This window comes from Rutidosis leptorrhynchoides, chromosome 4 (genome assembly GCF_046630445.1).
Source record: "Rutidosis leptorrhynchoides isolate AG116_Rl617_1_P2 chromosome 4, CSIRO_AGI_Rlap_v1, whole genome shotgun sequence".
NCBI classification, from domain to species: Eukaryota; Viridiplantae; Streptophyta; class Magnoliopsida; order Asterales; family Asteraceae; genus Rutidosis; species Rutidosis leptorrhynchoides.
Window position 1 is genome coordinate 498,172,843 of NC_092336.1, and position 72,089 is coordinate 498,244,931.

A 72,089-nucleotide genomic window follows, 5' to 3' on the forward strand; every position below is an offset into this window, starting at 1 on the left:
TCCCCATTTTCTAAAGAAATCACGGTAGTTGATCGGTTGGTGCGCTCCCGTCACACTGTCTTCGGAGCCGGAGGAAGTTGGTCTATTCGAAGAGGTCATCTTACGCGATCACAGAGAGTTATGAAATGATTCTTGATATGAATTGAGGGTTGAATACTGGATGATATTTCCGTCTTCTCGAATACATATATAGCAAAAAAATTCCGTAATTTACGGAGGAAATTTCGAAAAGTGCCAAATAAGATCCATGGTAATAGATATGATGGGATATGATTTGTCTATACACTGTGTATGCAATAAATGCAAAAACACGTGTCAAGACTTAGGAATGATAAACAGGTAATTTTCCACTAGGAATGATAAACAAAACTTATAATATGCAGCTAAGGTCGAAGTCCAGACTCACTAATGCATCCTAACAACTATCAGTTAGACACACTAACGCAAGACCTGGTTCGCTCAGACCACCGCTCTGATACCACCTGTAACAACCCGTCCTTATCCACCTGGACGAAGTCTTCAACAGATGGTCCTATTGCGAGGTTCTGACCTCTATATGCCATGAACGACTCCATGTAATATCTTTTAAATGAGCAAATGCACAGCGGAAGTTTTCTTTCAGACCTGAGAATAAACATGCTTAAAAGTGTCAACCAAAAGGTTGGTGAGTTCATAGGTTTATCATAATAATGACTTCCATAATTTTAATAGACCACAAGATTTCATTTAATAAATAATCATACACTTGCAAGTGTATAAAAATCATTCGTATGATGAACACCTGATAACCGACATTAACATAATGCATATAGAATATCCCCCGCATACTCGCAAGTATGCCATAAATATTGGCAATCGCAATCACCATTTAAATCGAAGTACTAAAGCATTCCAAATTCCATAATGGGGTTTGTTAGGCCCATAGATCTATCTTTTGGATTCGCGTCAATTAGGGGCCATTTCCCTAATTCTTAGGTTACCAGACTTGAAGGGCGATATTCGATTTCGATAATCTAACCATAGAATGTAATTTCGATTACTTGTGTCTATTTCATAAAACATTTATAAAAGCAGCGCATGTATTCTCAGTCCCAAAAATATATATTGCAAAAGCATTTAAAAAGGGAGCAAATGAAACTCACAATACGATATTTTGTAGTAAAAATATGCATACGACGGAACTGAACAATGCAAGGTTGGCCTCGGATTCACGAACCTATATCATATATATATATATATATATATATATATATATATATATATATATATATATATATATATATATATATATATATATATTAACACATATAATTGTAATTGAACGAATATATATATATTATTAATGATATACTTGTTAAATTATATGTTATATGTATTAATTATAGTTTTATGTAACTAATTGTTATTTGGTAAAATAATAATAATAAATAAAAGTTGTATTATCTTATAATAATAATAGTAGTAATACTTATTAATAAAAATAATTTTAGTAATAATAACCATGATAATAATAATAATAATAATGATACTAATATTAATGGTGATAATAATATTTATCCTTAATCATAATAATGATGTAATAATAATAATATCAATAATAATATTAATAAAAGTAATAATAATAATAAGTAAATAGGAATTCAACCTCAAAGAAGTAATCCTTAAAAAAATGCCCAAGTCCGAGCTTGAACCCGCGACCTCCCGCTAACCCGATAACATATCCAAACCACCGATCTACCCCTTACTTTCTGTTGTAACTCGTTCCCATAATACATAACAGGTAATTACTATGTTTCTTTTTCTTCTTCTTAAATTTAAAACCCATTTCGTCATCCTACTTAACCATAATCATCATGATCTCTTCATCATCATCATTATTGTATCATCATGATAACATTAATCATCACCATCCTTATTACCAAAATAACATCATCATATTCAAGCTTATCATCATCACTCTAATACTATTTATCATTACTAAAATTATCATTCGTGAATCATAATCATCAACATTAATACTTTACTATCATCTTATTATTATTATGACTTTAGAAGTCCATTAAAGGCCTAATAAAAGTAGTCCAACTGTATAAATAATATAAGCCCAAGTATCAATTGATCAAACCCAAAATTTATTCGTTAACTGTTGTTGTAGAATCAAATAGCAGCCACAATTTACTGAACATATGTGTGTGTCATCGAATAAGCATCATGGAACAGAAAACGACCCAAGTTGGTAATTAACTAAGTCCAAATTGTTTTATTTTTAATATAAGATTCGTGAGATTTATACAATTAGAAACTGACACATTATGAGTGGATGTGGGGTTTATGTATATTGTAATTTCGGCCCTACTGCAACTTAACACAATCATATAAGATATCACCGGCCCCTCTAATAATATCACTAATTATGTACCGTTTTTATTATCTTAGTGCTTATCTTTGTCTTTGTATGTCATCAATCATCACTATCATCATACATCCATCGTATCATCATCCGAACATAATCATCACAGAATTCATCATCGTTATCTTCGTGTGTACAATCAACAGAAATAGAACTGTAGTTCGTGATCCTTGTATCACCAACATCTCGGTCACTTTACATCACCTTTTCACCTTCGTTTACGTTTGAACAGAAATATAGAGGTCGTATAGCAGCAGTTTATATGATGGTTAAATGGGTCATTGCTGGACAGAAAATAACAGCAACGGTAACAAGCACACGTGATGTTTTTGTTTGGGTCTAACCGAACAGAAAAAGGAGTTCCAGGAACATTATTTATGCATTAGTAGACAACACTTGTAAGGATCGAATGATCATGAGTGTGAGGATAATGGGTTGTGGTTTTTGTGATGAAGATGGTGTTCGATGTTCATACTCGTTTGATGAAGGTGGGTTTGTTGTCATGGTAGGTGGCAGGTGTGAGTGAAGGTGATAGTTCATGGTGTTCGATTGGTGATCAAATGGGTTATTCTAGGATAGTAGTTGATAACACTTGACGATTAATGATGGTCGAACATGGTGGCAGTTTGGGGTGAAGATTGTGAGAAGACAAGGTGGTGTTATGGTGAATTATTTTAACCCAAAACAACAGCAACTAATAGCAGTCGAGGTGATTTGTGATCAATGATGGTGGTATGGGTGTCGAATAAAATAGAAGTTGATTAAGATAATAGTAGGTATGTAGTAAAGAAATAAAAATAAGGTTATGTTCGGTTTATTCAAATAGAAATAAACAGTCATGTGCTAGTGATCTTAGTTGACCAACATAGAAATTGAAGCGTGATTTTTGGATTTTATTCAGCTATAGCCGCGAGTAAATCAGAAACATAGAATGATGATTTATTGATCTTTAGATAGTAGTAGTAACAAGAATGGTGGTTGTGGTGGTGAAGCCGTGATGGTGGTGGAAGGTGAAAAAGAATGAATATGTTTTTCCATTTCTCCATTCCTAAGTGTATGTATGCTATATATGTATTAAATATGTATCTAGACTAGAAGTAGATATAAGACAGATAGTGGAGACACACTCCATCACCTTTTCAATATTTTTAACACCCGTGAATATCAGTAGTTTTGATTCTTGATCCAATTTCCGTTATATGTTCAATCAGCGGAAATCATTAACTTTAATAAAGTGCACAGTAGTCGTTATAGTAATATATATATCTTTCACTAATTCAGATTCAATCATATTGTGTCTTGGTCCAGATTATGGAACAAATTGAGAACAGAATTATAATATAATAATAATTTAATAATTATAATAACTCAAGTGATTAATTAAACGTGTAACAGAAAATTTAGCAGCCACATTTCTTGTCTATCTCAACCGATAGTTTTCACGTAGTGCTATAACGCTTACTAAATAAGGTCAAAACCATATATGTATATTTTACATATATATATATATATATATATATATATATATATATATATATATATATATATATATATATAGGTTTAATAATAATATTACATCATATATTATTTATTTTACATAATTAATTAACTTATATAATATTTTAAATTATTTTTCAAGTTATTATGTATATAAATATTTAAATATATACATGTTTATTTGCATGTAATTGTTCGTGAATCGTTGAGAACAGTCGAAGGGTAATTGCATATATGAAACAGTTCAAAATTTTTGAGACTTAATCTAACAGACTTTTCTTATCGTGTCAAAAATACTAAATCGTGTCGAGAGTTTGGTTTAAAATTAGTCGAAATTTTTCGGGTCGTCACACTAGCCAATCTGTTTCCACTTCATTCGTAAATTCACAAACCCAATCACCTCGTTTGTTGTTGTTTACTATCCCCTATAACTACCGTTTGATTCTAATTATTTCCTATTATTCGAATCTTCTTTCTGTTACTATAATAACATGGTGACGGCAATGATGAATCACGATGATAATGGAAGGTGATAATGATATCGAACTGAGACGTTTAACGATGGCCATGGGGATTTTAGTCGAGGTTAGAGGATAACTATTAGGTTAAATAGATAATGATGTCTGTTAAGGTAACAATGATATAGATTAAATGATAAATGAAAAAGAAGGCGGAAGCAGAAAAAGAGACAAAAGAAGTTAAAATCACTAATAAAACAGAAAGACACAAGGCAGACGAATGGTTAAAGGTGTTTGTGGGTGAGCGAGAGGTTGCGGGTTCGAGCCTAAGATGAGGCATTATATTTTTTTTACAGGCCTTTAATTTGAGGTAGTCTCATTTTATCATTTATATCATTATTATTATTATTATTATTATTATTATTATTATTATTATTATTATTATTATTATTATTATTATTATTACTACTACTACTAATATCATTATAAGTATTATTATTAATATCATTAAGATTATTAGTATTATTAATAAAACTATCATTATTATTATTATTTTTTAACATTATTATTATTATTATTATTATTATTATTATTATTATTAGTATTAATTATTAATTATTATTATTATAATCATCAATATTACTTTATTGTTATGTTATTATTAATATATAATTATTAAGTATTATTACTATCTATATTATGATAAAATATTTACTATATATATATATATATATATATATATATATATATATATATATATATATATATATATATATATGAAAATAAGTAAAACTATAAATTATAAAGTATAAGTAAACTTAGCTGATTTAATGGGATATGTGTTAATATATATATACAATTGATATAGGTTCGTGAATCTGAGGCCAACCTTGCATTGTTCAGTTTCGTCGTATGCATATTTTTACTACAAAATATCGTATCGTGAGTTCATTTGATTCCCTTTTACTCTTTACCTTTTTGGGACTGAGAATACATGCGCTGTTTTTATAACTGCTTTATTAAATGCGTTTGAGATATATTTTTGAATTGAGAATACTTGAACTGCTTTTATAAATGTTTGACGAGATAGACACAAGCAAAATATTCCTCGAGTGAATTATTATACAGACAGAGGTTCTGTTGATTATTAATGAATTAGTTGAACGTGATAATTGCCACTAATTGATGTGAATATTTCTCCTTGATTATTATAACATGGTAACCTAAGAATTAGAAAACGGGTATGACCTTAATTCACGCGAATCCTAAAGGTAGCTACCGGGTTTAACACCCCCACCCAGAATGTTCACTAGACGGAAGAGCTAGTGGGCGTGGTGTTTAGTACTTCGAGGTTTATATATTGATTACAGACTGAAAGTTCTGTTTATTTCGGGGATATTATTGATGCGCATTATATGTTAAGGTCGGTTACCAAGCCAAGCAAAGAAAGCAAAGTGAATGTTATATATCGAGAGAATGATTTTATGCACAGGTTATGTGTATGTTATTTTGTACACGAGATATGTGTACGGTTACTAAGATTTATGAAAAATGGTTTCGTACACGAGAAAGGTGTACTGTATTTAAAAGATATCGCATGTACATTACAAGTGGATATAGGATTCGGGCCCATTTGTACCATGCACATGTGGTCTATCAAAATTATGAATTTTATTGTTTATGATAAACCTATGAACTCACCAACCTTTTGGTTGACACTTTTAAAACATGTTTATTCTCAGGTTTGAAAGAAATCTTCCGCTGTGCAATTGCTCATTTTAAAGATATTACATGGAGTCGTTCATGACATATAGAGGTCAGAACCTCGCATTGGGACCATCTGTTGAAGACTTCGTCCAGGTGGATTAGGACGGGTCGTTATACATTGAATCACCGAGATCACCACACGGGATGGAGTAAGTCGACTCTCATATGCTCTCTATTTTTTCTCTTCAAACTCATCCTCCTCCATCTTTCTCCTCATAGAATGCTCCGATTTATAGCACACACTTCAACTTGGTCTCTAAGTTAGACTTGCTCCCCAAGTTGAACTTGGTCACCAAGTTAGACTTTCTCTCCAAGTTGGACATGGTCACCAAATCAGACTTCTTCCCCAAGTTGAACTTGATCATCAAGTATCACAAAAAAAAAGAAAACAGTTAAACTATTAAGTTAATTTGAATCAATATCTAACAAATCCTCCCTTGATCCAGATTCTCTAAAGGTGAATTATTGATCTTCATCTTGTTGATGTCGACTTTATCTCAACCGGGACACGTCGCCAAACAATCTCATTGTTAGGAAGACTTTTGACATGAGGAACTGTCCATGATTAACAAATTTCACGGATCTTCATCACCTCAAATCTCTCCTTATCATCATCATTGAGTCAACTTCAACAACATTTCGCTCGTGGTCTTCAACAAATCTTCTATATCAATCTTCAACAATTTTCAAGTCTCGAACGACAACTCCATAACGTCAATTCTCTTGTCACCATGTAGAATAAGACGAACCAAACTTTTTCTTCTTCTCGTATTGACTTCCTCCCGGTTATGCGGTTCTTTTCAAAGAACCCACTCCGATACTAGTTTGTTGGGATCTACCCGGCCCACATACCGCTATTGGATCGATCACCACCACACTAAGAACCACACAATCATGTATAAGTCAATAATAAATCGACAAAACATAAAAGTAACATGCACATAATATTTTACCTTGAAAACCTCTCAAGGGAGAGTAAAAATCATGGGACCAACGGCCACTTAAATTTCACTATATATGGACAATATTACAAGAATGAATACTTCTTACAACACTCTTGAACATTATCACATATCTCTCAAATTTTACACTTCTCACACCGGTTGATTACAATAATGCAATTCGCTCTCATCGTTATTGAACCACCAAGACCACCACACGAAACGGAGTAAGTCGACTCTTATATGCTCTATATTTTTTCTCTTAAAACTCCTCCTCAATCTTTCTCCTCATACAATGCTCCTATTCATAGCTCAAACTTCAACTTGGTCTTCAAGTTGAATTTGCTCTCTAAGTTGGACTTGATCACCAAGTTAGACTTATATTCTCTAAGTTGAACTTAATCACCATCTATCACACACACACACACACACACACACACACAAAACTGAAGCTCTTTAGTTAATTTGAATCAATATTTAACAAGTATGCCATCTTGTTGACTACTATAATTAGGGTCTAAGAAGTACAAACTGAAAAACCACAACTATTCTAGAAAATAACCAATAAAAATGAGGTTAGTGATTTCTAGGTCGCAAGTATATTTCGTACTATTTGATTTGATAATACGGAGTATTTTATAGTACAATATTCTAAATCAAGTTCACTTGTACAAACTAAAACTTCGAAATTGACAATACTATCATAGTATCATTTAATTATTTCATACGGAGTAATCTGATGCATTATTGAGTAAAAGTGAGAAAATATAATTTAAACATAATTTTTTTTGTTAAAAGCCTATTCGGTAAAGAGACCATGTGATGCACATATCACACTAAGACCATGAGTTACTTTGATGAGTTTTAGCAGTGAAGTGAAATGAGATTTTGCACCTTTTTGAAAGAAAGAGAAAAACCCGACTATAATGTGGCAATGTTAAATTTGATGGGTATGTTATTGACTTATTGTTATGGAACTTATGGTGGGTGTTAAATTTGGGTGAAAAATGTTTTGAGTGATGTGGTAAAATATGATTGAGAGTTTGATTAAAAAGAAATAAAATAACTAAATTAATGAAGTGTAAAATTCTGATTCAGTGTTAAAATATCAAGGAAGGTTATGATCAAAACTAACACCTTGTTAGCGTGAAAATTAACGTGTTAGAGGTGTTAAATTTCGCCAGCTAGGATTTTCACGCCTGTTTGCTATCGCGCGTCTCATGGTCTCATGGATAGAAATGAATAGATAACAGTTGAAATCTGATCCGATGAATATTCATCGGATCTGATTCATTAACACCGGCCATGGATGACCTAATATATAATGAATAAGGATGGGATGTGAATAATTAATGAGTTGAATGTAGATGAAATTTATAATACATTGATACATTTGCTTTCATCCGAAATATCAATGTAAATTTTATCTTCTAGTTGCATAAGAATCTTTTTTCCTTTCTTTTGTGGAAGTGGGATACAAAATGTTTAAATTCCCACTTGTACTTATTCTTATTTCACTCAAACTTTTATTTTATTGAAAATAGGAAAAAAGATGAATAATGTAAACAGTTTGCAAAGTTGCCTGACTTGCCTCTATTTGGAAGCCATCTTAAAGTAAAAACATCTAGATGTTGAAAGCAAACTAAAGCTTCAAAAAACAAAAGAACACTTGGGAATAATACATCTTTTTATAAGCATAACGGGTAAAGGAATGAGGTTTAATTGATTTTGATATAAGTTTCAAAATGTCAACATGAAGTTTTCATGCATTTTATTCTATGTTCTCGCCTCTTCTCATGACGCAAACATATCACATATCTTATCAACCGCTGATTATAATACACGGTCACCATTGGATACTGCCATAGAACTCACCCCTCATTCGTCTTTCGAGAACAAAACCTTCTTTATCAGCAAACAGTTACATTTGTATTCTACGATCCAAAACATATAACCTCGAAAATTCAAGGGATTTGATACCAATCTTCAAATGCTAATAACTCAAAAGCTCCTAGAATCTGATTCGTTCATGTTTTTCATCATTGTTTATTAACAATTAACTTGCTTTCTAGTCTATATAAACACCATTTATACCTCACACAATTTCATACATATTGTACTAATATTTCATCCCACACAACAAAATGGCTACCCAACAAGGTGGACCATCACGTCCTTGGTTCCGTCTAGCCACCATGGCTCGCCCACCCCCACCCCCACTCCCATCTGCACCAACCGCACAGCCTGATCAACCACCACTCCAACCAAGGCCTTCATTTATTCGACCCACATTTAGTACTCGAGTCGCACCTCCACCTCAACCACCACCATCTCCTAATATTCTACCACCACCACCACCACCACCATCACCATCACCATCACCATCACCATCGCCAAAACCATCGCCAAATACGGAACCAAAGCCACGTTCAAGTTTACCATCATCAAAAACAACATTCTCCCCTCCAAAAACAGAACAAAACTCACCTCCTCGTACAATTTCTCATCCTCCATCACCATTGGCTCTCCCTTCACCAAAACTCAAGTCGAACCAGCCAGAATACGAGCAAAAGACCATGCTAGTACAAGAACCAAAAGAAAAAACTAAGTCTTTTAACAATGGTGACCTTCACAGACACATAACTTCATTTCTTCCAAAAACAGAAAGTGGTAACAGGCACTCAGATTCAGAGGACGCTAGAATCAGGATTATAACAATTGCTGGTGAAAACAAAGGAGCCATCATGGATCTAAACCCTTCGAGTAAAAACACTACTCGCCGTATGTTTGGAAACATCGAGAAAAACAATCATAGCAAATCAAGCGACAGTGACAAGTCAGCAAGTGATTCAAATGGAAAGTCAAAAGCAAAGAACAAGAATCTGAAACCAAAGTCACCAATGATGAATGCAGTCATGAATAGTAACGTACAAGGCGTAAACAATTCGATTCTATACAACTCGTCCACAACCCATCATGACCCTGGTGTCCATCTTTCACTTTTAAGGAAACATGGCGATGGTCGTGGGTCTCAATTCAAGGAACGCATAAGCTAACAAATCGAACAGAAATTTTAGACCGTCAACTTTTGTGTTTCATCATCATCATCATCATCATCATCATCATCATCATCATCACCATAATCAACATCAACATCAACATAAAAATCATGAACTGATTTATGTCGGTAGCTATTAGTAAGAAAGAGCGAATAATTTGACTGTCAGTCTTTGACATTAAAGAATACTTAATAGGGTATGAATCGATTTCGGATACTTTTTAGCTCCTGTCTCATGGAGATTACTTACAGATTCCATGTATTAATTATCTGTATGCATATGTTTCATGTGAGCATATTTGCAAGATGAATAATAAATTAACTAGTACAATATTTGTGACAGAAACCTCCATTATCTCTATTGACACTTGCAAGAATTCTATATAAAAAAATATGACCATTAAACAAATATCAGAAAAGAGACCCTTTGCTTCTCATTCAAATATTGATATCAACAACAACAATTCAATTGAATTGAATATTTACATACTATTGCTGCTATAAATTTCTTTATGCATCTACGTTATTGAAGGATTAGTTATTTTTATTAACGTTAACTACTAGTTGAACAAGTAAGCACAGGCACCCTTGTCCCAACTGGGATTTGACTATGTGTGTAAGGATTGAGCTACTGTACTTAGGGTGCACTTGGTTCATACTGTGCCATTGCGCGATGGTTCCTGGTTACAACTATATTATAATCATTTTTTAATATATCAAACATGAATTACATTTTACTACACATAATAACACTCTTACAATATTCATGATTACCTTACTAATTTCTTACTAGTTACTTTTTAAATTGGAATCTTATTTTATGATCAACAAAATCATGATTACAAATACATCAATCACTCAAAAACTTTAATATTTCTAGAAACTGGGCAGATGCAAAAATTTGACTGAAGATGTAACAAATTTTGATAGTTGCAGACAGTATCATCAGCCTTCATTCATTCAGCAAACTGCACTCAAATATATTTTGTAAAAATTAATGAATCAAACCCACATATTCTTCCAATTAACGATTACAGTTGAAGAACTTGGCACTTGCCAAGATTATTATTATCACAGTGACACAAGAGAGAGTCTCTCAATCAGAGATCAATTACAATTGAAAGAGAAAATAATAGATTAAAAAATGAATGATGATGATCATAATTATTACACACGATAGGTAACACCCATGATAAATAGACAACCATAAAGAGAAAAAGAGAAATCATGCTGTATGCATCTTTGTATCTTTCCAGCTGTAGGCTGCAAATCAGCCAAAAAAAGGGAATAATGCAACGGATAAGAGGGGATGAGCTGTACAGCACACAGGAGGCCCAATAACAAAAGAAACATCCCAATGCTCTTGAACCAACAACAGGCCCACGAGCAAGATCACAAGCCCAACAGCAACCAACATGGACCAACCTACAAACAACCTGATCACACAATAAGAGAAAGAAGGGAAGAACATCAGGCTAACGATTGAATAATTTTAACATCCCCCCTCAATCTTAGCCTGAAATAAATCAATGAGCCCAAGTGATGACGTAGGGTTTAGCCCAATTAGGGTCTACACAATTAACTTGGGCCCCAAGTCAATTAACCCTAATTCCCATCTATAAATATGGGGCACAACCTACATCAAGTTCACAATCTCCCAATCGCATACAACTCTTACTCTCTCAATGAAAGTACCACCTCATACGATCATTCGATCACACCGCAACGCCTCCACCGCAAGTCCACAACGCACACGGCAGTTGTCGCCGAATCTTCTCCACGATCGTCTTCACGATCGCAACTCTAGGGTTTTTACCTACGGGTCTTGTAGGGTTTTTTCTCCCTTTGCCGTCGATAGGGTCCGACTATCGACGGGCGGGCAATTCGTTGGCCACCCTCCCGAGATCATCATCTCGGGTACGGGTTATTCACGGTAACCGGACCGGAGATCAACGACGTTGACGCCTAAAAAAACCCTTTCGCATTGATGTCCGTGTGTATGTTTTCCCTTGGAAAAAATATGCATGAACATTTGGCGCCCACCGTGGGGCACGATGCATTATGTCTCGTGTTTCTACCGTCTATCGTTCGGTTTGAGAAGGTTTGTCTTTTCTTATTGAGCTTTTAATTCGTTATATGCGGTTTAAGTACATGAATATTTAGCGCAGATGTTCGCGCGCTTGCGCAACTGTCCACGCGCTTTTGTCCAGGTTACGCACACTTTGCGCACAGTTGTCCGCGACTTTAGACGCAATTTTCATGCGGTTTTACGCATGGTAGTTCACGCGGTTTCCCTGCGCACTCTGCATGCGGTTCTTTGCGCATCTGTTCGTGGGTTTACGCACAGTTGTTTGCGCAGGCTCATGTAAACTTATTTTCCGCAGCATAATGAGAAGTTCGATACGATACTTGACAAAAATATCATACCGAACTTGGGGGACTTGATGATGTAGGGTTTAGCCCAATTAGGGTCTACACAATTAACTTGGGCCCCAAGTCAATTAACCCTAATTCCCATCTATAAATATGGGGCACAACCTACATCAAGTTCACAATCTCCCAATCGCATACAACTCTTACTCTCTCAATGAAAGTACCACCTCATACGATCATTCGATCACACCGCAACGCCGCCACCGCAAGTCCGCAACGCACACGGCAGTTATCGCCGAATCTTCTCCACGATCGTCTTCACGATCGCAACTCTAGGGTTTTTACCTACGGGTCTTGTAGGGTTTTTTCTCCCTTTGCCGTCGATAGGGTCCGACTATCGACCGGCGGGCAATTCGTTGGCCACCCTCCCGAGATCATCATCTCGGGTACGGGTTATTCACGGTAACCGGACCGGAGATCAACGACGTTGACGCCTAAAAAAACCCTTTCGCATTGATGTCCGTGTGTATGTTTTCCCTTGGAAAAAATATGCATGAACACCAAGCTTATCACAAAGATAAGAGTGTTGACCAATGCCCAACCCTTTAGTGAAAATATCAGCAATTTTTTCTTCAGACTTAATGTTAACAATTTTAATAACCCCAGAGTTACACTTATCTCTCATAATGTGCAAGTCAATTTCAAAGTGTTTTGTTCTTTCATGAAATACAGGGTTGGCTGCTATTTGAATAGCAGACCTATTGTCACAATGAAGGTCAATAGGTAAAATGTTTTTTATTTTAAGATCATTTAAAATTTTCAAAATCCACATGAGTTCACATGTAACAGAGGCCATAGCCCTGTATTCAGATTCTGTGGAGGATCTGGATACAGTGGCTTGTTTCTTGCTTTTCCAAGAAACCAAAGAGCCACATAAAAAAATGGAGTAACCAGTAATAGATTTTCTAGTGCTTAAACACTTACCCCAATCAGCATCAACATAGGGAGAGAGAGAAGTCTTGTCAGATTTTGAGATGACAATACCTTTACCTGGAGAGCCTTTTAAGTATCTTAGAAGCCTCATAGCAATCTTTAGATGAGATTGTAAGGGTTTGTGCATGAACTGACTAAGACACTGGACAGTAAAAGAGATACCTGGCCTTGTCATGGTGAGATATATTAATTTCCCAATCAGTTGTTGATATTTAGTAACATCAGTGAGTTCTTTGTCATGGACAGATGGGTCAGGATTAATAACAAGGTTTGATTCAAGAGGAGCACCAACAGGTTTACTACCCACCAAGCCAAACTCATCAAGAAGTTCAACACGGTATTTTCTTTGAGACAAACATATACCAGTTTCAGTTTTTAAAACTTCAATTCCAAGAAAATACTTTAATTCACCTAGATCCTTAATATGAAATTTAGTTTTTAAAAAATTTTTAAACTTACAAACCTCATTATCATCATTTCCAGTAACAATCATATCATCAACATAGACCAAAACAGCCAAGAAGACAAATCCAGACTCCTTAACATATAAAGAGTAGTCGCTCATACTTTGTACGAAGCCATGTTCTTTTAGGGTCATGGACAATTTTTCATTCCATTGTCTAGGAGCTTGTTTTAATCCATAGAGGGATTTAACAAGTTTACACACCCTAGTTTCTTTTTCAGAAAAATAGCCTTGGGGTAATTCCATATAAACATCTTCAACAAGATCACCATACAAGAAAGCATTGTTAACATCAAGTTGATACAATTTCCAGTTATTTTGAACAGCTAAAGTTAACAAGCATCTAACATTAACCATTTTAACAACAGGAGAAAAAGTCTCATCATAATCTAGACCTTCCCTTTGACTATACCCTTTAGCAACTAGTCTAGCTTTATACCTGTCAATTTCACCTGTGGACCTATATTTAATTTTATATATCCATTTGCATCCAATAGTTTTTCTTCCAACAGGTAAATCAGTAAGCACCCAAGTATTATTTTCAAGAAGAGCAGTCATTTCATCGTTCATAGCATTGACCCAATTGGGATCTTTAATGGCCTGATCATATGTGGTAGGTTCAATGCTTTTGTTTAAATTAGACACAAAACAATAGTTATCTTTACTAAGTGCAGAGTAATTGACAACTTTTTCTAACCCATATTTGACTTTACCCTCAACAACATAATCACTAAATTTCCTAGGAAACACAGTTTGTCTATTCGACCTTCTAAGGACAGCAGGCTCATCATTAGAATAGTCAGAATTGTTTTCATTTAAACTAGAAGTACCCTCAGGGAGGTCATTGATACGACCATTATCCTCATGGGAGTTACTGTGACTACCTCCACTTCCTGTATAATCACAAGAAGTGTCTGCCATCACATTTGGCTCTTCAGGATGAACTCTCCCTTCATCATAGGGATTTTCAGAAACATTGGTATCGTTTGAACAGAAAACAAATCAAAGAAACTAAGTTGATCAGTTTGACCAGTAACAGAGTCAGACTTACAATTTTTTGTTTTTGAGTTTTTAAAAGGAAAGATATTTTCAAAAAACTTGACATCTCTAGAAAATAAAATATTTTTGTTTTCAAGACTCCATAACTTATAACCCTTTTTGTTAGTAGAAAAACCAATTAGAACACACTTCTCAGACCTTGGTTTAAATTTATCAGTTTCATCTAAAATTTTTGAAAATACAAGACAACCAAAGTTTCTGATGTGGGAGAGAGATGGTTCATAACCATAAATCTTTTGGAAAGGGGACAAGCCTGCTAGAACCTTGGATGGAATCCCGTTGATCAGATAAGTGGCAGTTAGAATACATTCAGACCAGAGATACAAGGGAATTCCCCCCTGAAACATAAGAGACCTGGCCACATTTAAAAGGTGTCTATGTTTCCTTTCAACAAGGCCATTTTGTTGAGGTGTGTGGGCTATGGTGGTTTGATGTAAAATACCCTTTTCATTTATAAATTTTTTCATCTGATTATTTACAAACTCGGTTCCATTATCAGTTCTAATCATTTTAACCCTTTTTTCAAACTGATTAAGCAATAAGTTCACATAATTGTAGAAGTTATCAAACACTTCGTCTTTTGTCTTTAACAAATAAACCCACACAGCCCTTGTATGATCATCTACAATGGTCAGGAAGTATTTATATCCTTCTCTACTAGCCACCCTATAAGGACCCCACAAATCCATATGAATAAGTTCACCTAGTTCTTTAGTGACATGATCACTTAAAGGAAAGGGGTCTCTAACATGTTTAGCTTTTAAGCAAGTTTCACAAGGTATATCTTCAACAATTTTATCAAGATTTAGTTTATGTTTAAGAATGTTAAGGACAGGACTAGAGGGGTGTCCTAGCCTGTTATGCCATAACAGGACAGATTCAAAATTACAAGTATACACAGAGTTGCACATTAGAGGTTCACCTTTATAACAGTCAAAGATATGCAGACCACCATTCACACTACCAGTCCACAGGGTAGTTCTTGTTTTCAAATCCTGAATGTAACAGTTAAACGCATCAAAACCAACAAACATTTTATTTTCTTTGACCATCTTATTAACAGACATTAGACTCACACAATATCCAGGGATAATTAACACATCAGTTAGAACAATGCCCTTATTTAGTCTTAGGTTTCCAATTTTTTTAACCCTAGCTTTAGTACCATTAGGATGTGAGACTTGTAGGTTTAATTCAGACACATCAACAACATTATCAAGACCTTGTTCAGAGACAGTCATATGTTGACTAGCACCAGAGTCTATAATCCAACCTTGACACTTATTTTCACTAGAATTGAAGTTAAAAAATCTTTGAAAGTTATTATTAAAAAACACATTATTATTCATTATGTTACCTGACATATTAGGGACAGATTTAGAGGTTTAAGGGCCCTTGTCATTAAGCATGCTTAAAAGCTTCATCATTTGTTCATTACTCAAGGACATAGGAACAGAATTAGAAGAGTTAGTAGAACCAATATTAGAAGAGGATGTAGTTGAACCAGACAAAGAATCAGATGCAGCACAGCTAGACACATACGTATTTGATTTATTAGCATTTCCATTAAAAGGTTTCTTATAATTATTAGGATATCCAACAATTTCAAAGCACCTATCAATGGTGTGTCCAATTTTATTGCACTTAGTACACTTAAGATTAGGATTAGGACCTCTATTAAAACCTCTTCCTCTTCCAGAACTACCAGTATTATTATTTCTGTTTGACCAAGAATTATTATTAGTTTGAGCAACAAAAGCAGAGTTTTGAGACTTAGATGTTCCAACCCCAAAAACCCCCCTGTGTGATTCTTCTCTGGATAAAATAGCAAATGCAGACTTAACATCAGGTAAGGGGTCTCTAAGTAACAAATTACTTCTAATAGACATGTAAACATCATCCAATCCCATAAGAAATTGCATCAATTTTAAGACTTTGTTATGTTGTTGAAACTCAGGAGCAGCAGCACAAACACAAGCAGGTAATTTAACCATTTCATCATATTGTTTCCATAAAGTGTTAAGTTTATGATAATATTCAGATAAGCTACTACCACTTTGTTTCACATAGCTAATTTTATGATGCAAATTGAAAATTATAGATCCATCAACTTTATCATAGGTTTCTTTTAATTCAGTCCAAACAACAGAAGCAGTAGAAGAAGAAATCTGTCCAGAATATAAATCCTCAGAAATAGAATTTAACAACCAGGACAACACAACATAATTACACCTATCCCATTGAGCAGCAAGAACATCATTATCGTTGTTTTTCAAATAAGTTCCATTTTCAAACCCTACTTTGTTTTTAGTAGATAATGCTAATAACATAGCTCTACTCCAGACATTATAATTTTCAGTTCCTTTCAGTTTAATGGATATTAAAGGTGTATTGGTTGTATCACTAGCATGCAGGTAAAGAGGATCACCAAAGTCAGTTTTGCTAATTAAAGTAATAGCATTTTCATCGCCCATTATAACAATTAATCAGATAAACGGATCAAGCAATTCAGATAGATAGCAGATAAAAATAAATAATAATAATAATAATAATAATAATAATAATAATAATAATAATAATAATAATAATAATAATAAAAATTAGAAATAATAAAATACAGGCATATGTAGTAGACAAAAAAAATATAGTGTGACGACCCGGAAATTTCCGACCAAATTTAAACTTAACCTTTATATGTTTCCGACACGATAAGCAGAATTTGTAATGTTGAATCTTAAAAAGTTTGGAACTACATTCATGTAATCAATTACCCTTTGACCGTGTTCGACGATTCACGAACAATTATGTGTATATAGATATGTATATATAATATATAATATTAACTGAAAACATTAACAAAGTATTAGATATATGATACTTTACATGAACATATTTGTTTCGATATATTTATCGACAGAATTAAGAGATAATATCAAATGATTGAATTATCAGATACATTATGATATGATTACGGGCCTATGTTATGAGGTCCACTGTGATTTAAGAAATCTATTCTTTTTGACAACTCATTACTTAACCAGTATGATAAAGATAACGATATTTATATTTTATTTTATTAAATATATATAACGATTTAAATTAATATTATATATTTTTATACGCGTATTATACGTACATAGTTTTATACTTTTACTATACTTTAACTTTACCTTTACTTTACTTTTACTTTACTTTAACTTTAATAATTCATACTTTAATAATTCACTTTAATAATTCACTTTAATAATTCATACTTTAATAATTCACTTTAATAATTCATACTTTAATAATTCACTTTAATAATTCATACTTTAATAATTCACTTTAATAATTCAAAAATCTATTATAAATAGAATTCAATAGGTTTCATTATTTCATAGAAACTTGAAAATATATTTCTCTAAACTCTCTCAATCGAATTACATATATATATATATATTTACTTAGTACTATTTCAAGATATTATTAGTATACATAAAATACTACGACGGAGTTATATTCAGACGATTTCAAAATAAGTTTTCAAATGGGATATAGCTAAGGAAATTATGGGTTATAGCTATGAAGGTTATGGGTATTGATCGAGGGTATTGCTCGTGAGGTCAACCTAACGTTTATCATTTTCGTTGCGTCTACGTACTTTCTTGCAATATTGAATCACAATATTGATACGTGAGCATTCATATCTTATCTTTTATATATTAATAGTGTATCCCTGACTAGTGCTCGAGTATATATGATTATGCATGTTTGTATGCTTAGTTTCGTCGTTAAATAGTTTATGATAAATCACGAATTTGATACATATGCTACTGAGATAAGTTATATGGTATGCATGCCGTCAATTTTTGATGTAAAGAAAGTTTGTCTTTTAAAAACGAATGCAATGTTTGTAAAACGTATCATATAGAGGTCAAATACCTCGCGATGTAATCAACTATTGTGAATCGTTTATAATGTATATGAACGGGTCCTTTCAGTTGGTATCAGAGCTGGTTTAATGCTGTTTATTAGCGGGTTAATCGTAGAGGGGGTTCTCACAGTGTTACCTGTGACGAAGCATTGGCTCTTACTCCTCGCGGTCCCTATTAGGGTTGGCTGTACTGCCGAGAGGCGGGACGTAAAATCAGTGTCTGAGGTACGCTCAGTGGTCACAGGCGGTTAGCTGAGAAGGCACTGAGTGGGATGCATCCCCAACTTTCAGTTGGTATCAGAGCGGTAGTCTTAGCGAACCAAGTCTTGCATTAATATGTCTAACTGATAGTTGTTAAGATGCATTAGTGAGTCTGGACTTCGACCGTGTCTGCATGTCAAAATTTTTGCTTATCATTTTTAGTCGGAAATCATCTACTTACCATCCTTAGGAAATTACCTGCTTATCATTCTTAAGTCTAGACGCGTTTTCCTACATTTATTGCATAATAGTGTATAGACGAATTTTTATCTTAGCATATCTGTTACTGTGAACTTTGACTGACATCTTTCAAAGATTCCTCCGTAATTTATGGGATTTTGGTATTATATATACATATGTAAATTATGTATTGAAGAATACCAAATCTAAATTCTACAATCTATTTCATACCAAAAAATTCTTTCCCTGATCATACAAGATGGATCCCTCAACCAGTTCGAGTTCCTCGAATTCCGACAGCTATGCCGATATGGATTTCCACATGAGCTCCGAAAGCAGCGTGACCGGAATGAATCAACCAATTAGCCATCATCTATTCTGGATGAATTGGGGATGGGTTCGTAATCTACTTAACCATTGGAGACAAGAAGAAGGCGATCCCTTTCATCCACCACATTGCCCTCTTGGCAATGAACCTGAAGCACTTACCGGCGAACCTGTCCGAAACACCATTTTCTCTCTCATTTCCAGAGTATCTCGTCATGATTGTATACTACACCAAATTCTAGATCTTATTTATCCGCTCGTCCGAACCGACAATTACCCCGGTGTAATAGAAGAAGTCAACGAGCTTCGCGCTCGGGTAGTGGCTTTGGAGAATATGGTGCAAAGGTTACAAACACCAGCAGCAGCACCAACAGCATAACCAGTACGACCATCAACAATACCATTACCACCACCAACAACAACCGCATCGCAAACCTCAACTTCACAATCTGTCCCACGAGCATCGACGTCATACGCCATGTAGATACCAAGGAATACCACAACGATGAAGTATTGATTCATAACTTTATTGGGGAAACATTCTACGGCGATTATGTAATTTCTAAAGTTTAGAAATTATCTATCCTCGCCTTAACCATAAATCAAATGAGTTTAATTTAATATTAACTCATTAAATCAATATTACATCTGAAGAAATATACACATATATATTTCCATAAAGACTGTAATAAAATTCTTTTGTACAAAATATTAATTGTGAATTTTTTTTAACGGGTAGGTAATACCCGAGAGATATATAAATTCACAATTAATATGTTACATTCTTCGAATCTGATTCAGCAAATCATCCATTATATTCCCTACTTTCACAACAATATACATTCTTTTATAAAAATCAAAACAACCATACTCATTCAAAATCTAATTACATATTCTGATTTTAAAATCTCAGAATTCGATTCAAGATATAACCGAAATTGTCACTCTTAGATTCCTACATCTTTCAAAACTATACTTTGACTTCAAAACTGTCCTAGAACCTCATTTCTATTCATGGAACTCACAAAAATATTTGTATCATTCAAAATCTTAGAACATCATATGTATATTAACAATTACAATATGTGTTCAAACACTTCGAAATTCCTAAAGACATGCGAGATGATGATCCAACCACATATTACCCACTGTCATGCATCTGAAAAGCTCTCGAAATCAAAGTTATAGTTTAACACGTATCCATGTCAGATCCTTTGATATTTATTACCAAATATAATTTTTCAATCTCTTTCCAAAATAGACAGTTTTGTCACAGCTCCAGCAAATCACCTTCATTTGTTTATACGAATAAACCTTATTATAACAATTACCCCTTCATCATTGTTACCGGGGAACCTTTCATATCTAGCCACATTAGCAGTAAACTTATCAACAACTTCATTAACCTTCGACTTAAACCTCTCCGAAAAGCCACTATACTTATTCATTAAAACCCCATCATGTACTCACCTACATCCTGTAACAATAATTGTCACACCAACTACTGGGAATTAGCAATCAGTAATTTGAATTTCGCGACAATTTTACATCAAAAGTTATACATATAACGTCTATCTCCTAGACTTACATACTTCGAATGTGAATTTTCTGAAAAACATCCCAAACCATGAACTAGTTCTCCGAAATTGGAAAAATGCTGATGAAGCAGCAAAAACTGTAAATGACTTTAACAGTCAAAAGTTTGATGATAAAGAATAGTATGGTGGTAAAGCTGAGAAAAAGAGAAGGTTTGAAACTGGAAAACGGATTGAGCATACCATGAAGGAGGCTGTGGACAAATCACAAAGACTAAACCTGCCTTCAAAGGATCCAAATGATTCAGTGTCTACTGAAATCGTTAGCAAACAACTTACTTCTTATTCTAAACCTTCACAGACAAATCTTCTTCATCATCCATATTATCGTATCTTTTATTATAATATCTTCGATATTCCTGAAGATATTTTCACAACTATTCTTATCTGAAATCTTTTATCTCTTCGCAATATCTGCGTTACAACATAAAAAAAAACTGTGTTAGTTTCTAAATTCTAAAAAAAAATAAAATTTGAATTTAAAATAGGAATGTTTTTGAAGTAGTGTTGGGAACTGAAGCATGAGTTAGTATAATATAATGACACTTGATCAACGTGATTATATTACAGTAAGTCATGCTGAGTTTCTAATGGAACGTGATGATTCACAGAACATACTGTCATCATGTACTGTTTACACGACTCTTACATTCTACCCAATTTCCAAACATATTAAGAACATATCATCTTGATAGCTCTATATTTTCGGATATTCTGGTAATTTGCCAAATCAAGATCGTGCCATTACGATTTTCTTCTTGGAACATTAACTATGTTCATCCAAAAATTCATATCTACGAATTCTGGACCATTATCCGTTTGACTTAAGGTCGGAAAGAGAAAACGAAAGTATGAAGCTCTGAAATATAATGGAGAATATAAAGCCCGATAACAACCTCGAAATTACAAACCGTGTATATCAATGCGTATAGCAATATAAAGACACGGGAGAATGAAAAACACAATAACCCCAAGGTAATGGTAGAAGAAAATAACTTCCTCCGGTGGTAGATGAAAAAGGAAGAATGACATATATGAAAGTTAAGAGTATATCAAGAATCAATACTGGATGAAGCATATTAACGAATGCTTTAAAGTATGAATTGGGGAGAAAGACTAGAAGGTGTGAGATGTGGAAATAAAGAAACGAAGGGGGTGGAATTATAGTAAAATATCAGACAGAGAAATCGAGACAGATTATCGCATTTAATCAAAGAAGATCCTGATTTCCTTAATCGCCGAAGAACCAAATCTTATTGCAAAGATTTTCTTTAAATCCCATGAATTCCGAAAATCAATCATAACTACGTCATCGGTTAAAACGAATATACGTTTACTCATTTCACTCTCTTGCGATAGCTTCACTTATACTCTTCGCGTAATCAAATTATTTTATCTATATTACTCAATGATGATAAAACTCTATTTATCAACTCATATTCATCATGAAAACATTTTTATAGTTAGCCATGACGACCTCGATCAAATTTCGGGACGAAATTTCTTTAACGGGTAGGTACTGTGACGACCCGGAAATTTCCGACCAAATTTAAACTTAACCTTTATATGTTTCCGACACGATAAGCAGAATTTGTAATGTTGAATCTTAAAAAGTTTGGAACTACATTCATGTAATCAATTACCCTTTGACCGTGTTCGACGATTCACGAACAATTATGTGTATATAGATATGTATATATAATATATAATATTAACTAAAAACATTAACAAAGTATTAGATGTATGATACGTTACATGAACATATTTGTTTCGATATATTTATCGACAGAATTAAGAGATAATATCAAATGATTGAATTATCAGATACATTATGATATGATTACGGGCCTATGTTATGAGGTCCACTGTGATTTAAGAAATCTATTCTTTTTGACAACTCATTACTTAACCAGTATGATAAAGATAACGATATTTATATTTTATTTTATTAAATATATATAACGATTTAAATTAATATTATATATTTTTATACGCGTATTATACGTACATAGTTTTATACTTTTACTATACTTTAACTTTACCTTTACTTTACTTTTACTTTACTTTAACTTTAATAATTCATACTTTAATAATTCACTTTAATAATTCATACTTTAATAATTCACTTTAATAATTCATACTTTAATAATTCACTTTAATAATTCATACTTTAATAATTCACTTTAATAATTCATACTTTAATAATTCACTTTAATAATTCAAAAATCTATTATAAATAGAATTCAATAGGTTTCATTATTTCATAGAAACTTGAAAATATATTTCTCTAAACTCTCTCAATCGAATTGCATATATATATATTTACTTAGTACTATTTCAAGATATTATTAGTATACATAAAATACTACGACGGAGTTATATTCAGACGATTTCAAAATAAGTTTTCAAATGGGATATAGCTAAGGAAATTATGGGTTATAGCTATGAAGGTTATGGGTATTGATCGAGGGTATTGCTCGTGAGGTCAACCTAACGTTTATCATTTTTGTTGCGTCTACGTACTTTCTTGCAATATTGAATCACAATATTGATACGTGAGCATTCATATCTTATCTTTTATATATTAATAGTGTATCCCTGACTAGTGCTCGAGTATATATGATTATGCATGTTTGTATGCTTAGTTTCGTCGTTAAATAGTTTATGATAAATCACGAATTTGATACATATGCTACTGAGATAAGTTATGTGGTATGCATGCCGTCAATTTTTGATGTAAAGAAAGTTTGTCTTTTAAAAACGAATGCAATATTTGTAAAACGTATCATATAGAGGTCAAATACCTCGCGATGTAATCAACTATTGTGAATCGTTTATAATGTATATGAACGGGTCCTTTCATATAGATGGACCGATAGAAGTAAAACACAGAATAAATAAGGCAGAAAAAAAAAACAAAAAAAGAAAAGAAGAAAAAAAAAAGGAAAGACTCCCCTTTGAAGAAGAACCACGAGTGAAGAAGAAAATTATGCAGCGGATTATGAGTCTTCTTCAACAAGGAGAAACACGTCTGATTAAGGCAGATGAATCACGAGCAGAAAAAAAAAACCAAATCAGAACCAAAAAACCATAGCTTCAACCAAACGAACAGAACAAGGAAATCAAAGCCCCATCGGCTCTGATACCATGTAAAAATTAATGAATCAAACCCACATATTCTTCCAATTAACGATTAAAGTTGAAGAACTTGGCACTTGCCAAGATTATTATTATCACAGTGACACAAGAGAGAGTCTCTCAATCAGAGATCAATTACAATTGAAAGAGAAAATAATAGATTAAAAAATGAATGATGATGATCATAATTATTACACACGATAGGTAGCACCCATGATAAATAGACAACCATAAAGAGAAAAAGAGAAATCATGCTGTATGCATCTTTGTATCTTTCCAGCTGTAGGTTGCAAATCAGCCAAAAAAGGGAATAATGCAGCGGATAAGAGGGGATGAGCTGTACAGCACACAGGAGGCCCAATAACAAAAGAAACAGCCCAATGCTCTTGAACCAACAACAGGCCCACGAGCAAGATCACAAGCCCAATAGCAACCAACATGGACCAACCTACAAACAACCTGATCACACAATAAGAGAAAGAAGGGAAGAACATCAGGCTAACGATTGAATAATTTTAACATATTTCAACGACAAACCAATAACATGTCAAGTAAATTGATATCACAGAATACAAAAAACATAAAACATTACAATACAGGGTGACTACTACTAATTTCATCCTTATCAAAATGGGTAGATTTAGCCCTTGACAAGAAAAGGGTCTATGAAATTTGAACTTACAAGACTTGTACATTTTCCACCATATACATATAATAGTTTTACAGTTTTACATCCGTTTTGATTATAAAGTTTGGTCACAAGTTATTTCTTATAACAGTATATACATATTTAAGCACCCTTTTGAAAACAAGTTATTTCAGAACTAGTGATCAACACTAATTAAAAATTAGGAAGGTTGACACCTACTTAATTTTATGCACAAAAGTGATTAGAAAAAGGGATCACAAACACCTCTTAACCGATACATCGACAACCAAGATAAAGTGTGAGAAAGCAAGCTAATAGACCTCCTTTTTGGCAAGTTAGGTTGATGGAAGAAGTGCCCAAACAGATACTTGCCAAAAAGAAGAAAACCTTGTCATGTATCTTATTTACAGGCATGAACCAAAATAAGAAAGTTGTGTTATCCATGTGCTTTGATTAAACAGATAGAAAATCAATCGATTATTGTAGGTATTAGTGTACTGGTTACAAATGATGTTGGAAATTTAAACCAGACACGTAGTAAATGGTTCACCCACAAAATGATGACCACGCACCAGCATATGTAAGTTTATATGTATCTATGGATGGTCAAAAAGTAAAGCGTAATTTCAAGGTTCTTCAGTCTCCTTCCTTTCAAACTAGTGACCAAGAAGTTTATATAGACGCTGCCCGTTTAAGCTTCGTCTTTTCAATCTTCTTATCTTCGTCTAGAGAAATCATGGTGATGTTAGACGGGTTCTCTATCATGAGCTTTGCAACCAGGTAACCAGAGATGGACCATGTCTGATACTTTCTTGCTTGCTTCCCAATATAACGTCCCTTCTTACCATCATAGTACTCTGGCCATCCATCTTTTGAAAGCCGCTGCTCCGCCAGTTCTATAGCTCTCTTAGCAATTTGAGGCCTTCCTGCCTTGATGCAAGCTGCTGTTAGCAGCCATAAAAGAACTGCAAAACCAAAAGGCCAAAATTACATTTTTCCCGTTTATCCTCATCAACTTATATACTACTCCGTACTATAACTGAAACAAAAAATAGAACCAATAGTTTCTCCTTAAAGGTCAGTTATCACAGGACCTTGCTAAATGAACTTTCTAGACTAAAAATCAGTCTGAAATGTAATTATATGTCAGCTATAACATCATGTAATGGCAAATATACTATGTCTATACAAGTAACTGCTGGCAATTGACACAACATTTTCGTATTCTATTTGTCATAACATGGAAAAGCAGTCAGTCTAGGATTAACCAGCTAGCATGTATATGGGTCAAATTGTCAGTTTAGGGTTACTTAGGTACGACTTCAGGTTCCAACAGCTGCAACTCATGCTTCTAAATGCTTACAAAACTTTTCTAACAGCCTGATGGTTGAAGTAAATTATCTAGAAATAATAAATTTGAAGCGTGTTATTGAGTGAATATCGAAGTTAAAGTTAACTAGATTAGGAGTTACCTGGCCAAGAGCCACCATTGTGATAACTCCAACGTGTGTTCTTAGGATCACATCCAGTGACAATCTTCCACTCATATCCCTCCAAAGCTGGGTAAGCAATCTTTAAAGGCATCTCGCCAATAAGATCTTCCCATCGCTCCTCAATCAAGTCCATAATGGCTGTTGCTTGTGGCACAGTGGCCAAGGAAGTCAATATGGCAATGCAGTTGCCAATTAAGAACCACCTGAAATCCATGCGAGCTGGGCTCACATTTCCAATGAAGTACCCTCCCTTCAAGGGCATGAAATCAAACACCCATTCTGGAATAGACTCAGGAATGACATTGAACTTGTTTACAGCTGTGTGGGAATACTCCTCTGTTTTGTAACGATAGATGTTGTTCAACTGGGTGAAATCTAGCCAATAGTAGTTTCGGATGTGGTAGCTTAGAGCTGTAATCCTTTTTTCAATTCTCTCAATCAGCTTATTAGTTTCAGTATCCTCTTTAAGCATGTGTTTTGCACACCTCAGTGCAAAAAAGAACAGAGCCTGGATCTCAATCGGATACCCATATATTCCCTGTCACAAATACAAATTACAGCTAAAATTATCAGCTTTAATCACTTTAATAAACCAGATTGCTCAGCTAAGTTGTTTTGAAATAAAATTCATCATTTGACTATACAAGAAGTTGGTTGGGCAGCCACTATATATGCAACTTAACAAGAAAATGAAATAAAAACCTACCATCCTCCTGTCAATCATGCTGCACCCATCAGCACACAGTAGTGTTGGGAAAGTGTCAAAACCATCAGATAGGCAAAGGTTGAGTATCAACTTCATTCCTTTCTGCACCTCAGGCCTCTCTGACAAAGTATGATCTCCTGTAGACTTGGTGTATGACTTCAACAGTATGATCCACCAGAAACCTGAATCAACTGGTGCAACTCTTCCAATTGCACTGCCACCAAAGTCAGCCATCAATACATCCTTTTCCTTGACCGAGTGTTTCATGACCTTGAAGCTGGCAGGCATGACACCTTGTCCAAGAGTAAAATTATCAATAGTCTTTTTATAGCCTTGGAGACGAAGAGTCTGCAGTAAGAAGTTTTTCACAATATCTGGCTTCGGTGGAACTCTCATTAGGGAGGCTAAGGCAGTAGGCACGAAGTCTCTGACAAACACCTGGGACAGACATGCATGATTTAAAGTTGAAACACTAAACAAGTAGCATCCAAAGGGTACAAGTTGTCCATATAGTGATATCAAGTGTACTTATGTACCCATTTTACAATTATATATCCCATCAGCTGTGCTAAAAACGATAAAGGGGGCAAACAAATATTAATAATTAAAAAATGCAGAACAATCACTGCAGTTCGTGCATTTCAAAAGCGACAGTGTTATACAATCAAAATCTATTGTAAAAATTAATTTGGTTTGCTCCACCGAAAGTAGGTAACAGGCTAACAACTCAACTACATAATATTGCGTGAAATGTTCAGGAAGCTGGTAAAAGTTTGACTAATTTTCTGTCCTTTGCAAGAATATGAGTGAGTATCATACTCGTGCGAGAAGCAAAATCAGTAGACTATTAGCTGATTAAAATACTCTATCAAGCAAGACGCATCCTATTATTAGCTAACCTAAATAATTGAGGTACCTGTAGTACATTTGCATTCTTTTGGTTCAGCTTTATTATTTTTCAAAGAAAGAGGCTAGGGACAATTCCTGCCCAAACAAATATACAGAACTAGCTATAATAAAAAAAGCTAGCCAACTGTAAAAGCAAACTACTTAAACCTTCAATTCGAGAACAAGCAGCCAAACAACCTAAATTAAGCTTTGGTATAGACGTACAACTTTGTAAACAGAGCATACTGATACTATATCTAGGCATGACGCAATGACAGCTAAGATTTAAGTCGGCATTATAGGTAAAAGCTAGCTTAATAGTTTACATAGACGCACGCATAGCATCATCGATTCAACCTATCAAAATGTGTATGTATATACAAAAATACAAAGATCTTGCACGCGCACGCTGTTGGAGGTTTTATTAAATTCTTTCGTGTAGGGTAAAATAATCGATAGCCGGATAAATCACTGAATCGTGGTATCACTTTCCGAAAGTAATTATTCGACCCTTATAGCCTGGGTTACACGAATATCACTTTGGGATAAGACAGAGATTAAATTCTTGTTTTGGCAGAAACAAGAATTCCTTTTGCAGAAGAATATTTTGGTGTTCGTAACTTGTGTATTTATCTCATGCATATTGGTTAATATATTTATATACACCCTTAATCATGAAAGAGTCTTTTATAAAATCAATTGGCCGATTGATTAATAAAAGTATCTTCTATAATATTCAAAAGTGGTTACAGGAAGAATATTTCTATAAACAAATATTATCACTTCCATCATTAAAGTAAAAGTTGTTACTTTTACAATAAACAAATATTATATTTTACAACTATCAAAGCATGAGTGATCACTTTATAATAAACAAGTATTATTCCTCCAACCACTAAAGCAAAAGTGGGTGCAAGAATAATTCTTCCGTAATCACTCAAAATTGTGTTAAGTGTTTTCTTACTGCTGTCTCTTAAGAACCAGCACTGCAAAAGGACCAGCAGCGCAAAAATCAGCAAACAGGACCAGCAGCGCAAAAGTCAGCATACAGGACCAGCAGCGCAAAAGTCAGCATACAGGACCAGCAGCGCAGAGGAACCAGCAAACAGGACCAGCTGCGCAGAACAACCAGCACAGGGACCAGCTGCGCAGAACAACCAGCACAGGGACCAGCTGCGTAAAACAACCAGCACAGGGACCAGCTGCGCAGAACAACCAGCACAGGGACCAGCAATGCAGAACAACCAGCACAAGGACCAGCAATGCAGAACAACCAGCACAAGGACCAGCAATGCAGAACAACCAGCACAAAACACTTAGCCAAATTTCAGCTTACTAAGAAAACTTAGTACTGAAAACACTTAGTCAAATTTCAGGTAGACCAAGTCATGATAGTAAATAATGGAAAACCACTTTTGGGTCCGGGTAATCTATCACTTAATGGGTGTACACTCCGTACCTCCAAACCCATTTACAAGTGTAGATTAAAACCCAAAATTACACTAAATTTCCAACAATCCTCCCCAATTTAGTGCAATTCGTTTCATGAGAATTAAACAAATTAAAACAAAACTCATGCATAAATGAAAATATCTTGAAGATTGAATTTTCACCTTAGTACATTACACATTCCAAATATTCGAGAATCGGGGTGTTCTAAGAATTGAACCCTTCAACCCATTTGAATAACTGAAAATAACATACACATAAGTTTTCAAATACTCTAAAGCTATCCTGACACTTTACAAGCCATGTGTCCATATCCATTCATGAATGTATCTAAAGCAAAAGTCCAAGCTTTGTTGAAGCGGCAAAACTTCACATTCACATAGGTAGTTCATTTCAGTCATGCACCTGCTATTGCACTTTTTCAAATAAACCATTAAGAAGCTAAACTTCATCCTCACCTTCAACAGGTCCGAGTACATACCTTACCTTGGGATGATACAAAATTTTGTACTCCAAATTTCTAAGTATAAGCCTTCCACATTGAATTCAACTTCTAATTTTCATCAGAAGGGAATTGGGTATCTTATAATTAGAAATTTATGTGGACTTTAAACCCATCCCCACAGCAGACTTGTTCACCAAGTCTCTTGCCAATCCCTTCGTCAAGTGATCAGCTAAATTCTGTTGTGACCTCACGAACACTATAGAAATTACCCCATTCATGATGAGCTCACGAATCATGCTATGTCTGACACCTAAGTGTCTAGACTTTCCATTGTACATCTGGCTATAAGCCTTTGCCAATGTCGCAGCACTATCACAATGGATAGACATGGGTGCTATAGGTTTAGGCCATAATGGTATCTCATGGATCAAGTTTCTAAGCCATTCTGCTTCTTTACCAGCAGCAGCTAAAGCAACAAACTCAGATTCCATCGTTGAGTTGGTAATACATGTCTGCTTCTTAGAAGCCCATGAAATAGCACCTCCCCCAAGCAAGAACACCCAACCACTTGTTGAAGAATGATCTTCAATATTGGTTATCCAACTCGCATCAGAATATCCTTCTATTACCGAAGGAAACCCATTATAAGATAAACTATAGTCCATAGTTTTCTTCAAGTACTTCAGTACCCGCCTAATTGCTTGCCAGTGATGAGTACTAGGATTACTAGTATATCTACTCAGTTTTCCCACAGCAAAAGCAATATCCGGCCTTGTACAAGTCATGGCGTACATCAAACAGCCAATCACCTGAGAATACTCAAGTTGTGATACAGCTTCACCTTGATTAGGTATAAGCTTCTCACTTGGATCAACAGGGGTACTCACAGGATTACATTCAAAGCAATTGAACTTTTTCAACACCTTCTCAATATAATGAGATTGACAAATCGAAATTCCTTTGCTTTCACGTTTGATCCTAATGCCAAGGATAACGTCAGCCTCCCCCATATCTTTCATGGAGAATTTTGATGACAAAAATTCTTTTGTTAAATCAACCTGACTTTGGTCAGTCCCAAAGATTAACATGTCATCAACATATAGACAAATTATAACTCCTTTACCAGAATCATCAAATTTACTATATACACATTTATCTGCTTGGTTTAATTTAAAACCACTAGATAAAATCACTTCATCAAACTTTTGATGCCATTGCTTAGGTGCTTGTTTCAAACCATATAAGGATTTCACAAGTTTGCACACCTTGCCTTCATTTCCTGGCATGACAAAGCCCTGAGGTTGGTTCATATAAACCTCCTCATCCAATTCACCATTCAAGAATGCTGTCTTCACATCCATCTGGTGAATAACTAGATTGTGAATCGTAGCCAAAGCAATCAGCAGTCTAATGGTAGTGATACGTGCCACGGGAGCATAAGTATCAAAATAGTCAATTCCAGACTTTTGTCTAAAGCCTTGAATGACTAACCTTGCCTTGAATTTTTCAATAGTTCCATCCACCTTCATCTTCTTTTTGAAGATCCATTTGCAACCCAAAGGTTTGCAACCAGGAGGTAGATCAGCTAACACCCAAGTGTTATTGCCCATGATAGAATCCATCTCATCATTAATTGCCTCTTTCCAGAATGCAACATCCTGAGACCTCATTGCTTCATCATATGTTTTAGGATCATCATCAACATTGAAACAATACGAATATTGGGTAGACACATCATCCCTAGAACCTTCAACTAAGTATAGTTGAAAATCTGGTCCAAATGATTTAGGTTTCCTTTTTCTTTTGCTTTTCCGAAGCTCAAGTGACTGATCAACAGCCTTTTCAGAGACTTCATCATTACAATCCTTATTGATTCCATTGTTACTTGGAATCATATCCTTTGGTCTAGGTATAGATGAAAATTGATTTTCATCAAAGATTGCATCCCTTGAATCAATCACAGAATTGATTGAGACAAACTCATTAGGCTCTATTACATAGAACCTATATGCCTTGGAATGTTCAACATATCCAACAAATATGCTATCTATACCTCTTTCACCTAAACTTTTCTTCTTGGGATCAGGTAGTCTTACAACCGCCCTACAGCCCCATACCCGAAGATAATTCAAGTTAGGTTTCCTTTTATTCCAAAGTTCATAAGGTGTAATCTTGTTTCTTTTGTTAGGAACTCTATTAAGCAAATAACAAGCTGTTAACATAGCTTCCCCCCAAAATCCTTCACTTAAACCCGAATAGGATAACATGGAATTAACCATTTCCTTAAGGACCCTATTCTTCCTTTCAGATATACCATTTTGTTGTGGAGTATAAGGAGCTGTGGTCTCATGGATAATACCAACGGATTGGAAATACGATTGGTCAATGTATTCACCTCCCCTATCCGTTCTAAGTCTTTTAATCAAAGCCTTTTGTTGTAATTCTACTTCAGTTTTAAATATTTTAAATTTATCTAATGCTTCATCCTTAGTATGTAACAAATAAACATAGCAAAATCTAGAAGCATCATCAATAAAAGTCACAAAATATTTCTTGTTCCCTAAAGTAGGAGTAGCATGCAAATCACATAAATCACTATGTATTAATTCCAAAATTTCAGTATCACGATGTACATTTTGAAATGGTTTCTTAGTGATCTTTGTTAACATACACGTTTTACACTTTTCATTGTTCATGTCAAAGGCCGGTATTAATCCATCTTTAGACATATCTTGCATTCTTTTAAAGTGTACATGTCCTAGTCTAGCATGCCAAAGTGTAGAATTATTTATGCTAGAAGTAGATATAAAAGCAAAATTAACATTCAAGTGATTAATGTTAAGTCTAAACATTCTATTGCATAAATAACCAAAACCAACAAACATACCATGTTTTGACAAAACAAACTTATCAGATTCAATCACTTGTTTATAACCACAACAATTTAACACACTACTGGAAACCAAATTTTTTCTTATTTGTGGTACATGCAAAACATCAAACAAACAAATAGTTTTTCCAGAACTAAAACACAAATCCACACTTCCACGTCCATGAACAGAGGCTGTTGACTCATTTCCCATATGAAGAATTGATCCATCAGTCACGGACTCGTAAGTCTTGAACCAAAATCTATCCTTGCATACATGGGTGGTGGCTCCCGAGTCAACCCACCACGCGACATCATCATCCTGCACAAAATAAGCCTCAGATATATATGAAACATAATAATTCTCATTTGAATTATTAAATATATTCTGACCTTTCGAGTTGTGGTTGTTTAAACCATTTCCCGAACCGCTTGTGCTAGATCCTTTGGCATTATTATTACCAAAAATAACCTTGCAATCCTTTTTCATGTGTCCAGTTTTACCACACTTCCAACAAGTCAATTTAGACTTCTTGTTCGGATTAGCCTTGTTATAACCTTGATGTTTACGTTTGCCCTTTTTGTCATTATTACTAGTGAACTTTTTATGTTCCACCATATTGACAACAGACGTACCAGCAACTTCGTTGCTCTTTGGCTTGTCATTATCCTGCAACCTGAGGGATTCCTCAATACGCAGATGACTACCCAACTCAACAAGAGTTAACTCCTCCTTCTTATGTTTCAAAGAATGTTTAAATTCTTTCCAAGATGGAGGTAGTTTATCAATTATGCTTGAGACTTGAATAGACTCATCCATGTTCATCTTATGTTGTGTGAATTGACCAAGTATACGAATGAGCTCATTGTATTGTTCCAAGACCGGTCTAGAATCGACCATCTTGTAATTATTAAAATTACTCACAAGGAACTTTTTACTAGAAGCATCCTCAGACATATACTTGGTTTCTAAACAGTCCCATAGTTCTTTAGAAGATTCAACATTTAGGTAAATATCAAAAAGGGAATCAGCCATACCATTGAGGATTAAACCTCTAGCGATGTAGTCATCGTTCTCCCACTTGCACCTTTTCCGAATTTGTTCAATAGTGGCATCATCACCATGATCTTCAGGAATTGGTGTGCTGAGTACGTACACCACACTCATGCTGCTCAGAAAGAAGTGCATCTTCTTTTGCCATCTCCTAAAATCAATTCCCTCAAACTTATCAAGTTTGGAGAAATTCGCCGTCATGTGTTTCATCGTAGCCGCCATCGATTATAACAAATAATTACTTTCGATTGTTGGAGGTTTTATTAAATTCTTTCGTGTAGGGTAAAATAATCGATAGCCGGATAAATCACTGAATCGTGGTATCACTTTCCGAAAGTAATTATTCGACCCTTATAGCCTGGGTTACACGAATATCACTTTGGGATAAGACAGAGATTAAATTCTTGTTTTGGCAGAAACAAGAATTCCTTTTGCAGAAGAATATTTTGGTGTTCGTAACTTGTGTATTTATCTCATGCATATTGGTTAATATATTTATATACACCCTTAATCATGAAAGAGTCTTTTATAAAATCAATTGGCCGATTGATTAATAAAAGTATCTTCTATAATATTCAAAAGTGGTTACAGGAAGAATATTTCTATAAACAAATATTATCACTTCCATCATTAAAGTAAAAGTTGTTACTTTTACAATAAACAAATATTATATTTTACAACTATCAAAGCATGAGTGATCACTTTATAATAAACAAGTATTATTCCTCCAACCACTAAAGCAAAAGTGGGTGCAAGAATAATTCTTCCGTAATCACTCAAAATTGTGTTAAGTGTTTTCTTACTGCTGTCTCTTAAGAACCAGCACTGCAAAAGGACCAGCAGCGCAAAAATCAGCAAACAGGACCAGCAGCGCAAAAGTCAGCATACAGGACCAGCAGCGCAAAAGTCAGCATACAGGACCAGCAGCGCAGAGGAACCAGCAAACAGGACCAGCTGCGCAGAACAACCAGCACAGGGACCAGCTGCGCAGAACAACCAGCACAGGGACCAGCTGCGTAAAACAACCAGCACAGGGACCAGCTGCGCAGAACAACCAGCACAGGGACCAGCAATGCAGAACAACCAGCACAAGGACCAGCAATGCAGAACAACCAGCACAAGGACCAGCAATGCAGAACAACCAGCACAAAACACTTAGCCAAATTTCAGCTTACTAAGAAAACTTAGTACTGAAAACACTTAGTCAAATTTCAGGTAGACCAAGTCATGATAGTAAATAATGGAAAACCACTTTTGGGTCCGGGTAATCTATCACTTAATGGGTGTACACTCCGTACCTCCAAACCCATTTACAAGTGTAGATTAAAACCCAAAATTACACTAAATTTCCAACACACGCACACATATGCTCCGACCGAAAAATAATTGATTAAACGAGCAAAATAATCACGTATGCACACTTATAACAAATGAAGTCCTCTAGAGATATACAGTTTTGGTAAACATCTCACACATGCTTGAGCAATATTCATGTTCTGGCTGTATAAAATACTAAAATTATTATATACAAATAGATGTATGAGGCTAAATAATATGCACTGATCGAGTTACTAAACAGATAGACACATAAATCAATAAATTAAATCAATTAAATGATACGCCATAATAAATTGATGAATGAATGAATGAATGAATGAATGAATGAATGAATGAATGAATGAATGAATGTAGGTGCCTGATTGTAGTTTAAAGCCTCTGTACTAGGATCATCAGCAGCTAGGGTTCCGACTGGCTTATTGTGGTAATAAACGTAGGAGCTAGTCAAACGTTCCCATGCTTCATCCATCATACCAGCAGATGAACAATTACCGATCTCTATTCCATTTCCTGCTTGATCAGTGAGAAATTGACTGAGACAGGTACCTACACTAGGCGATGGCTTCAAAATCGATTTGTCAGCAAAAGAAGCACGTCCTCCTGAATGATCTGATGCAGTAGATTGCTTATTAGATGACGGCGCTGATGAATCATGATGCTCAGCAACAGTAGTAGTCTTAATCTTCGGAAGAACAACATCAACAACTTCTCGTTCTTCACCTCCTTCAGTTGCGTATTTCCGAAATGTAGCAGTAGCAGTAGCTCTCTTCAATACTCCTCGACGATCGGAGTTGTTCTCGATATTTCGCCAAATCACATCAGTCGTATCGTTCTCCGATTCACCTTCGTTTTCAGCAATTGATGACGGTTCAATGATCACGTGATTATTATCGTCGTCCATCTGAAATTGCAAGTCATCGCTCGAGAATGAAGCATCGATTTGACTGCTCAAACTCATTTCAATTTCTGTAATCGGTAGCTAGGTCTAGAGAGAGAAATTAGCTAACTGGATGAAATTAATGAATGGAGATAGCGTGAATGTAAATGTTTATGTTTATATATTGAAGAAGATATAGGTCCGTATACGAAGTGTTGGGCGGGAGAGCGGTTAATTAACAAAAACTGTGAGACGATTCTGTTAGAGATGCTCTTTCAAACTTCTAGAATTTACGTCAATGCCATTCAATTCATTTCAATTGTGGAGCATATTATAATTGTGTGTGGTGACATAGCTTGTAGTAATTACAACTTAATCGGGGTTTAAGCCGCGCGTAACAAACTTTTGTGAGTAATCTTCAGGTGTTACGCGCATCACGGTAGCTTAAATTACAACCTCGTCGTTTCATTTAATTTTTTAGAATAATAACTTTAACACTCAAGATATACCATAATAAACTTTTGAGTTAATTATTCATTTGGTCCCTGTAGTTTACACAAAATTCCACCGATAGTCCCTATCTTCTAAAACTTATGTATGTAGTCCCTGTGGTTTCTCATTTGCACGGCGGTAGTCCATTTTATAACTTGTGTTACTTTTGTCCGTTAAGTTAAGAGCAGTATTGTAAATTTACATTCTTGCATTAAATTAAAACAATCCATAAAACCCCAAACGGGTTCTAGTGCGTACCAGATTTCACTTCCACAAAACCCTAAATCAATCGATCTCCAATTTAGCGTTCTACAGGTAAATCGATTATCAAATCGTTAATAAAATTCAATCGAAATGGTGAAGTATTACTGTGGAAAAAATTCAATAATTCGAATACTTAGGATTCGGAATGGTGAAGTGTCTTGTGCGTACCAGGATTGTTACGAGCTAAATACATTCTTGAGACCAAAGTTAAAGACAAAGATGATGAAATTCGAAGACTTAGGATTAGTTTATATATTGTTTTTTTTTTTTTTTTTTTTTTTTTTAGAAGAAACGGTTGTAGAAAACTTTTGTATTTCGGTACTTGTTATCAATATCAATTTGAAGCTTGTAATGGTATTTTCACTATTAATGCAAGGTTACTCTTTAAGTTTTATTGATTTGCACTAGCTGTATTAGTTTGGTTCTTTTTAAGTTTGGTTCCTATTGTATAAAGTGCAGCTGCTAATGGGTGTTATTTTGACCCAAATCTAAATGATGTTGCATATTATTAAGTTTGGTTCCTACTGTATAAAGCGTAGCTTCTATCGTATGGTTCTTATTAGTTTGGTTCTTATTAATTTGGGTTCCTATGGTATGGATGGCTTGGATTATATTAGTCATTTTTACGTTATATTTTGTAATTTTGGTCACAAGTAATACTCCAAGTATTTTTGGTTGGGTAAGTTTGTTAGTGTTGCCATTGATTTTCATGTACACTAAAAACGTCCTCTCGGGTATACAGGTGAAAGGTGTATATATTTTTTGTTTTGTTTTATAAAAGTTTGCTTTATTGTTAATGTTTCTAGTAATCTGGTTGCACTTGACTTGTCGTATAGCAATAATGAATCGGGCCTTTAGTTTAATCTGATACGAAACATGATACCAACTTAGACCAAATGTTGCTGCTCTTTCTAGCAACCAAAGCGGCCAGAGCATCAGACTCATCTACCAAATAGTCACCATCTTCCTCTTCATCTCCTTCCTCATCATTCCCTGTTAAATGATAGGTGATCATAGTATATATATTTCTTTAATATGAATAATATAATTTATAAAATCAGAAATTTGATGTCTCTTTATACACCAGACGTTTATGCACATGTCTTGTTACATTTGCACATGTCTTATAGCTGTATATAAGAGATTTTACAGCAGATTATACAAGAGTTTAATACAAGAGTTAAATACAACAGATTACAACAGAATATACAAGAGATTTTACAGCACATGTCTTATAGCTGTATAAGATCTTTCAAACGATTATACAGCAGATTATACAAGAGTTTCATATGAAAGATAAGATTATTTGAAAAAAATTGCTTAAAAGAACTACTGTTGTCATGATCTTCACGTTCATCATCCAAAAGAACGAAATCAGGTTCACCTTCTTCTGTTATCTTCATCGTAAAACGTATTTGATGCAGTTGGGAGGAGCGTGGAATCATGTACAGATAGAGGGTATTACGGGTTAATAGTGTTAACATATCACGCCATATATTTAGGAATAAGGTAACTGAATATTTTACAAAAAAGGTGGAATCTGGCTATAGACAATTACAATACTGCCCTTGACTTAACGGACGAAAGTAACAGAACTTATATAATGGACCAACACCTTACAACAACAACAAAAAAAAAAAAAACAACAACAACAACAACAATACCCAATCCCGCGCCTGCGAGGTATGGGGGAGGTAAGATGTAGACAATCCTTCCTCTACCCTAGAATAGAAGAGAAGTCGTTTCTTTAACCACGAGTCGAGAAAAAGGATTCTCCACCCACAGAAAAAGAAATTCATCCCCCTCTCTACTCCAGGGTAGAGAGATTGCTTCCGTGAGGACCTCCGGCTAGAAAACGAGAAAAAAATGAAATAAAATAAAAAAAAAATTGAAATAAAATAAAAAAAAATGGACCAACACCTTGCAAATGAGAAACCACAAGGACTACAGCCATAAGTTTTAGAAGATAGGGACTATCGGTGGAATTTTGTGTAAACCACAGGGATCAAATGAATAATTAACTCTAAACTTTTTAAAGCTAATTGAATTAGTTACAAAGTATGAATATTTCATTTTATCATCACTTTTTTTATTTAGAATTTGTACGCAATAAGTTTTTTTAGGGGGTGGTGTGTGTGTTTTTTTTAGCCAGTGAGATGTATTAAAAAGAAAAAAAAAATACATCAATCTCATATACAACTTTAGAGAATTGTAACATTTTATAACTAAGATATATAAAGTTAGTGAAACATTGTAACTATCCATTTTTGTGACTGTCACTTTGAAACCAGTGTTAGCAAAATTCTTTATGTATCTTTTAGGACCAAGAATTTACAAAAAGAAAGATAGAGAAAAAAACGGAAGGAGGTAGAACTACCTTAGTTTTTTTAGTAGTTATTTTGAGTATATAAATAAAAGTATTATTTGTAGAAGATTTTCTATTGAATTCTCTCGTCGTAGTGTTTAGACTTTAGTCATTGGTTGTTAGTTCAATTCTCTAATTCTCCCTAGCTGTGTTATGTGACCAAATTTTAAAATTACACCAATAAATGACTGTAATGTTAAATATGATGTCATCTCAACATCCCACATTCACACCAATGTTGTGAAGACAATATTACGTCATCGCATATTTTATCATTCTTTGTGACACCTATACTGATATGATTGTTGATCATTTTACGTATTTCATTTTAAAATATGATTATAATTATATTATTCTATTATAATATATAAATGCCAAGAAAAGTTACTAGCATTCAATTTATGCAATGTAATTACATTTTTAAGTATGAGATTTCAATCCGTGGATTCTACATTATTCGGCCTAAACGTAATCTTCTTATAGTGTATAGGTTGTTCATGCAATTTTTGCATTGTTGGCAATTGATTCTGATGTAATTTTCATGAAGCAAAATTACTTTGATGATGGTCTCTATCAACAACAACAACAACAACAACAACAACAACAACAACAATAAAACTCAATCTCACATGAAGAATTAATGAAACTTGACAATATTGATTTGTTACAAAAAGCCAATATCAAATGGGATGTGGAGGGGGACGAGAACACCAAGTTTTTCCATAGTAATCTCAAATATAAAAGGGGTGTTCAAAATATTCAGGGTTTGATGATCGATGGTGTTTGGGTGGAGGATCCGAATTGTATTAAAGATAAATTTTTTGATTTTTACAAAGCTAAATTTGATGAACATAACTCTGGTGCCGAATGTTCACATATAGAACCACATTATAAATTATCGGGAGACGAAGCTAATTACCTCGAAAGAGACGTTGATGATATAGAGATTAAACGGGCTGTTTGGGATTGTGGCAGCTCAAAAGCCCCCGGTCCAGACGGTATGTCGTTTCGTTTCATTATACATTTTTGGGACATTTTTCAGTTTGATAATTGCAGGGACATTCGGTTATTTTTTTCGGATCTGATTATGCCGATCGGAGCTAAATCAGCATTTTTTTCTTTGATTCCGAAAGTTCAGAGTCCTATGTTGATTACTGATTTTCGGCCGATATCGTTAGTTGTTTTTTTTTTATATAAGATTGTTACGAAAATTTTGACTAACAGGTTGCAAACTGTTATAGATAATCTTATTAGTCCGGTTCAGTCGGCGTTTTATTGCAGGGAGACAGATTTTAGATGGGCCTTTGATGTTGTCGGAGATCATTTCATGGTATAAAAAATTGAATAAAAAGATGCTTCTATTTAAAGTCGATTTCGAGAAAGCCTACGATTCTGTAAATTGGGATTATCTCATGTTTATGTTAAATACGTTAGGATTTGGCAAAAAATGGTGTGATTGATAGCGGGGTGCCTTAAATCTGCTAAAACGTCAGTTCTGGTAAATGGTAGTCCCACTCGAGAATTCGACATTAAAAGAGGTCTTCGTCAAGGTGATCCTTTAAGCCCGTTTTTGTTCATTATTGTTATGGAAGGTTTTCATTTATTATTTAATCGAGCCATGGAAAGAAACTATATTCGAGGTATTAATGTTGGTGTTGATAATATTCGATTGTTTCATTTTATTTATGCGGACGATGTTATTATTTTCTCGGATTGGAATTTATGGGAGTTTAATAGAATTCTGATTATTTTGGAAATCTTCTTTTTGATTTCGGGCTTAAAAATTTATGTCACGAAGTCCCACGTTTTTGGCATTAGTGTTCATGATTCGAATGTTAATTCGTTTGCCACTTCATCCGGAACACTAGCGGGTGTATTTCCGACTAATTATTTAGGTGTTCCGATAGGTGCAAACATGAAACTTAGTAGAAATTGGGATAGCCTTGTGGAGAAATTTCGTTCAAAATTATCATCATGGAAGGCGTCTTTGATTTCATCGGGTGGTAGACTGACGTTGGTGAAATCGGTTATGGAGAGTCTCGGGATTTACTTCCTCTCGTTATTTAAATGCCCGGTGAGAGTTCTCAATATTCTTGAATCGATCCGAGCTCCATTTTTTTGGGGTGGTAATCTTTCGTCCAAAAAGATGTCGCGGATAAAATGGGATCGTATTTTAGCTTCGTTTGAGCATGGAGGTTTAAATGTTGGGAGCCTAAGAGCATTCAATATAGCCTTACTTCACAAGTGGAAATGGCGTTATATTACTAAACCGAACGACTTATGGGTGAGTGTTATTAGATCTATACATGGTCCCAATTTCGATGTTGTAAACTCCCCTGTTACTATTTGGTCCAGAATTGTTGATTCTTGCTCTGGGTCACTTGATCAGTATCATCTTCCATCATCAGATTTCCGATTAGTAGTTGGACACGGATCAGACATTAAATTCTGGTTCGTCCCATGGAGTGGTCCAGGTATTTTAGCTTCAAAATACAGCCGATTATACCATCTTGAGTAATTTAAACAATGTACTGTTGCTGAAAAATTGACCAACGGTTCATGCCAGTGGACGTGTATAACAACCCTCACTTTTTGACTTCTAAATTTACTAATTTGACCCTAAGCTTTACTACCTGATTGTACGTTCTTATTGTTTAAGGGTTGATATATATACAATTTAATTAACATAGACCGAATAATTACACACTTAAATAAATAATATGATTACAGTAAATATAAGTATATTATATTAACTTATATATTGTAACATAATTTTATAAAGTATATAAAATGTAATACTTTTACTACATAGTAAATGTAATATATAATTAATTATATAATAAATGCAACTATATAAAAGTGTAAAAATATTTATAAAACAAATAAAACAATAAAGTAATATTATAATTAAATTAAAAATCATATTTATTAATAATATATATATAAATAACGAATATATTAATATTTTTATATTAAATTCGTATTTAATAATTAACTAAAAAAAATAATTGATAAAAGTTTTTAGAAAAACATAAATCAAGTACTTGAAAAATAAATAAATAAAAAAAGTAAATAAAAAATATTAAAACTAGATCTAAGATCTACTTTTAATAAATAAATAAATAAAAAGAGACAAACTACCTTTTTTTATTTAATAGGTACATGAGTAGGCTAGAATTCTTTTTATTTTTTTTCTACCATTTGCTTTATTTTACATTTCTTTTATTTTCTTTTGTATTTTTATTTATTTCTTTTATATTATTTTATTCAAAAATTCAAGTATAAATACCCATCAATTTTCTAATTTGAACTTGCACCTCAAAAACTTCATTCTCTCTTGAAAGTACTTGTAAGTATTCTTTCCTTTATATTTATTTTTTTATTTACTTATATATTATTTTTAGTCGAAATATATATATATATATATATATATATATATATATATATATATATATATATATATATATATATATATATATATATATATATATATATATATATATATATATATATAATGTTAAATTTATTATAATTGAAACAAATATAAGTAATATATTATAATTAGTGATAAATGTTACTGTAAATTTTAAAAATATTTTTATGAATTTACATATCGAGTTTATATTTATTTTATAATTATTTTTGTATTTTTTTTTGCCGAGACATATACAAGATACATATATATATATATATATATATATATATATATATATATATATATACATATATATATATATATATATATATATATATATATATATATATATATATATATATATATATATATATATATATATATATATATATATATATATATATATATATATATATATTTTAATTAATCTATAACATAATTAAATACAAAACTTTGCATGATAATTATCAACATGAAGTTTATGATCTATAAAAATTAGTTTTCCAGATTAATAAGTCGATTTTGTATTTTTAAAAATTAATTTTTTTATTATTCCAGCCGCTGTTTTTTTTAATTATTTTAATAAATATATAACGAATTTAATAAATTGTAATTTGTACATGATATTTATTAAAAAGTATTATGAGATCTGAGAAAAATAATTTTTTCGAATGTATATCATGTTTTTATATTTTAAACAATTAAAAACAGTTTATTAAATATATATACATAATCGGTACATATAAAAAAAATTAAAATAAATTAGGAAAAGGGTTAAATAAATTATGAAACTATTTTTCTAGTAAAGTAGAATATTAAACTTAATTTATTGGAGCAATACATATTATATAAAAATTAATTTCGAATTATGTATTATTTATATCTAAAAATAAGGTAAAAATTAAAATAAATAGTTTAAACGACAATAAAAATATATATATAATTTTTATGAGATTATAAAACTTATATAAACAAGTGAAAATTATAAAAACAAATATTTTTAGTCGAATTATATTTTTTCTTATTTAAGCTTGTTTACGATTTAAAAATAAAAATAAATACAAATTAAATATAAAACGTAATGGGAATAATTTTATAAAATTTTTATATGTTTATTGTGATATTTAGGTACTGAGAAAAATATAAAATATAAATTTCTATTTGTTTATCTATTTTTTGTATTTTAGATACTAATCGATTAAGTAAAATCATAATTAAAGCATAAAGATTAGTTTTAATTTTATAAAACATTTTTATAAAATTTTGTACAAATTATCTACTAATTTGAAGTCAATAAAATATTAATTAGAATTATTAGATGATTTATTTATATATAAATTTGAATTTAGATAATTTATATATATAAATTTCGATATATATAATAAATATAAGATTTATATTAATCAAATAATAGTATATAAATTTAAGATCTGTAATAAATATGTAAGACATAATTATTATATATTTAACCTATCTACATAATTAAACTTATAATACTTTGTTATAAGATTAATTTTAAAATAAATTAATAATGATAATACCTTAATAATATTAAATATATTCAAACTTAACATAATATATATTTACTGTATAAGTAAATTATATCAATGTGTCGTAATTCTATATGCACATAACGTGAAGGTTATACTCTAAAGATAACGTGCACTATATACAAACTTCATCGCTACTTACAGTCGTAGGTGAATGATGTCTAGATTGCCATTTATGGGTAAGCTTGTGGATCTCGAATGCCATGACTTAGATTCTGGTCAAGAGTCCTGGGCCCCCGGTTACATCTGGTCATTCCTGACTTATTTGATAGCAACGAAGTTTGAGTCAAGTTGTACAACGTCTTACTAATGAATATAACCTGAACTTATAAACTTTCCATAAGTTGAAACCTTCCTATTTTGGACTGTCACTATTAATATAATTCATTATATTAATAAACATACGCTTGGTCTATTAGACATTTACTGATCGAACGTTATACCTTTAGGTTGATATCCCGGTCACTTACTTGCTTTACTTTCCTTTCTTGCTTGGAATACTTCAACTGCTATTTAAGGTGATTTTCATAGCCCTACTTTTACTATTTATTAAATTGTTTATAACTTTTGGGGTGAGACACGTGCTTGCTTTATAACTGTTTTACGTTTAGACACAAGTACTCAAATGTTATTTTGCTGTCATTCTTTGATTCATGCAAATCCTCACCGTAATATCGTCAATTGCTGTGTATAAAAGGCAAACTTATTTATTGTGAATAGGCCTATTGAGAGTAACGTCTCTAACCATTTGACCGTTGGTCTTTGGTTACATAATAATGATTCAACGACACTGAATAACAAAGTGTCACGAGGTAATTTTTGTTTAGTCGCGATATTACAAACTTCAGCAACACTTTTAGATTGATATGTTTGGTATCCATCAACTTTAAACTAAATCTTGTGGTCTAATGCATATTATATAAACCTATTAATTTCACTCAACCTTTTTTGTTGACACTTTAAGCATGTTTTGTCTCAGGTGATGAATAAGATGATTGCCATGATTGCTACTTGATGAATTGAATGCTGCTACATGGAGTCTTCATTTCATTACATTTACTTTGCATTAAGACTATTATTATTATTTCAGTTTAAATTTAATGTAAAACTTTTAATTGCTTCCGCTATTTTATTAATAAATGTTTTATTCAAAACGTCTCATATAGAGTCGTTCTCGTTTATACAAATGTGTTATGATATTAATGGTCACAAATACCCCTGGCCCTATTTGGGGGTGTGACAGATTGGTATCAGAGCAGTTTTGCTATAGAGAACCAGAATTGCATTTTATGTGTGCCTTATGTGTTAGCTAGGGTGCTTTAGCAATCTTTAGGACTATAGCCTTTCCTGCCTTAGTTTTAATTGCCTATCTCTTATTATCTTGCTCTCCGTTACCTATACTTTTACCTCTTGCCTTACGTCTTCCTTAGAACGCTTGTAACCTTCTTTTTTCATTTTTTTAGAATGACTAGCATGAACCCTATCATCATTACCGACACCGAAGAATCTGATTTCGAGAGATCTGTCCACACGCCTAGTTACCCTCCTATTTCACCACCGACATCACCTACCTACACCCCTGCTACACCACCTGTTTCTCCAACTTATACTCCAGCTACCCCACCTTTCTCACCTAAGGATGAGTCTTCTCCGAAAAATGAAGCTTATGATGGTGACACCGAGAATGACGCTTCAGACTCAGAATATGAGGGAGAGGTAGAAGAGATTATCGAGGAGAAGAAGGAGGAAGAGGAACCCTCTGAAGATGAACCCGAATCTCCCATTATTACCAAAACTCCTTCATCAAAAAGGAAGGAACCTGAGACACCTGCTGCGAATATTGCTAGTTCTTCCAAACAGCCTAAAACTTCTGAGTTCACTAACACCGAATACGACAACACTACTATCCGGTGTGATATTATGAACCTACAAATGCATGTCGACAACATGAAGAAATCATCTCATGAACAATGGGTAAAGATGGAAAAACGTCAAGACTATCTTAACAGTGATGCAAAGAGATTCTATGATATGTTCTCCCAAATGGTTACTAAGCAAGACAAGAGGATTGCGGAGGTTGAGAAATCTATAATGTATCTTGTGAGCTACTTCAAGGATCAACACAAAACCTCCACTTCAAAGAAAGACTGATAATTCTTATGATTTTCGTTTCGTCCGTTATTTCTATTTCATTTATGTAAAGGCATTGCCTACTGTACTTCTCATCTCCTTTGTATAATAAGGATGATTTATCCATTCATTATTAATAACAAGTTAAGTGGTTGTTTTTATATTTTGACTTATCCTGGCTTAGCCACATGTGTGTGATTATGTGATGATTATTGATTATAATTACAAATTATATTGCACCATAACTCTTCAACTAATACTGTAATTATGTATTGAAGAACAATGGCTGGGGAACAACAACAACCAAGTAACGACACCAACTCTCCTAACGTTACTCTCACAAATGAACAATTTCGACAACTCCTTGCTGCCGCTCAAGGACACAACAATAATCAAAACAACAACAACGGAAACCGAAACCCTTCGAACTCATGCTCACATAAATAATTTATGAATTGTAAGCCACCAAGCTATAAAGGGACCGAAGGACCAATTGAACTAAACCGTTGGTTTGAAAAGATGGAATCTGTGTTTCGTCTGAGTAATTGCGGTGAAGCTGACAAGGTCAAGTATGCTACTGGAAATCTATCTGGTGGAGCTCTAACTTGGTGGACTGCTTATGCTGGTACAGTTGGATGGACTGCTGCCCTAGCCATACCCTGGGAAACATTAAAAACTATGCTGGCTAGCAAGTATTGTCCCAGGAATCAAGTTCAGAAATTTGAAGTCGAATTTTGGGAGTTGAGAATGAAAAATCTTGAATTTGAGGAATACAACAACCGATTTCTGGAGCTAGCTGCTCTATGCCCTAGTATTGTTACTCCTGAGAGCAAGAAGATTGAAAAGTATATCATCGATCTTCCTCCTCAAATCCAGGGGAATGTTATAGCTGCTGGTAAAGAATCTATTGAGGCTACGATGTTAATGACCCAAAATCTGGTTATGGCTGCAAGGAGAAATGCCAAGGAAAAACAAACCGAAGTGAAGACTACTGATAACAAAAGAAAGTTTGAACCTACTCAAGGTGCAAGTCAGAATTCAAACAAGAAGATTGGTGATATTACAAAAAATGGTTATGGTGGAACAAAGCCGCAATGTAAACGCTGTAATAAACATCATCATGGGTTGTGCACTGCTAAGTGCGGAAGGTGTAAGAGGATTGGTCACTCGACCGAGAATTGTAGAGTTACTTTGCCTGCTACAAATACAACTCCAACCGTGCCTACTTGTTTCGGTTGTGGGGAAAAGGGGCATTACAGGAACAACTGCCCTAAGAACAAGACTGCAACAACTGATACTGCTAAGGGAAGAGCTTTTGTCATGACTGTTGAAGAAGCTAGGAACGACGATGACATCATCACTGGTACATTTCTTGTCAACAACTGCTATGCTTCTGTTTTATTCGATACTGGTGCTGATAGAAGCTATGTGTCTATTGAATTATGTACCTTATTTGACGAGAAACCTCAAACCTTAGACACTAAGTGTCTCGTAGAAATGGCCAACGGGAAATTTGTAAAAGTTGACCGAATCTACAAGGAATGTAATCTGACTCTAGCCAATAAAACCTTCAAGGTTGACTTAATGCCTGTTGAACTAGGAAGCTTTGATGTAGTCTTAGGGATGGACTGGTTATCCCCGATGAAAGTGGGTATCCTATGTTTTGATAAGACAATTAATATTCCTCTCGAAACTGGTGAAATTCTTGTCATCCAAGGAGACAAGGGTGGTTCCAAACTTAATCTTATCTCATGCATCAAAACCCGAAAGTACCTTATGAAAGGATGTCAAGCCATTTTGGCTCACATAAAAGAAGTCAAGCCAGATGAACGGCGTATTGAAGACGTTCCTGTTGTTAAAGAATTTCCTAAAGTTTTTCCTGACGAACTCCCTGGTCTTCCACCACAAAGACAAGTTGAGTTTCAAATTGATTTGATCCCCGGTGCTGCACCTGTTGCAAAGGCTCCTGTGATGACCCGTCCTAATCCACCTGGACGAATACATCAACATCTGGTCCCATTGCGAGGTATTTGACCTCTATGTGATACGTTTTGTAACATTGCATTCGTTTTAAAAGGTAATTCATAAATGAATATATAAATTCCAGGTTTTTAACATCTGATGATTCCTACGTATAGACAATCACCATTTAAATGGTTTACAATAATACATTTGTTGACAATACAGTCAAAATAAGGTACATGGTAATGGTTTGGTGAATGCAAGTTTCTTGTATATAGCATGTATGACTCCAAGCACATAACTTGTATCACGTATCAGCAAACAGCGGAAGACTTCTAGAAACCTGAGAATAAACATGCTTCAAGTGTCAACACAAAGGTTGGTGAGTTCATAGTTTTAATATTACACATAATCCGTATATCAATGTGGATTACAAAAGTTTAGTTGTTTCATTCAAAACTTTTATCAATATGTTTTAACATTTCAAATCATCTGTATGTAAAGGTTGATCACAAGATCTCAGTTGTTTTATCCAAAACGTTTATTAATAGGTTTTACATAAAATGTGGACCACAAGATTTCAGTTAGTTCATCCGAAACGTTTATCAATCGGTTCTACAAAGTTGAGCACCCTGGTAACTAAACTTTAACGTTTATATAATTTGTACCCTTTGTATAATCATCTTAATAATACACGCAAACCAACGTGTACGCTTCTCAAATAGCATACGTCAGTTAAAAGGCTAGCGCTCTAGCTCGGACGGGGATATCAAGCCCTATGGATCCATATATAACTACTCGCGCCCACCAGTTCTTATAACCGGCAGTTACTAGTTACCAAAGCTAAGGGATTTTCGGTTCAAACTCGGTGTAGAATTTAGTATGTACTTGTGTCCTTTGCGTTTAAAATAAAGTGCATGTATTCTCAGCCCAAAAATATAGATTGCAAAAGCAATTAGAAAGGGAGCAAATGAAACTCACACAAAATCAGTTTTAGTATTTGTATCCATTTAGTAAAACAGTTTATAAAACTGCGCATGTATTCTCAGCCCAAAAATATATGAGGAAAGGGATCATATGAACTCACAAAAAATCAGTTTTAGTATTTGTATCCATTTAGTAAAACAGTTTATAAAACTGCGCATGTATTCTCAGCCCAAAAATATAAAGAGTAAAAAGGGATCATATGAACTCACTGTTTAATATTGATATACAATATTGTAGGAAAGCACGTAGACGCATCGGAGATGATAAACACGAGGTTTGATTCACAAAAATACCCCCGAACATTACCCATAATTTCCTTAGCAATAACCCATAATTTCCTTAGCAATAACCCATAATTTCCTTAGCTCTAGCTCGCTTGGCAACCATTTTGAAAGTGACAAGCTCATAACCTCGTCGTAGTATTTTATGTATAATACTAATAATAATAATAAGATTAATAATAATAATATTAATCTTAATAATAATGATAATAATAATAATAATAATAATAAATATTATACGGAGTAATATATGTGTTTTACAAAACAGATTTCGATCAAATTTATAGATGTGGTCAGGCCAGGTCTGCCATGCGATCGCATGGCTCCCAAGGCCTTTTCCCATGCGATCGCATGGGGATGTTTTACAGCTCACATTTGTTTAACTTCTTGTTTGTCGACATAATTTTTTTATTAATATAATATATATAATTTAAATAATTAGTTATATATTATATTAAATTCACGTGCATAGTTGACTTGTAATTTTTGTTCCGATAAGTCGTACGTCATCACTCGACTTATGTCCCGGTTCCGGTTTTTCAAATATCCTTTCGTACGCTGAGAAAACTTGCATTTTACATTTCGTGACTCGTACCTTTGTTAAAATATAGCCTTAAATTATCCATAAACTATGTCACTCAAAGTGTATCTTATACATTTGAGTGTTTTGGTCATTTACTTCTATAAATCATCGTCTCACTATTCGTTAAAATACATTTTAAAATAGTTTACTGTAGCAATTCACTGTAGCAAATAGTGATTTTCGAAAACACTGTAGCATTTTGAGTAATGTGGCAATTTGAAAACACTGTAGCAAATTAGTGTTTTACTAATTCATTTTAAACGTTTTAGTTAACTTATCTAAATATCAATCGAATAAATAAACGAATGTTACTATCGTTTACTAAATAACTTGAAATCATATATATTCAAATAGATATATAAACCAATAAGTTTAATGTACGGTATCATGCAATTAAAACTTTGTTACGTTTTCAAGTTATAGTATATATATGTATCTATTTACATATAATGGTTTGCGAATCGTTGAGAACAACTGAAGGGTAATTGAATAGTTCAAAATTTTGAGATTCAACTTCATAGGCTTTGCTTATCGTGTCGGAAACGTTAAAGATTAATTTTAAATTTAGTCGAAATTTTCGGGTCATCACAGCTCCATACCGACTAGCTCCATCTGAAATGAAGGAATTATCCATTCAGCTACAAGAACTCTTAGAGAAAGTATTCATTCGTCCTAGCTCATCTCCATGGGGAGCACCCATTCTTTATGTCAAGAAGAAAGATGGCACAATGAGAATATGTATTGATTACTGAGAACTCAACAAGTTAACCATCAAGAACCGTTATCCACTTCCACGTATTGATGACTTATTTGACCAATTACAAGGGTCAAGTATTTATTCGAAAATTGATCTTAGGTCGGGCTATCATCAGTTGAAGGTTAAGGAATCCGATGTTTCCAAGACTGCCTTCCGGACTCGTTACAGACATTACGAATTTTTGGTAATGCCCTTTGGATTAACTAACGCTCCTGCTGTATTCATGGATCTCATGAACCGAGTATGCAAGCCTTATCTCGATAAGTTTGTGATTGTTTTCATCGACGATATTCTCATCTACTCTAAGAGTGAGAAAGAACACGAACAACACCTTCGACCAATTCTGGAGTTATTAAAAAAGGAACAGTTGTGTGCTAAGTTCTCCAAGTGTGATTTTTGGTTGAAGACTGTTCAGTTTTTGGGACATGTAGTTGACAGCAATGGGATACATGTTGACCCCGCAAAGATCACGGCTATTTAGAACTGGGAAACACCTAAGAACACGAAACACATTCGTCAGTTCTTAGGACTTGCCGGTTATTATCGAAGATTTATCAAAGATTTCTCCATTCTTGCCAAACCACTCACCAAGTTGACTCATAAGGATAAGAAGTTTGAGTGAACTAATGAACAGGAATCTGCGTTTCAGACCCTGAAAGAAAAGTTGACTACCGCACCAATCTTATCACTACCTGACGGAACTGAAGACTTTGTAGTCTATTGTGATGCTTCAAGCCAAGGTTTTGGGTGTGTGTTAATGCAACGCCAGAAAGTCATTGCATATGCATCCCGACAATTAAAGAAGCATGAGAAGAACTATAATATCCACGACTTGGAACTAGGAGCTGTAGTATTCGCATTAAAGATGTGGTGACACTATCTTTATGGAATCAAATTCACCATATTCACCGATCATAAGAGTCTCCAGCACATCTTTGATCAAAAGCAACTGAACATGAGACAAAGACGTTGGGTCGAATTACTAAATGACTACAACTGTGAACTCAAGTACCATCCTGGTAAGGCAAATGTTGTTGCTGATGCACTCAGTCAAAAGGATCGAGTTAAGCCTATCCGAGTGCGAGCTTTGAATATGATCATTCAAACAAATCTGACAGCTAAAATTCGGGAGGTACAACTAGAAGCTATAAAGCAAGAAAATATCAAACATGAAGGACCTTCAGGTTTTGAAAACCAACTACAAATCAAGGAAAACGGAACAAGGTATTACAACAACCGTATCTGGGTTCCCCAATTCGGAAGTCTACGAAAGCTAGTCTTAGATGAAGCACATAAGACTAGATATTCTATTCACCCAGGCTCCAGTAAGATGTATCACGATGTGAAAGAATTCTATTGGTGGCCTAATTTGAAGTCTGATATTGCTGAATATGTGAGCAAGTGTCTTACTTGTTTGAAAGTTAAGGCCGAACATCAAAAGCCGTCTGGTTTACTGTAACAACCGGAAATTCCGCAATGGAAGTGGGAATGTATCGCTATGGACTTTATTACTAAATTGTCCAAGACTTCTAGTGGCAATGATACTATATGGGTCATAGTAGATCGTCTTACTAAATCTGCTCATTTCTTACCGATCAAAGAAACCGATAAAATGGAGAAATTGTCACAACATTATATTAAGGAGAAACTAGTGCTCATTTTCATATTTTTGTCAAGTCTACACTTTGTCAAATAAGCATATACGAAAAATGTACATCAAGTTCATAAGCATTTATCTCAAATAACATGCCAAAATAATCACTACTAGCAATGAAACAAGTTTCAAATGGCCTTTATATCAAATTATCCAAGTTCATGAATTTTTAGACTTAAAAAGTCCACTTTAATTCTCAAAAACATGTTTAGGCTCAAAGTTTGGATCAATTAACTACCTAAACATGTTACACTACTTAATTTAGCAACAATTCATGACAAAAATCGGCCATAACCTGTTTATATCAAAAAGCCCCAAATTGCTCAAGAACACAAACCCTAGATTCTTAAAAATTTGAAGTTTTTAGCTTCAATTCATGTTAAATAGCTTCTATCTAGGATATACATGCATAATATAACAACAATTTAGCTCTAATTACACCTAAATTTAACAAAATCAAAATATAAATTTTCTAGCTCAAGAACACAAAAATTCGAATTTAAAGAGATTAGGGGTGAAATCTTTACCTTTCTCCTGAAGGGGTTGAGACTACTGAATCTAGGCATAATTGTTGTGAAGTTTTGCAAGAAATTTGGTGAAAAATGATGAATTTTTTAGAGGGTTTTGGAGTAAGTTCGTGTTTGTGTATGTGTGTTGTGAAAAAGAGCAGCTCGGCTGAAATTTTGATCCTGGCCAGTTTTTATTAGCCATGCGAGTCGCATGGTTTCCTGCCCATCCCCATGCGACTCGCATGGGGTTAAATTCCAGTTTTTTTTTTTTTTTTTTTTTTATAAAATCTTATACTTTTAAAACATAAATAAATAAAATTTTAAAAATTTTGTTTCTTTTTAGGACGAGGTCGTTTCGGGACGATGCCCTAGTCTGTCCCTCGACAAAATTTTAAAATTTTGTCATTTTCAAGCGATTGTTTTAAAAGCTTAGATTTTTGGATTTTTTAATTTTTTTTGGCATACTTTAAATCAAAAAGATTAAAAATAATGATAATAAAAGTTCTCGTCCCTCCCTCGGGTAAAGCAATTTCGGTTCAAAGACCTAGTCTTCAACTTACGACGAATTTTAAAAATCATATTCTTAACTTAATGAGATAAAGTAAATTTTTGTTTTTAAATTCACACAACTTAAATAAAATTAAAAATTCACACCAAACTTAATTTAAAAATTCATAAATTTAAAAATTTATATTTTAAAAATTCACACCAAACTTAATTTAAAAATTCATAAATTCATATCAAACTTATATTAATTTTTCAAATATTTACAATTTTAAATATATTGTTTTTATAAAGTTTACAATATTAACTTAAGATTTAAATATTAATTTTAAAAACATGGTAAAAATAAATTTAAAAATCTTTTTGTCTTTTTATCCCACTTTAATCAATCAAATATTATCAAAAATATGCGCCCCTCTTTTCGGTAAAGTAATTTCGGTTCCAAGACCTAATTTAACTCATGACGAATTTTTGAAATATTTTGGGTTGATTGATTAAAGATATTTATACCTTAAGAATAAACGTTAAATTTCGCAGTGATGTAATAAATTTTTGAACGATATCAATAATTTCGGTCGCCAAACCTAATTTTATTTAATACCAATTTAATACTTTTTAGCGAACAAATTAGCGTTTATTATCAAAAGGTTAAAAAAAATAAAAATAAAAATAAAAACTGTACAGACATACCTGTGAAATAGATTTCTTAGTTATATGATCTATTCCATTCATAAGATAGTCGGTTTAATTGGTTTTCCATGGCTGCATAGGCGTAACCTCGAGCATTCATTGTCTTTTCTTCTAAACATATGAACGGTCCGTCTCTGCATAAAGTAACAAATTCGGTATTTGAATAGGTTTGATTATTTGAACATTTACCTCCATGTGACCATTTTCCGCATTTGTGACATCGTTCTAGGTGTCGTGCTCTTCTTTTCGCTGCGGATTTTGATTTTCCTTTACCAAATTGTAACTTATTATCTTCGAATCTGGATCCTTTTCTAACTCCGTCCATTCTTTCTCTGATTACTGATACTAATTCGCTCGGTAGTATGTCATTATTACGTTTAGTGATCAAAGCGTGTAGCATTAGACCATGGTTTAGTTCACAGGCAGTCTTCATTTTGTAAAAACCTAAAAAAATAAAAATTCAGAATGGGGGGAGAAGACTAGTTCTTTAGGGTCTGCTAGGGAAAGACCATACGTGTTCCATTTTCGAGAACTACACGAAAACAGACAATCTAACTCTAACAGAAATAAATATTATCCTTTAAAGACTTGATTCTCCCCACACTTAGTTAACTGTGGTATCGAAATTGTGATTAACTTCGTTGTCAACTTCCATCGGACCATGTATGTAATGTTTAACTCTGTGACCATTAACTTTAAATTCAATCCCATTTGAATTTATCAATTCTATCGTTCCGTATGGGAAAACTCTTTTGACTATGAATGGTCCAGACCATCTTGATTTCAATTTTCCAGGAAATAGCTTGAATCGTGAATTGAAAAGAAGAACTCTGTCTCCTTCTTTGAATTCTTTTGAACTTCTGATTCTTTTATCATGCCATTTCTTCGTTCTTTCTTTATAGATTAACGAATTTTCGTATGCTTCATGTATTAATTCTTCTAATTCGTTTAGTTGACTTAATCGTAGATGTCCAGCTTCATGTAAATCAAGATTACATGTCTTCAAAGCCCAAAATGCTTTGTGTTCAATTTCTACTGGAAGATGACATGCTTTTCCATAAACAAGTCTAAAAGGTGTGGTTCCAATTGGAGTTTTGTAGGCTGTTCTAAAAGCCCAGAGTGCATCCTCCAATTTAATGGACCATTCCTTCGGATTTGATCCTACGGTTTTCTCTAGAATACGTTTTAAAGCTCGGTTGGTATTTTCAACTTGTCCACTTGTTTGTGGATGATATGCGGTGGAGATTTTATGAGTTACTCCATATCTTTTAAGAACTTTCTCAAGTTGATTATTACAGAAATGAGTACCCCGATCACTTATTAAAGCTTTTGGTGTTCCAAACCTTGCAAAAAGACGTTTTAAAAAGTTGACTACAACTCGTGCATCGTTAGTTGGGAGAGCTTGTGCTTTCGCCCATTTAGATACATAATCAATGGCTACGAGTATATATAGATTATTATGAGATTTTGGAAATGGACCCATAAAGTCAATACCCCAAATGTCAAATACTTCACATACTTGGATGACATTTTGTGGCATTTCATCACGTTGACTTATTTTTCCGGTCCTTTGACATGCATCACAGGATTTGCAAAGAAGGTGTGCGTCTTTGTAAATTGTAGGCCAATAGAATCCAGCTTCATAAACTTTTCTTGCTGTTAGTTGAGGCCCATAATGCCCTCCTGTTGGTCCTGTGTGACAATGGTTTAAAATTTTACTAGCTTCATCTCCAAATACACATCGGCGTATTATTCCATCGGGACAACTTTTAAACAGATGTGGATCTTCCCAGAAATAGTGTTTTATATCACTGAAGAATTTCTTTCGTCTTTGGTACGATAATCCTTTTTCAAGGAATCCACAAACTAAGTAGTTTGCATAGTCTGCAAACCATGGGATTTCTTTATAATCTATCTTCAATAGATATTCATCAGGAAAGTTGTCTTGTATGGCCGATTCATTCAGAACTTCTAATTCGGGATTTTCAAGACGAGAAAGATGATCAGCGGCGAGATTTTCTGCTCCTTTTTTATCTCGGATTTCAATATCAAACTCTTGTAAGAGTAAGATCCAACGGATTAATCTTGGTTTAGCATCTTGTTTTGAAAATAGGTATCTAAGAGCAGAATGGTCGGTATAGACCACCGTTTTTGCTAGAACGAGATATGATCGAAATTTGTCAAAAGCAAAGACAATAGCAAGGAGTTCTTTTTCAGTGGTTGTATAGTTCGTTTGTGCTCCTTGTAATGTCTTACTAGCATAATATATAGGTTGAAATCGTTTTTCAATCCTTTGTCCTAAAACGGCTCCCATTGCAAAATCACTTGCATCGCACATTAGTTCAAATGGTAGATTCCAATTTGGTGTTATCATGATCGGTGCATTAGTGAGTTTTTCTTTAAGAATATTAAAAGATTTGATACACTCATCTGAAAAGATGAATGGCGCATCCTTTTCTAGGAGTTTATTCATAGGAGTGGCAATTTTAGAAAAATCTTTTATGAAACGTCGGTAAAAACCGGCATGCCCTAGAAAACTCCTAACTCCTCTAACATTGGTGGGATGTGGAAGTTTAGCAATTACATCTACTTTAGCTCTATCCACTTCAATTTCTTCTTTTGAAATTTTATGTCCAAGAACGATGCCTTCTTTAACCATGAAATGGCATTTCTCCCAATTAAGTACTAGATTTGATTTTTCGCATCTAATTAGCATTCGTTCCAGATTAACTAGACATGATTTAAATGTATCACCGAAGACTGAAAAGTCATCCATGAATACTTCCATGCATTCTTCTATCATGTCATGAAAAATCGCCATCATACACCTTTGAAAGGTTGCAGGGGCGTTACAAAGTCCAAATGGCATTCTTTTGTAAGCAAAAGTACCATAAGGGCACGTGAATGTGGTTTTCTCTTGATCTTCGGGTGCTATTGGAATTTGAAAATATCCGGAAAATCCATCTAGAAAACAATAGTAACTATTTCCGGCTAATCTTTCCAACATTTGATCTATAAAAGGTAAGGGAAAGTGATCTTTTCTGGTGGCGTCATTTAATTTTCTATAATCAATACATACACGCCATCCTGTTACAGTCCTAGTAGGAATAAGCTCATTTTTCTCATTTGTAATGACAGTCATGCCACCCTTCTTAGGTACGCATTGAACTGGGCTTACCCATGGACTATCAGAAATTGGATATATCAAACCTGCATCTAGCAGTTTAATAATCTCTTTCTTAACTACATCTTGCATATTAGGATTTAGTCTTCGTTGGCGTTGCACATACGTTTTGTGACCTTCTTCCATAAGGATTTTATGTGTGCAATACGAAGGACTTATTCCTTTAATATCATGAATCTTCCATGCAATGGCTGGTTTATGAGCTTTCAACACAGAAATGAGTTGTGATTTCTCATTTTCAGTAAGAGAAGATGATATTATTACAGGTAATTCAGATTCACCATGTAAATAAGCGTATTCCAAATGGTTTGGAAGTGGCTTTAACTCTAATTTCGGAGGTTCTTCTATCGATGATTTATATCGATATCTGTCTTCTTCTTTTAGCATTTGAATTTCTTCTGTTGTTGGTTCATATCCATTAGCTATAAGTGTAGCTAACATTTCAGCTTCATCAATTGGTTCATTACCTTCTCCTAAATAACATTCTCCTGTTCCTTGTAATTCTGGAAATTCTTCTAACAATTCTGCATGTGCATCTATAGTTTGAATATAATAACATGTATCATCTGCAGATTGTGGTTGTTGCATTGCTCTATCAACTGAAAAGGTAACACTCTCATCCTCTATACTTAGGGTCAGTTTCTTACCGAACACGTCTATCATTGCTTTAGCCGTGTTTAAGAATGGTCTTCCTAATATGAGAGGAACTTGAGAATCTTCTTCCATGTCCAAAACAACAAAATCTACTGGAAATACTAAAGTACCAACTTTAACTAGCATATTCTCCATTATCCCTCTAGGATATTTTATTGATCTATCGGCTAGTTGTATGCTTATTCTGGTTGGTTTTAATTCTCCAAGGTCTAGTTTAGCGTATAGTGAATACGGCATTAGATTTATACTAGCACCTAAGTCTGCCAATGCTTCTATTGAACTAAGACTACCCAGAAAACATGGAATTGTGAAACTTCCTGGATCAGATAATTTTTCTGGTATCTTATTCAACAGCACTGCTGAACAATTAGCATTCATAGTAACAGCCGAGAGTTCTTCCATTTTCTTTCTATTCGTGATCAGATCTTTCAAGAATTTAGCATATCTAGGCATTCCTGAAATCACATCAATGAAAGGAAGATTTACATTTATCTGTTTAAACATATCCAAGAATTTGGATTGCTCGGCTTTAAGTTTCTCTTTCTTCATTTTACTCGGATAAGGAAGTGGTGGTTGGTATGGTTTAACATAAGGTTTATCCTTAACTGTGTTATCTTCATTAACCTTCTCAACTACCGGTTCTTTTTCCTTATCTTGATCAGGTTGTGGTTCTTGTGGAGTAGGAATAGTTTCATCAGAAGTTACAGGTATTTCAGGTGATTTAAGTGTTGTACCACTTCTTGTGGTAATAGCTTTAGCTGTTTCATTCCGTGGGTTAGCATTTGTATCACTAGGTAAACTTCCCGGTTTCCTTTCACCTATTAACCTTGCTAGGTTACTTACTTCTTGTTCCAGATTTTGAATAGAAGCTTGTTGATTTCTAAATGCTTGAGCATTTTGTTCATTGGTTTGTTTTTGAGATGTGAAAAACTGCGTTTGAGTTTCAACTAGCTTTGTCATCATATCTTCTAAATTCGGCTTTTTATCATCGGTTTGTTGTGGTGGTTTGTTTTGAAAATTTGGTCTTTGCTGATTGTAAGTATTATTGGATACTTGTTGATTGCTAGGACCTTGTTGGTTATTGTATGGAATATTTCGGTTATAATTCTGGTTTTGATTGTAAATCGGTCTTGGCGGTTGATAATTATTCTGATAATTATTTCCAGGCCTTTGGTTTATGTATGAAATATTCTCTCTTTGTTCCATTGTTAATTCAATACTGAGACAATCTTTTGTCAAATGTGGTCCTCCACACTGCTCACAACTAATTCGTATTGAGTGAATATCCTTAGTCATCTTTTCCATTCGTCTCTCCACAGCATCTATCTTTGCGGAAATGGAATCTAAGTCATGGCTAGAATCGGCTCTAGCTGCTTTAGATGACCTAATGATATCTTTTTCTTGGTGCCACTCATGTGAGTGGGAAGCAGTGTTATCAATAATTTTGTAAGCATCAGTTTCGGTTTTCTTCATAATAGAACCACCAGCTGCTATATCAATGTCTTTTCTTGTAGTGATGTCGCATCCTTGGTAGAATATTTGTACTATTTGACAGGTGTCTAAACCATGTTGCGGACATCCTCTTAACAACTTTCCATATCTTGTCCACGCCTCATATAGAGTTTCATTTGGCTTCTGTGTGAACGTAACAATTTCTGCTTGAAGTCTTACGGCTTTAGATGCAGGAAAAAATTGTTTAAGAAATTTGTCAATTAAAACATCCCATGTATCAATCGCCCCTTCAGGTAACGATTCCAACCAATCTTTGGCTTCTCCCTTTAAAGTCCAGGGAAATAACATGAGATATATCTGTTCATCCTCCACTTCTCGGATTTTGAATAGTGTGCAGATCCTATTAAAGGTACGTAGATGTTCATTTGGATCTTCCTTCGGCGCACCACTAAATTGGCATTGATTAGTCACCATGTGTAAAATTTGTCCTTTGATTTCATAATCTGGCGCATTAATGTCTGGATGAGTAATTGCGTGACCTTGGCCAGTGCGTTTAGCTCTCATTCGGTCTTCCATACTTAAAGGTTCCAGATTCTCCATAATTGAATTTGTTGAATCGGTATCACTAGATGATTCTGATTTAATGGTTCGATCCTCAACAATCTCTGTTTGAATGATTGGTGGTTCCGGAGGAAAGTTTAATGGTTCAGGATCTACGAACCGTTCCTGAATATTTTCCGGATTCTCAATTGTGAGGTTGGGTTCAAAAAATGGATTATCGGAAATTTGAACTGAAGTACTTGGTCGACTGGATGACGATTCTAAGGAAAAATCAACGGCGGTTATATTTGTTAAACGATGTCTTGATCGAGTTACAGGTGGTGAACGTACAAAAGGTGGTGAACGTCTTGCTCGGTGCATTCACTGAATATCCTATTAGTTTTAAAAAGGAAAGAAAAATTATAATAAGTTATCCAATCAATAGACTTTTCTGATTTTGCCCACGTTTCGAATAGCCAAAAGATGCAGCAGAGGGGCAGGATTCGTTTGGTCTCAATATAATTGAGGACTGTTTGGCTCCAATAACCCGGTCCACGTACAAATCCAACTATTACTACGAACCAGAAAATTTTGATGTCTATCAATTTAACCACTTAAAATAAATTTTCGTAATTTTAAGAAATTTAGATAAGAAGTAGAAAAAATTCTAAGTCCTAAAAACTAGAATGGCGAGAAATAAGAAAGAAAAAGAGTTCGTCGCAAAAGGTCGAAAAAGAAAAATGGTTGAAAAATAAAAGGTGACGGAAAAATAAAAGAAACTTATAAAAACTTAAAAATACTTAACTAATTTAACCTTATTACTACAACTAACTTAAAATTATAATCGCAAATTGAAATTACTAATTGGAATGATAATTGATACATAGTAAAAGGTCTAAAAATATTAAAGCTTACAAGGAAAAACTAAATCCCAAATGGAAATAACTTAAAAAGAAACTAAAACTTAAAAAGGCGTCGCAAAATTCTAAAGCACCTAAATCTTAGTCTAAAGAAAAAGCACTTAAGGAATTCTACGGCAAAGCCTAAAAATCTAGGAGTAAAAATAACTATAGCAAAAACTAAGTTTAAAATTAAATATGAGCTAAAAGATACAAATATTACGCTACAACGATTAAAAAGGGACAAAATATTAAAAGTTATAAAAAGTTATAAAAATATTAGATTTTATAAAAATATTATTTTTATATTTTTTTATATTATAGTATTAAGTAAATAAATAATAAAACTTAAACAAAAGTAAAAATAACTATATAAATTAAAAACTTTAATTATAATAATAATAATAGATTTAGGGTTTTAGTAATAATAATTAAATAATATACGTAATAAATGCGGAATTAGGGTTCGGATGTGGCCTGGTCAACCCCTTCATGCGAGTCGCATGATTTAAGAGGGTGGGTCATGCGAGTCGCATGGATACCCTGAACTGGTTCAATTGGACTGGTTCAAATGACAGGTCACGTAATATTTATTATTTATTTATATTTTTCTGTTTTATATTTAAAAGATAAATATATATATAATTAAAATAAAACTTAATTTTAAAAACTAAAAATATACTTAAAATACTTTATAATTTTGTAAAAATAAAAGAAAAACTTAAAAATACACTTTAAAAATACTTTTTTTTTTTCGATTTTAAAAGCTCTTTTTTTTATATATTTTTTTTTAATTTTTAAAAATATAAATTTTACCAAAACTAATTATAACTTAAAAATTAAAAATATGGCGTTTCGCTTCGGCGAATATCCCCGGCAGCGGCGCCAAAAATAACTTGATGTAAAGCGAGGTGTATATAAAATAGTTATTATTTTACTAGGAAAACACTATTAAATACGATACAATTTTACACAAGATATTTATTTATTTATAGAATGGATATACTTAAACCTTGCTACAACACTTATAGGCAGTGTACCTAATCGTACAGTAGTGTAGTTTTTAGTAAGTCCGGTTCGTTCCACAGGGAAATCTTTAAACAAAGCTCAACGCTATATTAGTTTACTTTTATAAAAATACAAATATATATATAAGTAATATTATTATTATAAAGGGGGGTTTTTACCGTTTAATGACCGGTTTGTCGATTTTAAGACTTTAGTCGCAGTTAAAACCTAATGTAAAATATAAAATAAATACAAGACTTAAATTAAAGCGTAAAGTAAATAATGATAATGAAATTGCGAATAATAAAAGTGCGATAAAATAAACTTGCGATAATTAAAAAGTACGATAATTAAAAGTGCGATAAAATAAAATAAATAAAAGTGCGATAATTAGAAGTGCAATTAAATATAAAATAAAGGAAATTAAATATGAAATAAAAGAATTATGCTTATTTAAACTTCCGTAATCATGATGTTTGACGTGTTGATTTTAGTTTTATGCCCATGGGTTAATTGTCCTTTGTCCTGAATTATTTAATATGTCCGTCTGGTTTTTGTCCATAACAGTCCATCAGTCATAAATATAAATTGCAAGTGTCCTTGTCAAATTATTATTATACCCGAAGATAAATATTCCAACTAATTGGGGATTCGAATTGTAACAAGGTTTTAATACTTTGTTAAATGAATACACCAGGTTATCGACTGCGTGTAAACCAAGGTTTTACTACTTTGTTAACAATTACACCAATTACCCTTGAATGTAATTTCACCCCTGTTTTAATTATTCTAGTGGCTATTAATCCATTCCCGTGTCCGGTTAAATGAACGATTATTCGTACATATAAATACCCTGCCCATCGTGTCCGATCGAGTGTATATGGTAATTTATAGGGACGCCCAATTGTAAATCTTTATATTAACATTAACAAACTTTCATTTAGTTAAACAAATATAAAGCCCATTAATAGCCCATAGTCTAATTTCCACAAGTGTCGTTCTTTTGTCCAAACCCCAATTATGGTACAAAGCCCAATTACCCAATTTTAGTAATTAACCCAACATCATGATTACTTCGTTTTAAATAAGCATAATAATAACTTAGCTACGAGACATTAATATAAAAAGGTTGAACATAACTTACAATGATTAAAAATAGCGTAGCGTTACACGGACAGAATTTCGACTTACACCCTTACAACATTCGCTAACATACCCTTATTATTAGAATTATAATTAAAATTAAAATTAAAATATAAATATATATATATATATTACGTATATATTGAGAGAGAGATTAAAATTATGTATGTAAAACTCGGCAGAAAACTGGCTTTATATAGAACCTGACCAACATTTTCACTCCATGCGACTCGCATGGATTTGTGCCTCTGGCCATGCGAGTCGCATGGCCACCCTGGATCCAGCCAAATTGCTTTGTTTTCTTCTTGCCGACGTAATATAATAATAATAATATATATAATATATAATTATATATAATTATATATATATTATATTATATTCTTGTGCATAGTAGACTAGATATTTTTGGTCCGTTGCGTCGGGCGTTTCTTCTTGGCTCAGGTCCCGGTTCCGGATTTTCGGACGTCTTCGCGTATTATTTTATATCGTGTACTTTGCGTTTTGTAACTTGTACTCTTGTCATTTTGAGACGTTCCTCATCAATATTTTGAACCTTTTTAGTTGTATCTTGTACTTTTTAGCTCTTTGGACCTTTTTGTCTTCAATTTGTCGATTCTGCCTTTTGTCTTCACTTTTTAATATTTAAACGAATATTGCTTGTAAATCGAACAATACCAACTAAAATCTTGTCTTTCTTGGGGAATAATGCTATGAAATATATGTTCGTTTTTAGCATTATCAGTGTTCTTCCTATGATGATTATAGCTTGATTCTTGAAGTGATTTTTGATGAAGATGATGATTAACTACTGGAAAAATACATTCATAATAGTGTGTGTGTGTTGAGAGAGAATTAGAAAGAGAATTGGAAGTGAAATGGAGTGAATGATGAGTGGTAATTGGTGAGTGGTGAGTGGGGTTAAAAGGAGTTCTAGTTAGTTGACTAGCTCATGGTAGAAGTTAAAATTGATTAGTCATACATGACATAATCAAGAGTGGAATCCCATGCTAGTTCCTATTGGTATATACTCATAGTAAGTACGTTTTGAAGCTGTGTATAATACGGGTAAGAATACGACTAGAATTCTTGATGAAAGAAAAGAATGGAAAAGTAACTGTAACCATTTTCGTTAAGTATGAGTGTTTTGATATATGTCTTGAAGTCTTCCAAAAGTATTTTAATACATCTAAATACACTACATGTATATACATTTTAACTGAGTCGTTAAGTCATCGTTAGTCGTTACATGTAAGTGTTGTTTTGAAACCTTTAAGTTAACGATCTCAATTAATGTTGTTAACCCATTGTTTATTATATCTAATGAGATGTTAAATTATTATATTATCATGATATTATGATATATTAATATATCTTAATATGATATATATACATTTAAATGTCGTTACAACGATAATCGTTACATATATGTCTCGTTTCGAAATCCTTAAGTTAGTAGTCTTGTTTATATGTATATAACTCATTGTTAATATACTTATGGAGATACTTACTTATCATAATCTCATGTTAACCATTTGTATATCCATATATTTTATCGTCATGTCGTTTTTACAAGTTTTAACGTTCGTGAATCGCCGGTCAACTTGGGTGGTCAATTGTCTATATGAAACATATTTCAATTAATCAAGTCTTAACAAGTTTGATTGCTTAACATGTTGGAAACATTTAATCATGTAAATATCAATCTCAATTAATATATATAAACATGGAAAAGTTCGGGTCACTATAGTACCTACCCGTTAAATAAATTTCGTCCCGAAATTTTAAGCTGTTGAAGGTGTTGACGAATCTTCTGGAAATAGATGCGGGTATTTCTTCTTCATCTGATCTTCACGCTCCCAGGTGAATTCGGGTCCTCTACGAGCATTCCATCGAACCTTAACAATTGGTATCTTGTTTTGCTTAAGTCTTTTAACCTCACGATCCATTATTTTGACGGGTTCTTCGATGAATTGGAGTTTTTCGTTGATTTGGATTTCATCTAATGGAATAGTGAGATCTTCTTTAGCAAAACATTTCTTCAAATTCGAGACGTGGAAAGTGTTATGTACAGCCGCGAGTTGTTGAGGTAACTCAAGTCGGTAAGCTACTGGTCCGACACGATCAATAATCTTGAATGGTCCAATATACCTTGGATTTAATTTCCCTCGTTTACCAAATCGAACAACGTCTTTCCAAGGTGCAACTTTAAGCATGACCATCTCTCCAATTTCAAATTCTATATCTTTTCTTTTAATGTCAGCGTAGCTCTTTTGTCGACTTTGGGCGGTTTTCAACCGTTGTTGAATTTGGATGATCTTCTCAGTAGTTTCTTGTATAATCTCCGGACCCGTAATCTGTCTATCCCCCACTTCACTCCAACAAATCGGAGACCTGCACTTTCTACCATAAAGTGCTTCAAACGGCGCCATCTCAATGCTTGAATGGTAGCTGTTGTTGTAGGAAAATTCTGCTAATGGTAGATGTCGATCCCAACTGTTTCCGAAATCAATAACACATGCTCGTAGCATGTCTTCAAGCGTTTGTATCATCCTTTCGCTCTGCCCATCAGTTTGTGGATGATAGGCAGTACTCATGTCTAGACGAGTTCCTAATGCTTGCTGTAATGTCTGCCAGAATCTTGAAATAAATCTGCCATCCCTATCAGAGATAATAGAGATTGGTATTCCATGTCTGGAGACGACTTCCTTCAAATACAGTCATGCTAACTTCTCTATCTTGTCATCTTCTCTTATTGGCAGGAAATGTGCTGATTTGGTGAGACGATCAACTATTACCCAAATAGTATCAAAACCACTTGCAGTCCTTGGCAATTTAGTGATGAAATCCATGGTAATGTTTTCCCATTTCCATTCCGGGATTTCGGGTCGTTGAAGTAGACCTGATGGTTTCTGATGCTCAGCTTTGACCTTAGAACACGTCAAACATTCTCCTACATATTTAGCAACATCGGCTTTCATACCCGGCCACCAAAAATATTTCCTGAGATCCTTGTACATCTTCCCCGTTCCAGGATGTATTGAGTATCTGGTTTTATGAGCTTGTCTAAGTACCATTTCTCTCATATCTCCAAATTTTGGTACCCAAATCCTTTCAGCCCTATACCGGGTTCCGTCTTCCCGAATATTAAGATGTTTCTCCGATCCTTTGGGTATTTCATCCTTTAAATTTCCCTCTTTTAAAACTCCTTGTTGCGCCTCCTTTATTTGAGTAGTAAGGTTATTATGAATCATTATATTCATAGATTTTACTCGAATGGGTTCTCTGTCCTTCCTGCTCAAGGCATCGGCTACCACATTTGCCTTCCCCGGGTGGTAACGAATCTTAAAGTCGTAATCATTCAATAATTCAATCCACCTACGCTGCCTCATATTCAGTTGTTTCTGATTAAATATGTGTTGAATACTTTTGTGGTCGGTATATATAATACTTTTGACCCCATATAAGTAGTGCCTCCAAGTCTTTAATGCAAAAACAACCACGCCTAATTCCAAATCATGCGTCGTATAATTTTGTTCGTGAATCTTCAATTGTCTAGACGCATAAGCAATCACCTTCGTTCGTTGCATTAATACACAACCGAGACCTTGCTTTGATGCGTCACAATAAATCATAAAGTCATCATTCCCTTCAGGCAATGACAATATAGGTGCGGTAGTTAGCTTTTTCTTCAATAACTGAAACGCTTTCTCTTGTTCATCATTCCATTCAAATTTCTTCCCTTTATGCGTTAATGCAGTCAAGGGTTTTGCTATTCTGGAAAAGTCTTGGATGAACCTTCTGTAGTAACCAGCTAGTCCTAAAAACTGGCGTATGTGTTTCGGAGTTTTGTGGTTTCCCACTTTTTAACAGTTTCTATCTTTGCCGGATCCACCTTAATACCTTCTTTGTTCACTATGTGACCGAGGAATTGAACTTCTTCCAACCAAAATGCACACTTTGAAAACTTAGCGTACAATTCTTCCTTCCTCAATACTTCTAACACCTTTCTCAAATGTTCACCGTGTTCTTGGTCATTCTTTGAGTAAATAAGTATGTCATCAATGAAAACAATGACAAACTTGTCAAGGTATGGTCCACACACTCGGTTCATAAGGTCCATGAACACAGCTGGTGCATTAGTTAAACCAAACGGCATGACCATAAACTCGTAATGATCGTAACGTGTTCTGAAGGCAGTCTTTGGAATATCATCTTCTTTCACCCGTATTTGATGATACCCGGAACGTAAGTCAATCTTTGAATAAACAGACGAGCCTTGTAGTTGATCAAATAAGTCGTCGATTCTCGGTAGTGGGTAGCGGTTCTTGATGGTAAGTTTGTTCAACTCTCGGTAGTCGATACACAACCTGAATGTACCATCTTTCTTCTTGACAAACAAAACAGGAGCTCCCCACGGTGATGTGCTTGGTCGAATGAAACCACGCTCTAAAAGTTCTTGTAATTGGCTTTGCAGTTCTTTCATCTCGCTGGGTGCGAGTCTGTAAGGAGCACGAGCTATTGGTGCAGCTCCTGGTACAAGATCTATTTGAAATTCAACGGATCGCTGTGGGGGTAATCCCGGTAATTCTTTCGGAAATACATCGGGAAATTCTTTTGCAATGGGAACATCATTGATGCTCTTTTCTTCAGTTTGTACTTTCTCGACGTGTGCTAGAACAGCATAGCAACCTTTTCTTATTAGTTTTTGTGCCTTCAAATTACTAATAATATGTAGCTTCGTGTTACCCTTTTCTCCGTACACCATTAAGGGTTTTCCTTTTTCTCGTATAATGCGAATTGCATTTTTGTAACAAACGATCTCTGCTTTCACTTCTTTCAACCAGTCCATACCGATTATCACATCAAAACTCCCTAACTCTACTGGTATCAAATCAATCTTAAATGTTTCGCTAACCAGTTTAATTTCTCGATTCCGACATATATTATCTGCTGAAATTAATTTACCATTTGCTAATTCGAGTAAAAATTTACTATCCAAAGGCGTCAATGGACAACTTAATTTAGCACAAAAATCTCTACTCATATAGCTTCTATCCGCACCTGAATCAAATAAAACGTAAGCAGATTTATTGTCAATAAGAAACGTACCCGTAACAAGCTTCGGGTCTTCCTGTGCCTCTGCCGCATTAATATTGAAAACTCTTCCGCGGCCTTGTCCATTCGTGTTCTCCTGGTTCGGGCAATTTCTAATAATGTGGCCCGGTTTTCCACATTTATAACAAACTACATTGGCATAACTTGCTCCGACACTACTTGCTCCGCCATTACTCATTCCGACACCATTTGTTCCTTTCGTTCTATTAACCCCTGGTCCGTAGACCTCACACTTCGCCGCGCTATGACCATTTCTTTTATACTTGTTGCAAAATTTGGTGCAGAACCCCGAGTGATACTTTTCACACCTTTGGCATAGCTGCTTCTGATTGTTGTTGTTGTTGCGGTTATTATTGTTGTTGGGATGATTGTTGTAGTTGCTGTTGTTGTTGTTGTTGTTGGGCTGTTTGTTGTAGTTGCGATTGATGTTGCGATTGTTGGGATAATTGTTGCGATTATTGTTGTAATTGCTGTTGTTGTTGTATTGGTGATTCTTATCACCGTTTTCCTCCCACTTTCTTTTGACTTGCTTCACATTGGCCTCTTCAGCAGTCTGTTCTTTAATTCTTTCTTCAATCTGGTTCACTAGTTTGTGAGCCATTCTACATGCCTGTTGTATGGAGGCGGGCTCGTGTGAACTTATATCTTCTTGGATTCTTTCCGGTAATCTTTTCACAAACGCGTCGATCTTCTCTTCCTCATCTTCGAATGCTCCCGAACACAATAGGCACAATTCTGTGAATCGTCTTTCGTACGTGGTAATATCAAATCCTTGGGTTCGTAACCCTCTAAGTTCTGTCTTGAGCTTATTGACCTCGGTTCTGGGACGGTACTTCTCGTTCATCAAGTGCTTGAATGCTGACCACGGTAGTGCGTACGCATCATCTTGTCCTACTTGCTCTAGATAGGTATTCCACCATGTTAACGCAGAACCTGTGAAGGTATACGTAGCGTACTTCACTTTGTCCTCTTCAGTACACTTACTTATGGCAAACACCGATTCGACCTTCTCGGTCCACCGTTTCAATCCGATCGGTCCTTCGGTTCCATCAAATTCCAAAGGTTTGCAGGCAGTGAAATAATTGTAGGTGCATCCTACACGATTTCCTGTATTGCCAGATCCAAGGTTATTGTTGGTATGTAGCGCAGCCTGTACTGCGGCTATGTTTGAAGCTAGAAAAGTACAGAATTCCTCTTTATTCATATTCACGGTGTGTCGAGTAGTCGGTGCCATTTCCTTCAAAATAGTCAAATGGAACAAGTTAATCATACAGAATATTAAGAGTAGTTAATAGTATTTCGTAGCATAATATGAACTCATTTATAAAAGCTTTTTCTTCATATTAGCGTTTTATAAGTTTAAATTCGGGTAGTACCTACCCGTTAAGTTCATACTTAGTAGCTAATATACAATTCAACTACTACAATTCTATATGAAAAACTGATTGTAATAATATTTCGCGTTCAAACTTTTATACAATATTTTACAAACTTACAATACCGCTTATTTTATATAAAGCATGAAATATAGCACACAATAACTTTGATACAAGATAGTTGTGAAGATAATTCTAGCTAGTACACAAGTCGTTCAGCAAAGGCAATAAAGACACGTAATTCATACGTCCAGAAACAAGTCATGCATTCTGGTTTTACTAGGACTACTTCCCATCCTTGGTCTTGTGGAACATAACCGTTATGGCCGTTGATAAGATAGCGTGTTGTAACGTCGTCAAAGGGACGAGGGTTACGTAATGACCAACAGTCTCGTAATAACCTAAAAACCTCATTTCTTACCCCAATTACCGACTCCGTCACTTGTGGGAACGTTTTGTTTAATAGTTGTAGCCCGATGTTCTTGTTCTCACTTTGGTGAGAAGCGAACATTACTAACCCGTAAGCATAACATGCTTCTTTATGTTGCATGTTAGCCACTTTTTCTAAATCACGAAGTCCTATATTAAGATATACTGAGTTAAAATAATTACTTAACCCGTTGCGTAAAATAGCATTTGGGTTCCCCGCAATATATGCGTCAAAGTAAATACATCGTAACTTATGGATTTCCCAATGTGATATCCCCCATCTTTCGAACGAAAGCCTTTTATAAACTAAGGCATTCTTGGAACGTTCTTCGAATGTCTTACAAACTGATCTCGCCTTAAATAGTTGTGCCGAGAAATTCTGACCGACTCTAGACAAGATTTCATCAATCATGTCTCCGGGTAGGTCTCTTAAAATATTGGGTTGTCTATCCATTTTGTGTTTTTATACTGTAAAATAGACAAGAGTTAGATTCATAAAAAAATACTTATTAATACAAGCAATTTTTACATATATCATAAAGCATAAGTACACTATATTACATATATTACACCACACAAATACAACTATCTTATTCCGACTCGCTCATTTCTTCTTGTTCTGTTTTGGTTCGTTTTGCCAAGTTTCTAGGGATATATGATGTTCCCCTAATACGAGCCGTCGTTGTCCACATTGGTTTAGAAAAACCTGGTGGTTTAGAGGTTCCCGGGTCATTGTTACAACTTAAGGACTTCGGAGGTTGACGATACATATAAAGTTCATCGGGGTTGGAATTAGATTTCTCTATTTTTATGCCCTTTCCCTTATTATTTTCTTTTGCCTTTTTAAATTCAGTTGGGGTAATTTCTATAACATCATCGGAATTCTCGTCGGAATCCGATTCATCGGAGAATTGGTAATCCTCCCAATATTTTGCTTCCTTGGCGGAAACACCATTGACCATAATTAACCTTGGTCGGTTGGTTGAGGATTCTCTTTTACTTAACCGTTTTATTATTTCCCCCACCGGTTCTATTTCTTCTTCCGATTCTGATTCTTCTTCCGGTTCCTCTTCGGGAACTTGTGAATCAGTCCACGAATCATTCCAATTCACATTTGACTCTTCATTATTATTAGGTGAGTCAATGGGACTTGTTCTAGAGGTAGACATCTATCACATAATATCAAACACGTTAAGAGATTAATATATCACATAATATTCATATGTTAAAAATATATAGTTTCCAACAAAAATGTTAAGCAATCATTTTTAAAGAAAACACGGTCGAAGTCCAGACTCACTAATGCATCCTAACAAACTCGATAAGACACACTAATGCAAATTTTCTGGTTCTCTAAGACCAACGCTCGGATACCAACTGAAATGTCCCGTTCTTATTGATTAAAAACGTTCCATATTAATTGAGTTCGTTGCGAGGTTTTGACCTCTATATGAGACATTTTTCAAAGACTGCATTCATTTTTAAAACAAACCATAACCTTTATTTCATAAATAAAGGTTTAAAAAGCTTTACGTAGATTATCAAATAATGATAATCTAAAATATCCTGTTTACACACGACCATTACATAATGGTTTACAATACAAATATGTTACATCGAAATCAGTTTCTTGAATGCAGTTTTTACACAATATCATACAAACATGGACTCCAAATCTTGTCCTTATTTTAGTATGCAACAGCGGAAGCTCTTAGTATTCACCTGAGAATAAACATGCTTTAAACGTCAACAAAAATGTTGGTGAGTTATAGGTTTAACCTATATATATCAAATCGTAATAATAGACCACAAGATTTCATATTTCAATACACATCCCATACATAGAGATAAAAATCATTCATATGGTGAACACCTGGTAACCGACATTAACAAGATGCATATATATAAGAATATCCCCATCATTCCGGGACACCCTTCGGATATG

General features: G+C 34.0%; 3 protein-coding genes across 3 annotated transcripts; 1 reads left to right on the top strand and 2 right to left on the bottom strand.

Annotated features, from left to right (window-relative positions):
• Nucleotides 1-16,404: 16,404 nt before the first annotated feature.
• On the bottom strand, nucleotides 16,405-17,493 carry LOC139842416 (uncharacterized). Its single transcript, XM_071832558.1, has one exon. The coding sequence runs from the start codon at nucleotides 17,491-17,493 to the stop codon at nucleotides 16,405-16,407; it is 1,089 nt and encodes a 362-aa protein (XP_071688659.1).
• Nucleotides 17,494-25,754: 8,261 nt separating this feature from the next.
• Nucleotides 25,755-36,282, bottom strand: LOC139842417 (probable alkaline/neutral invertase F). Its single transcript, XM_071832559.1, has 4 exons — nucleotides 35,683-36,282; nucleotides 27,282-27,719; nucleotides 26,555-27,113; nucleotides 25,755-26,047 (listed from the first exon to the last, which is right to left on the bottom strand). The coding sequence occupies exons 1-4, from the start codon at nucleotides 36,280-36,282 to the stop codon at nucleotides 25,755-25,757; spliced, it is 1,890 nt and encodes a 629-aa protein (XP_071688660.1).
• A 10,654-nt stretch (nucleotides 36,283-46,936) lies between these two features.
• Nucleotides 46,937-51,468, top strand: LOC139842419 (uncharacterized). The gene is made up of 2 exons (XM_071832560.1): nucleotides 46,937-48,311; nucleotides 51,419-51,468. Exons 1-2 carry the CDS (start codon nucleotides 46,937-46,939, stop codon nucleotides 51,466-51,468), a joined length of 1,425 nt encoding a protein of 474 aa, XP_071688661.1.
• Nucleotides 51,469-72,089: the final 20,621 nt, after the last annotated feature.

Excerpts from the sequence above, each read along its gene's own strand:
- LOC139842416 (XM_071832558.1), bottom strand. The coding sequence starts at position 17,493 with ATGGGCGATGAAAATGCTATTACTTTAATTAGCAAAACTGACTTTGGT.
- LOC139842417 (XM_071832559.1), bottom strand. The coding sequence starts at position 36,282 with ATGAGTTTGAGCAGTCAAATCGATGCTTCATTCTCGAGCGATGACTTG. Across the intron at positions 27,720-35,682 it reads AGGCTTTAAACTACAATCAG|GTGTTTGTCAGAGACTTCGT; the intron begins GCACCTACATTC and ends TGTCTGTCCCAG. Across the intron at positions 26,048-26,554 it reads CAATGGTGGCTCTTGGCCAG|TTCTTTTATGGCTGCTAACA; the intron begins GTAACTCCTAAT and ends TTGGTTTTGCAG.
- LOC139842419 (XM_071832560.1), top strand. The coding sequence starts at position 46,937 with ATGGAATCTGTGTTTCGTCTGAGTAATTGCGGTGAAGCTGACAAGGTC. Across the intron at positions 48,312-51,418 it reads TTTTCCTGACGAACTCCCTG|TTGACAGCAATGGGATACAT; the intron begins GTCTTCCACCAC and ends TGGGACATGTAG.